The sequence below is a fragment of the Citrus clementina genome, unplaced genomic scaffold (assembly GCF_000493195.1).
Source record: "Citrus clementina cultivar Clemenules unplaced genomic scaffold, Citrus_clementina_v1.0 scaffold_9, whole genome shotgun sequence".
Taxonomy (NCBI): Eukaryota; Viridiplantae; Streptophyta; class Magnoliopsida; order Sapindales; family Rutaceae; genus Citrus; species Citrus x clementina.
The window spans coordinates 24,223,753-24,295,841 of record NW_006261964.1 but is presented as its reverse complement, the minus strand read 5'-3'; the positions used below and the strand labels follow the sequence as shown (position 1 = coordinate 24,295,841).

The 72,089-nt window shown below is 34.0% G+C and overlaps 5 protein-coding genes across 10 annotated transcripts; 3 read left to right on the top strand and 2 right to left on the bottom strand.

Annotated features, from left to right (window-relative positions):
- The first annotated feature begins 6,029 nt into the window (after nucleotides 1-6,029).
- Nucleotides 6,030-9,337, top strand: LOC18031889 (receptor kinase-like protein Xa21). Its single transcript, XM_024187675.1, has 4 exons — nucleotides 6,030-6,708; nucleotides 6,827-7,137; nucleotides 7,236-8,838; nucleotides 8,970-9,337. The coding sequence occupies exons 1-4, from the start codon at nucleotides 6,030-6,032 to the stop codon at nucleotides 9,335-9,337; spliced, it is 2,961 nt and encodes a 986-aa protein (XP_024043443.1).
- A 15,231-nt stretch (nucleotides 9,338-24,568) lies between these two features.
- LOC112100234 (putative disease resistance protein RGA3) lies at nucleotides 24,569-30,373 on the bottom strand. 5 transcript variants are annotated; one of them, XM_024189018.1, is made up of 7 exons: nucleotides 27,374-30,373; nucleotides 26,984-27,077; nucleotides 26,572-26,689; nucleotides 26,216-26,330; nucleotides 25,547-25,672; nucleotides 25,210-25,453; nucleotides 24,569-25,122 (listed from the first exon to the last, which is right to left on the bottom strand). In XM_024189018.1, exon 1 carries the CDS (start codon nucleotides 30,292-30,294, stop codon nucleotides 27,382-27,384), a length of 2,913 nt encoding a protein of 970 aa, XP_024044786.1. In that variant the 5' UTR covers nucleotides 30,295-30,373; the 3' UTR covers nucleotides 24,569-25,122; nucleotides 25,210-25,453; nucleotides 25,547-25,672; nucleotides 26,216-26,330; nucleotides 26,572-26,689; nucleotides 26,984-27,077; nucleotides 27,374-27,381. The 5 variants fall into 5 exon arrangements, with proteins under 5 accessions (XP_024044786.1, XP_024044797.1, XP_024044790.1 ...); XM_024189029.1 differs by having other exon boundaries at nucleotides 25,210-25,381; XM_024189022.1 differs by having other exon boundaries at nucleotides 25,210-25,672; nucleotides 26,203-26,330.
- A 12,035-nt stretch (nucleotides 30,374-42,408) lies between these two features.
- Nucleotides 42,409-44,605, top strand: LOC112100049 (protein FAR1-RELATED SEQUENCE 5-like). The gene is made up of 3 exons (XM_024187669.1): nucleotides 42,409-43,138; nucleotides 43,607-44,396; nucleotides 44,482-44,605. Exons 1-3 carry the CDS (start codon nucleotides 42,409-42,411, stop codon nucleotides 44,603-44,605), a joined length of 1,644 nt encoding a protein of 547 aa, XP_024043437.1.
- Nucleotides 44,606-51,221: 6,616 nt separating this feature from the next.
- On the top strand, nucleotides 51,222-52,436 carry LOC18031888 (LRR receptor-like serine/threonine-protein kinase EFR). The gene is made up of 2 exons (XM_024187663.1): nucleotides 51,222-51,954; nucleotides 52,150-52,436. Exons 1-2 carry the CDS (start codon nucleotides 51,222-51,224, stop codon nucleotides 52,434-52,436), a joined length of 1,020 nt encoding a protein of 339 aa, XP_024043431.1.
- Nucleotides 52,437-59,369: 6,933 nt separating this feature from the next.
- Nucleotides 59,370-71,605, bottom strand: LOC18031336 (potassium channel SKOR). 2 transcript variants are annotated; one of them, XM_024190784.1, is made up of 14 exons: nucleotides 71,071-71,605; nucleotides 67,712-67,936; nucleotides 67,557-67,620; nucleotides 66,598-66,937; nucleotides 65,716-66,011; nucleotides 64,368-64,448; nucleotides 63,814-63,912; nucleotides 62,692-62,913; nucleotides 62,345-62,533; nucleotides 61,595-61,670; nucleotides 61,200-61,494; nucleotides 60,828-60,949; nucleotides 60,136-60,309; nucleotides 59,370-59,988 (listed from the first exon to the last, which is right to left on the bottom strand). In XM_024190784.1, exons 1-14 carry the CDS (start codon nucleotides 71,268-71,270, stop codon nucleotides 59,981-59,983), a joined length of 2,391 nt encoding a protein of 796 aa, XP_024046552.1. In that variant the 5' UTR covers nucleotides 71,271-71,605; the 3' UTR covers nucleotides 59,370-59,980. The 2 variants fall into 2 exon arrangements, with proteins under 2 accessions (XP_024046552.1, XP_006421368.1); XM_006421305.2 differs by having other exon boundaries at nucleotides 59,370-60,309.
- Nucleotides 71,606-72,089: the final 484 nt, after the last annotated feature.

Sequence of the window (72,089 nt, the reverse complement as noted above, 5' to 3'; positions counted from 1 at the left end):
AAGGAAAGGTTTGGTGGTAGATGAAGTTAGATTGGTGATACCAGGTTTTGGCTCTGATACCAAACTAATGCAGCGGAAGTTTAATGTTCAAAATATTCCGTTGATTTTAGAGAATACCGGAATAAAAGAACAACTAAATTCACGTTGATTCAAAAGAATACCGCGAATTTAGGGATTAAGACTCGTTGATTCCGCAGAATACCGAGAATTAACTGTTCAAATACTCACAAAGAGATTTAAAAATTGAAATATTATTGAACTCAAAATTCTGCCTTCAAAGGCTACAAGAGTGAGCTATTTATAGTAGTAGTAATTATCCTAATTCATGAAGTAAAAACAGAATCCTAAATTGAAAGGGAAATACAATTTTAAATTAGAAAGGAAATTAAAAGTCTTAAACTTTAGTTAATAAGGAAACTAATCCTAGTATAATATGGATTCATACTCTTCATCACTTATAGACTCAGAAGCTACTTGGCATATGACCTCTAAGAGAGAATGATTTCAGAACCTATCTTAGAAGGATCTGTATATATGGGTGATTATCATGCCTTGGAGATTGTTGATATAAGTACTGTAAAAATAAAAATGTTTGATGGTATGGTTTGCACAATTGAGGAGGTATGACATGTCAAAGATCTAAAGAAGAGTTTATTATATTTAGGACAAATAGATAGTCTTGGCTGAAAAACTCATATAGAAGATAGAATCATGAAGATAATCAAAGGTGTGCTTGTATTGATGAAGGCAGAAAAGATCGGTGCTAATCTATTCATGCTTAAAGGAGAAACGTTATAGGAAGCTGATGCGTGTGTCACGTCAAATGAAGAAGAGTCGGTACTGATGTGGCATCTCAAACTCGGCCACACGTCGGAACAAGGTTTGAAGATTCTCTCTAAGCGAAAGTTGCTTCTTGGGCGCAAATCGGTGAACGTACCGTTTTGTGAGCATTGTGTTATAAATAAGCAGCTTAGATTAAAGTTCAATAGATCTCACACTAGAAGTAAATACATTTTAGACTTGGTACATTCTGATATTTGGGAATCATCGAACATATCCATGAGAGGTGTAAAGCACTTTGTGATTTTTATTGATGATTATTCTAGGAGATGTTGGGTGTATCCAATCAAGAAAAAGTCATATGTGTTTTTAGTATTTAAATAATACAAAGCGTGGGTCGAACTTGACCCCGAAAAAATATTAAGTGCTTGAGGACAGATAATGACAGAGAGTATACAAATGGCGAGTTTCTTGCATATTGTAGGCAAGAAGGTATTCAAAGGCAGTTCACAGTGGCATACACTCCTCAACAAAATGGAGTGGCAGAGCAAATGAACATGACTCTTATAGAAAGAGTAAGAGCTATATTAAAGACTGCTAGTCTATCCAACTCATTCTGGGCAGAAGCATCCAAAACTATCTGTTATATAGTAAATCGGTCACCATCCACAACAATAGAGTTAAATACACCGATGGAGATGTAGACTGAAAAGCCAGTTCATTACTCTCATCTACATTTATTTGGATGTTTTGTATACGTGATATACAATGCCCAAGAAAAAACAAAATTGGATCCAAGAACTAGGAGATTTATCTTCTTGGGGTATGCTGGTGGAGTGAAGGGGTATCGTCTGTAAGATTTCATTGCCCACAAGATTGTCATCAGCAGAGATATTATATTTGTAAAAGATCAACTGTAAAAGAAAGATGAAAATGATAGCATTGTGAAGGAAAAATCAGAGATTACACCGGTATGTGGAAAATAATTCAGGAAACGAAGATTGAGATTCTTCTGAAGCGCCATTAGAGCATGAGCAATAAATTGCAGTCGAGTCTGAGGCTTCAGAAGTTTGTCGGTCAACTCGTGAGAGACGATCGCCAACGTGGCACTCGGAGTGTATAACAGAGATCAATGCTTCATATTGTCTTCTAACAAAGGATGGAGAGCCATCGACTTTCTATGAAGCTTTAAACAGTCCAGATGTTGCTTTGTGGATGGCAGTAATGCATGAAGAAATTGAGGTCCTATACAAGAATAAGACATAGGAACTTGTACTACTATCACATGGAATAAAAGCCATTGGAAATAAATGGGTCTATAAGATCAAGCGTGATGGCAATGATCAAGTGGAACGGTATCGTGAAAGATTGGTGGTGAAAAGCTTTGCTCAGAAAGAAAGTATTGAGTTCAACGAGATATTTTCTCCGGTGGTTAGACTCACGACAGTCAGAGTGGTCTTGGCGATGTGTGCTACATCTGACTTACATTTAGAGTAGTTAGATGTGAAAACTGCGTTTTTTCATGGAGAACTTGAAGAAAAATTAATATGCTTCAACCAAAAGGTTTTGCTGAAAAATGCAAAGAGAACTTAGTTTGCAGGTCGAATAAATCTCTATACGGTTTGAAACAGGCGCCGAGGTGTTGGTGTAAGAGATTTGATTCCTTCATCATGAGCCTTGGATACAACAGACTCAATTCAGACCATTGTACATATTATCAGAGGTTTGAGGATAATGATTTCATCATTTTATTATTGTATGTGGATGACATGTTGGCAACAGGTCCCAACCAAGATTGAGTCCAAAAATTAAAAGCACAATTAACTAGAGAGTTTGAAATGAAGGACTTGAGACCAACGAACAAGATTATAGGGATGCAAATTCACCGAAACAGAAAAAACAGAAAGATTTGACTTTCTCGGAAGAATTACTTAAAAAAATCTTGTGGCTCATCAGCATTCAAGATTGTAAGCCAATTTATGTCCTACTTCTTGTTAATTTCAAGTTATCCTCAAGTATATGTCCTAGCAATGAAGCAGAGAGGAATGAGATGTCTTGAGTACCGTATGCATCAGCATTGGGAAGTTTATTGCTTGCTATGATTTGTACAAGACCGAACATTGCACAAGTAGTGGGAGCAGTCAGTCGATACATAACGAATCCTGGTGGAGAACATTGGAAAGCTGTAAAGAGGATCTTGAGATACATAAGAGAAATCTCATATGTTGCATTATGTTACAATGGATCAAAATTTACTGTCAGGGGCTATATGGACATTAAAGGAACCTCAGATGTTACATTATATTACAGTGGATCAAAATTTACTGTTAGGGGCTATGTGGATTCAGATTTTTTGTGAGACCTTGAAAAAAGAAAATCAACTATTGGTTATGTGTTTACACCTGCAGAGGAATTATAAGTTGAGTTTCAAAACTGCAGATCGTTGTGGCTTTATCTACAATAGAAGCAGAATAGATGGCGGTTACACAAGTTCACAAGGAAGCTATATGGATGCAAAGGTTATTGGAGAGCTCCGGCACAAATAAGAATTTTTTTTTTTGTATTTTGTGATAGTCAGAGTGCTTTGCACATTGCAAGAAATCCACTTTTTCATTTCAGGACAAAGCAAATAGAAGTTCAATACCACTTCGTTCGAGAAGTAATGGAAGAGGGAAGCATGAATTTGCAGAAAATCTATGCCAAGGATAACCTAGTAGATGTTTTGACCAAGCCAATTAATGCTGATAAGTTTGTAGGGAGTAGATCTTCTTGTGGCCTAGAAGACACGTAAGCAACATGATAATGGCAAAGCAGAATGGATGGTGTGGAGATATGATTGGTTCTCAATCAAATCTCCAAGTGGGAGAAATGTCAAAATAAACGGCTGTAGCATTTAGAAGCTACAATTGTTAAAGAAGATGACATCCAAAATTGTTGAAGAAAAGTTTGAAGAAGCCACATCTAGAAGAGTTGAAGCAGCAAATGTTGAAGGGATTGGTGTCGCCAAGGAAGAAAAAGAAAGAAAATAAACTATTAAAATAATAGCCAATTTTGGCGGTAAAAGAGGAGCTCCCCATTTCATTTTTGGTATCCAATTTGTGGGAAAGAAAGCAGAGGGCTTGAGTGATTTTAAGGACTTACAATTATAAAGTTCTTGGGAGTCCAGTGAGTGAAAGATTGGATATATTGAGATTTTAGGTAGTGAGTTAAAAAATATTACAATACTTGTAATCCTCATTTTCACTAGTAAAATATTTTCCTTATGTCTTTGCCCGTGGACGTAGGATAAAAGTCGAACCACATAATTTTTTAGTGTCCTTATACTTATTCTTTATTTTCTTTTCAATTTTATTTTAGTTGTGTCCCTACTTCACCCATTAATTTCATAACTAACTTTAAGTTGCTAATTGTTGTTGCTTGACTTGATGTAAGCATGTAAGTTCAAAACTGTTAAATATCTGACACATTTTAGTAATTGCAGCTGAACCAAAAGCTGAATATGCCTGCTTCGAATCAGACGCTTCTGAAAAAGTTGGTGATGTCAAAGAGGCGGAAGTTGTACCTGTATCAGAAAGCAACGGAGAAGATTCAGAAACGAAGCAAGTGACAGAACAAGATGAGAATGGTAGTGAAACTAGTAGAAGTACGTTCAGTTTTGATCAACTGAAGGCCAGATCGGACAACCCAGTCACTGAAATTGATTTTAAAGGAAGAGAGTTTTGCCTCGTCATGAATGTTATTATTCCCATTTCAATCAATGGTTATATGGTTATCCAAAGTATATCTCCATTTGTTTTCCCAGGCTTATCTGTCAGATGAGGAGTTCCAGATTGTATTTGGGATGACGGAAGAAGCATTTTATAAGTTGCCGAATGGAAGCAAGACATGCAGAAGAAAAAGTTTGATTTATTCTACACATCAAGTTTATTTAAGCGAGTGTTAATCTACCTCTTTGCATCATAACTAAAGATTTCTCGTTTTCCTGTTCTGCTTTTACGTATGGCTCTGTCCAAAATTGCTTATCATCCAGCATTTGTCTATTTGCCCTTTGGAAAAATGTATTGATTGTAACTTGTGATGGCGCCTGAAGAGTGATTTGTTTTTTCTCTATCCTTGTCAAATGCTGCTGCCTTCTTGTATTATCATCGCACCTTGTAGTTTTTAAAGACAGCTGGCGGGTTCAAATTCTTTCATTTCCTTGGTAATGTAACTTATTTCTGGTTATTTGACCTTTTATATATTTTCTGTTCTATTTTTGTTTGGGAAAACAAAAAGAGAGGGTGTATATAATGCATTTGTACTCCAAACTGTCTGGAACGAAAATTTGTTGTCTATTATCATACTGCTTTCAGATTATGTGATTGCTGGAAAATCACCAGGCAAATGTATTTTGTGAATTTTTTGTTTCTCGTTAAAACTGTCCTAGTTTATGACACCTATTGTGAATGACACGAATGTCACATTAATTGACATGCTAATCATGTATCCCAACTATTATGCTAAGTTTTTAATATTTATTTAATAATAAGATATTAGCTCAATCGCCGGTTATACTCGTATAATTATGAGTTTGTACGAGGTCTTAAATCTCACTTTTGCAAGTTTGTATAAAAATGAAAAATGTCCTACATTTTGAATATTTCTTTTGAGTTTTTATTTTTATTACCAACACAAAACATTTAATTTTTTAAATAAAAGAAAAGAGATAGTAGATAATTCAACAAAAACGTTGTTGGTTATATTCTAACAATTTAAAATAATTAAGATGATAAATAAAATGCATACTGACGTGTTTTTTGAACTATGACCTTTGTACTTTTGATTAATAATTAAAAATATGAGCCTTGTGCTTTTGATTAAAAAGAACAGGGAAAGGATGACTCTCAATTAAGAAAAGTATAAACTATTGAATTATCCATCAACACCGATATGTGAATTATTGAAACCTTTTTATGATTCACGGTTGCCGAGGTTTCATAATTTCCTTTAAAAGACAAAAAGAAATAAAGAAAAAAGTTTGAACATTTGGATTGTAGTACTTTAACCTCATGTCACTACGTGATTGGCCACTTGCTAGCGCACAAAGTGTGGCAAAAAGAAAAAAAAGAAGAAAAAAATTTATTAACACTAAAACATCATGGTTTCATTATATATTAATTATCAGCACTTGAATCTCCTTGCGTTACCACACCTATCACAAATAGAAATCTTAATTATATCTTCTCATGGAGCGAACTCACAGTCTGAGTATGACCACACGTTCATTAGTACACTGTTTGCTTCTTTCCTTAGCTATTGCAGCAGCAGCTAGCAACATTACAACGGACCAACAATCTCTTCTTGCCCTGAAAGCTCATATATCTTATGATCCAACCAATCTTTTTGCCAAGAATTGGACCTCCAGTACCTCTGTTTGTAGCTGGATTGGCATCACTTGTGGTGTCAATAGCCATAAAGTCATAGTCTTGAATATTTCTGGCTTCAATCTACAAGGCACCATCCCTCCTCAACTTGGAAACCTTTCTTCACTTGAAACACTTGATCTTAGTCATAATAAGCTTTCCGGTAACATTCCCTCCTCTATCTTCAACATGCATACACTCAAATTACTAGACTTCAGAGATAACCAGCTCTTTGGTTCTTTGTCTTCCTTCATCTTCAACATGTCTTCAATGTTAGGAATTTATTTGTCGATTAACAGATTTTCTGGGGAACTGCCAGCGAATATTTGCAAGAATCTTCCTAATTTAAAAAAACTTCTTTTGGGTAGGAATATGTTTCATGGTAAAATTCCATCTACTTTATCAAAGTGCAAACAGCTGGAAGGGTTATATTTGAGGTTCAATAATTTGTCGGGAGCCATACCAAAAGAAATCGGCAACTTGACTAAACTTAAAGATATAATACTCAATGACAATGAACTCCGTGGTATGTTATCTGTATAAATGTTATCATTTATCACTCATTAATTATCTTTCTTACATGCTTTTTTTTAAAAGAGATTTTGTAAGAGAAATTTTTTTTTGCATCTGTGTTAATTTTGCAGGTGAGATACCACAAGAAATGGGTAATCTTCCATATCTAGTACGTTTGACGCTTGCTACTAACAACCTAGTTGGTGTTGTACCATTTACAATCTTCAACATGTCAACATTGAAAAAACTTTCCCTTTTAGAGAACACTCTGTGGGGAAGTCTTCCATCAAGAATAGACCTTTCACTTCCTAATGTTGAGTTTCTTAACCTAGGGACGAATAGATTTTCCGGAAACATTCCTAGTTCCATAACCAATGCTTCTAAGCTCACAGTTTTCCAGTTGCGAGGAAATTCATTTTCTGGCTTATTCCGAACACAATTGGTAATTTAAGAAACCTTGAGTTTCTTAACATTGCTGAAAATTACTTGACATCTTTCACTCCAGAATTAAGCTTTCTCTCCTCGTTGACAAATTGCCAGAAAATAAGAGTCTTGATCTTAGCAGGCAACCCACTTGATGGCATCCTTCCAAGTTCAATAGGTAATTTGTCCATCTCTTTGGAAAGATTTCAGATGTTCAATTGTCGTATAAGCGGCAAAATTCCACAAGTAATCAGTAATTTAAGCAACTTGTTGCTCTTAGATTTAGGAGGCAATAAATTGACTGGATCAATTCCAGTCACATTCAGCCGACTGCTGAATCTCCAAGGCTTATGTCTTGCATTTAATAAACTGGCAAGATCAATCCCAGACGAGATTTGCCATCTAGCTAAGCTGGATAAATTGATCTTACATGGTAATAAGTTTTCAGGCGCTATCCCTTCATGTTCAGGAAATCTCACTTCACTAAGGGCTCTTTACTTAGGGTCGAATAGGTTTACCTCTGCCTTGCCCTCAACTATTTGGAACCTAAAAGACATCTTGTTTTTTGACGTTTCATCAAATTCTTTGGATGGTCCTCTTTCTTTAGACATAGGAAATTTGAAGGTTGTCATCGAACTAAATTTGTCAAGAAATAACTTATCAGGTGATATCCCAATCACAATTGGTGGTTTAAAAAATCTACAGAAGTTGTTCTTAGCAAATAATAGATTGGAAGGTCTAATCCCTGAATCTTTTAGTGGTTTGTCTAGTTTGGAGATTTTAGATTTGTCAAAAAATAAAATTTCTGGGGTTATTCCTACATCCTTAGAAAAACTCTTGTACCTCAAAAAGTTAAATCTATCTTTTAACAAACTAGAAGGAGAGATTCCAAGAGGAGGACCTTTTGCAAACCTCACAGCTAAATCATTTTTGGGAAATGAGTTATTGTGTGGCTTGCCAGATTTGCACAACTCACCATGCAAACTTAACAAGCCCAAGACACATCATAAATCAAGGAAAATGATGCTTTTGCTAGTGATTGCTTTGCCATTGAGTACTGCTGCTCTAATTATTGTGGTCACTCTTACTCTCAAGTGGAAACTGATCAGATGTTGGAAAAGCAGAACAGGATCATCAAATGATGGTATCAACTCACCACAGGCAATAAGAAGATTTTCATACCATGAACTTTTGCAAGCGACCGATAGATTTAGCAAAAACAACCTACTTGGCATAGGAAGTTTTGGCTCTGTTTATGTAGCAAGACTTCAGGATGGGATGGAGGTTGCTGTAAAGGTTTTTCACCAGCGATATGAAAGAGCATTGAAGAGTTTTCAGGATGAATGTGAAGTGATGAAAAGAATTCGTCATCGAAACCTTGTCAAAATCATCAGTGCTTGTTCGAATGATGATTTCAAAGCATTAATTATGGAATACACGCCCAATGGGAGCTTGGAGAATCGCTTGTATTCTGGCACTTGCATGTTGGATATTTTTCAGAGGTTAAATATAATGATAGATGTTGCATTAGCATTGGAATATCTCCATTTCGGTCATTCGACTCCTATAATTCACTGTGATTTGAAGCCCAGCAATGTATTGTTGGATGAAGACATGGTTGCTCATATAAGTGATTTTAGCATTGCAAAGTTCTTAAATGGGCAAGATCAATTATCGATGCAAACCCAAACCCTTGCTACAATAGGCTATATGGCACCAGGTTTGTTTGAAATCACTACTTATTCATTATTTTTCTATCATTTCAAAGCTTCGAAATTATTGTCTTTTCATGATCTTCTTTTCACAATATTATTAATTATAATCTAATTCCGGAGTTAATTTGATTCCTAGAGTATGGTGTACAAGGCAGAGTATCTACAAGAGGTGATGTTTACAGCTATGGAATTATGTTAATGGAAACATTTACTGGGAAGAAACCGACGGACGAAATTTTTATCGGAGAATTGAGCTTAAGCCGTTGGGTTAATGATCTGTTACCAATTTCAGTCATGGAAGTTATTGATACAAATTTGCTAAGTGGAGAAGAAAGATATTTTGCTGCAAAGGAACAAAGTTTGTTATCTATCTTGAATTTGGCTACAGAATGTACAATAGAATCTCCCGGCAAGAGGATTAACGCTAGAGAAATCGTAACTGGACTGTTGAAAATTAGAGACACGTTGGTTAAAAGTGTTGGAATGGTAAGAGTGCAAGGTTAGAATATTTAAGTCTATTTTCTTTTCTCTATGTTGACGATAAATTTTAATTTTCTTTGTAATAAATGTATTCTTCAATGGTCGAGTGTAAGAATATAATTTGATTTCCTTTACTATTTTGTCCAAAAAACTATAGTATCCATTCCAATGCTTGCATATTTATTTCCAACGATGAGTCCGATATATTATATAAGTGGCTCATATGTGATGGTATAACAAGGTTATGGAACAAAAATTTCTTTGTTTCTAGTAGTAAAAAAACTCCCTTGTAATTTTTTCTCTTTTGTCGACATGTAAGCACCTGGAACAGTACGCTTGAACTAATATGCCTCATATATACTTAATTAATCGCCATGTGATTAGTTTGGTGAACTTATTGATTACTCATTATTAATGTCTTAGCTAGGTTGTAAAACCTGCCAGTGAATGAGAGATAAATATATGCTAGATAAGTTGATATACTTCTGTACTGTAGACGTTATATATAGGTCTAAATTTTAATTTTTTTTTTTTGTTTAATGAAACAATAAATAGCTCAGAGAAGCGGAGGACGATGATTCAAGAGACTACAACAAAAATATTAGAATGTGACGCAACACTTAACAAATTACAGTAACTTACAAATTTGTATATAAATGTTACACCAAATATATTACTATATCTTTGCTGGTGCTAATTAGTTCAACATGTGAAATTTTGTAATAACAATAATTCTTGAGTTCAAAATAAGGATTTGGATTCTCCCCTAACCTAATTTTTCTTAATTTTTGTAGGAGATTTTGACACACGGTATTTATGAAATTCTATGGCCAGAATTTAATTTATTTACAGTTTTCCTTATTTGACACCAAAAACATAATATTTATAAGACTCATAGAAATTGCTAACGCAGAAGTTAGTTCCATGATAGTATCTTCTTTCTCCTCTTTCTTTCACGTAATAGTCTTAAAAAAGAATAACAAAAAAGGTTTTGAAAAAAAATTAGGGTAATATTTTCTCTTTCTTTAGTAAGAAGGACATCTACACCCCCAAAGTTTGGAAAAATGGTCACCAACACCCTTAAGTTTTAAAAAGAGACATCAAGACCCCCTTCTGACTATAATACCTTTTACCTCTGTTATCTAAAAAAAAAAATTAAAAAAAGACTCTAATGTTTTATAATAAATAGAAACATAAAATTAAAATAAATGTAATAATGTATACATTTTAAAATAATTTCAATATTTAAAAAATATTTTAATATTTTACAATCTATTAGATATATTTTATAATACTAAAGTAATTTTTATAATAAATAGAATTATAACATTAAAATAAATGTATTAAAAAGTAAATTGTTTTTAATATTATGTAAAATAATAATTTTAACATTAGTAGTATGTGAGATTTTTTTAATTGTAAAATGTGTTTAATGCAAATATTTATTTAAAATATCTACAATAAATAAACGTATATTATCAAAATAAATATAATCATTTATAGATTTAAATTTATTAAAATATAAAATATTTTAATATTGTTATTCTACTGCATAGATTACATTATTTATATAATATTTGTATTTACTAAAAATGTTAAAAATAAGTTTTTGAGATAATAGAGGTAAATGATATAATAGTCAAAAGAGAGTTTTTGTCTCCCTTTTTGAAAACTTAAGGGTGTTGGTGACCATTTTCTCAAACTTAGGGGATGTAGATGTCTCTCTTTTTTCTTTTTCCTTTTTTTTTTATAATCACCTTGGTATCTTAAATAAATATTAGAGTTAAATCCAATTTTAAATTATTTCTCCCCTCTTTTCTTATAACTAAATTTTGAGAATTAGAAAACTAGAAAAAATGATGCAAAGTTTTCAATTCAAACTGGTTAGATCACTTTCCTTGATATTAAATGTACTGAGATCCAACAAAGAACGGAAAAAAGAGAACCAATTTATTTATTTTTTTTAAAAAAAAGGAATAACAAGAAAAATAATCTAACTAGCTAGAATTTTCTTTTCTTCAAATGTTGGTATGTTGATAATTCCATTGTTGTGGTTTTTTACTCAATTCAATTTCCATATGTCTGAAGAAGTGTAGTTTTTATGCGGGTTTGAGAAGCGATAAACTTAGAAGCCGAAAAAGAAATTTAAACTTTATGTTAGTGTTCAATTTCAATTAACCTTAAAACGTTAGGTTTTGGTGTTAAATAGGAAAAATTATAAATCATTTAATCTTAGTCTTAAAATTTTTTAAATGTTACATGTTCAAATCTTTTACAAAGATTAGGAAAAATTAGATGAAGAGAGGATCTGAATCCTCGAAATAACTAGTTGTCAAAAAATAATGATATGAAATTTAAAATAACTATTATTAGTCGTGGTGGTAATTAAATTATGTCGTAGAAAGTGTTGGGAAAATATGCTCTTTAAAAGCATATGTGTTTATTTAATTGTAATAAATAATTTTTCTGATTAATAAAATAAATGAGGTATTTTATTCAAATATCTTAATTGCATTAATATTTGTATTAAAGTCCATTTAATCATATTATATGTATTTATGTGATCACCATGTGGATTCACAGAAGACATAAATACAAGTTATCTTATGATTAAATAAATTTAGTTCGCAGTTGATAAATAAAGTTGGGCACTTTATTTAGGTATAGACTGTAATAAATTCATTGAATGATTTGTCTTAATCATGTATGAATTTATTGATGTAGTACGACTACATTGAACAGGATCACATATGAGATTTAATTAACTTTGTAATAACTGTCAGACTTATTAAATCTCATAGGCGTTGATTTTACTGTAATCTTAATCTTGAGTTAATTATGATTTCATGATTGCGATTGTTATTTCATTTGAGTTACCAATGGGCACGACACATCCTTGTGGTCAAGATTACCCGGTATCTTGGTGGGAGCAATTATGAGTATTGGAGTTATGGATTAACAATATAGAATTTGTACAACACATCTCTTGATAGGTTTTCGGTACTTGATCATAGAATTCTCTGGCCAGAGTGTGTCAACATATTTAGTATGTTGAAAATGATCATTAGAGAAAACCAGTAAGGATCAAGGAATAAGATGTTATTAAATTGATTGGACAGTTGAGATATCAATTTAATTAACGATGTGGTACAAAGGATTGTGCAGTAAAGAAATCAATGTGGCTTGGGACGAATTATTATTCGAGCATACAATTATGGAAGTCAGTTCCAATCTTTTAGTGGAGTAGATTTGGAATTAAATAATTGGGCTAGTTTAATTACATGCCTAATTATTGTAGCCACTATTGTATGTTCCCAAATGATCCCGGGGTTAGCTCATTTAATTGACTGCACCACTACTGGACTAATAAGCAAGATAACTAGCTATTTGGGTCAAAAGCCTAAATATATCATTTAGTGGGAGGCTCCATTTAATAAGCTTATGTATAAGGGGCCTTATGTTATTTTACATGGTGGGTCCCCTATTAAATGAAAAGTAACGTGAGTTTTATTTTGGGCATTATTTGGAGCCTAGGGTTTTCACTAAAGGGAGATATATAAGGCTTATTTTTCTCAACAGAAAAAAACTAGCAGCCACTTTATACAGATCAGAGAATAAGATTTTTCTCTCCATTATTGAGAGAAAAATTTTCTCGTGCTAGTTGCTTTGGTAGTGATAAAGGCGCCCACACGTCAAGTGCAGATCGAACCTGAGTCATAACCTGGAAGATCATTGGTGACAGTTCGTGATCTAGCAAGCGTGGTGGCGACGGATCGTGATCTAACAGGAGTGGTGGTGGCAGATCGTGATCTAGGAGCCTAAATCACTTCAGCGGAAAAAGCCAACTCGGATTTTCAAGGTACGATTTCTAGAATACGAATTCTTATATATTATATGAGAGCGATCTTCAAAAGGTTTTATAAAAATTTTAAAAACCTAATTTTTCCCCAACAGAAAGTGCCTTAGGTTATGTTTCAAGATATGGACTATGCAATTGTTAAATTTTATTGAGATGTGCAACGATCATTATGGATGGGGACTTAAAATTTTCACGCAATTTCTTTATTTTTTTTTTTAAATTTCCCTATTGATACATTTTAGATTAATAGAGACATGGGCCAAAAAATAAAATAAAATAACAAGAACAATAACAACAACTTCTTAGTAACTTCAAATCTAATGAGCTCTATACTTCTATTACGGTGTCAATGATAAAATTCTGTTGTGGTGATAGCGATATATTAGGGTTAATTAATGGTTGATGGATTAAGATATATGAAATAATAAGGCTATAATAGAAAATTTACCAATATCGTATTATTTTTTCTTTTACAAAAGATTGTTATTAATAAAACAATTTATGAAATAAATTGCTATAACATATAAGTAATCAGGTTATAATAGAAAATTTACCAATATCGTATTATTTTTGCTTTTACAAAAAATTGTTATTAATAAAAAAAATCATGAAATAAATTGCTATAACATATAAATTTAACCCTAAACGAGGTCTTAAATGCCACTTTTGCAAAGTTAACATCTATCGTGTTTATTCAAATTCTAACTGTTTTTTTTTTTAATTTAAATTTCAACATTTTTTTATGATTAACAAATTTTAACATTTTTCTAAATATTCCTAACACCAAATTTTTCTGGTAGTAAACACTCGGACTTGTGGCTTGGCTTTAACATTGATAATTAAGAGGTGAATTTGAGCTTTATGATTTAGAGTTGATATTAAAGATCAACAGAAAAAGTATGTGGGGGACATTTAGTTGAATTATTTAAACTTTCCTTATTATTGTTGGGTAATTTTCGGATACCTCCCCTGAGGTTTACCCCTGCTACACTTAGAGAGAAAGTATGAATATATTGACATATAGCACCCCTGACGTATATAAGCGTTAGGGAGCCGTTTGGTAGCCAAGGGTGATAACGTAATTATAAAATTTTACAATTTTTAAATGGTTAAGATAGCTTTGTCTGCTGTCCAGCTGTCCATACAGCAATAAATGGTTACACACAAAGCTTTTTGTGACGCCTTAGCTGAAGAGAGCACAAGACTCGCTTCATCAGTAGTTGCTGCTGCTTCAAATCTGAATTTCAGAACTGATCATACCGTAAATTTGCCTCAGGGAGTACCCCAAGATGTTGTTGATCATCAATTAAAGAAATTAATTAATTCAAACCACGAAACCTCGAATTAATTGTTACACAAAGATCATCAAATGCTCGCGGCATTAAATTCAGAACAAAAAATAACACTCATGAGCATTTATTAGTTTAATTTATTTACACGTATACCTGGAAAATAAAGTGCCACAATCACACTTATACTCGCAGGTGCCACAAGTCTTGGAGTGAGCTTTCTTGTCAGATTGAACTGCATATTTCTTTGAACATTTCTCACACTTCCATTTCTTTTCTCCATGTTTTCTGCTAAAATGCTTCTTTATAACCGTCAAATCACCGAGAGCCCTCGATGGTTCGTGATGAACACAAGTCTTTTCTGGGCAGATATAAACTTTCTTCTTGATGACGTCTTTGTTGGTTCTTTGCCTCAGCTTCCATGGAAGATTATGTCCTCTTCAATGAAGTTGTAAGTTTTGGTCTCTTTGGAAACCCTTCTTGAAGTAGCTGCAGGCATGTCTGCTGTCCAGCTGTCCATACAGCAATAATATAGCTTGTTTGGGTTGTCATCCGATTCCGAAATCTTCACACTTGCTCTTCTGTTGCACTTACATATCTTATTTGCAAATCGAATGAGGTTGCCATTAATCTCATCCCCCCATCCTCTGTATTCACGGTTGCTGGATCTTGTTGTTTGTTGTGAGCTTGTTAAATCCATAACAAGCATTAGATAGTGGTGAATCTTGACAAAAAAATGAGTGTTATTTGCTCTCAAATACAGCTCAAGAAGGCTGATATTACCGTTGGGTTGTTGTAACGGTAATATCAGCCTTGCTTTGTTGCTTTTAAATTGTTGAAATGTAAGTCATTCAGCAATTGTTCCAGCAATCACATGAATTTTGTCTCATTATGTCATTTTTTTATTGTCAAATTAAGTTATTATAAGAGCATAATATCAGCCTTGTCTTTGTTCTTATGCACTTGGCGCCAAGAAGTAAGGGATGATTTGACAACTCTGTAATGTAAGACCAATTGCCAGTTCTTGCACTGTAGAATGAAGGGCATTATTGTATTTTTATTGTCAAACCAACGGCTCCCTAACGCTTATATACGTTCAGGGGTGCTATATGTCAATATATTCATATTGTCTCTCTAAGTGTAGCAAGGGTAAACCTCAGGGGAGGTATCCAAAAATTACCCTATTATTGTTCCATGCAATCAATGGTTATACAGTTATTCAAAGGGTGAGAGGTGGTCAAGAAAGCTCTGCTTGGCACAGAGAAAAGTTTTGATACCAAATTGACGTAGCGGGTGTTTAATGTTCTAATATTTCTATGATTTTTGATAATATTAGAATATAACAACAATATAAATTCATGTTGATTTGAAATAATATTGTGAACCTAGTGGGTTAAGACTCGTTAAATCTGTAGGATGCTGAGAATTAACTAAACATGAACACTCACATAGAGCTTTGAAAACTAAGGATATTAGTGAACTAAAATCTAGAGTTTATTCCAAGAAATAAATCAATAATAAGTACTTAAAACATCCTTGCAAAAGGTACAAAAGATACTTAGTTGTACTAATTAGAACTTATCCTAATTTAATTAGAAAAACCTATTTTAATATGACTCATAGCTAATCTAGGACTACAACTTAAATAGACTATGGCTCAACTCCAAATGGGCAATCAAATTAAAGTAGAATACAAGTTAATTAAAATATTTCTAAATATTACAAATTTCAATCTAATTAGGATTTCTTCATTTGCTTGCTCTACCCCAAAATTCTAGTAGTTTTTTTTTTTTAAATTCAGATTTTTAACTTTTTTATGATTAACAAATTTTAACATTTTTTTTATTCAATATTCCCAACACCAAATTTTGTTGGTGGTAAGGACTCGCACTTGCAGCTTGACTTTAACATTTTAAAATAACTAAAGATGATAATTAGGATGTGAGTGTGAGCTTAATTTATGCTTTAAGACTTGATAATAAAGATCAATACGAAAAGTATGTAGGGACATTTAATTGAATTATTGAAACTTTCCTTATTATTTTTCCATTTCAATCAACGGTTACAGGTTTATTCAATGTATTTTCCATTTGTGTTTTCAGGCTTATCTGTTTGTAGCATTTTATAATTTTGCCGAAATGGAAGCAAGACATGCATGCAGAAGAAGAGGTTTGATTTATTCTGAAGGTCAAGTTTATTTAAGCAAGTGTTAATCTACCTTTTTGCATCATAACTAAATATTTCGCGTTTTCTTGTTCTGCTTTTGCATACGGTTCTGTCCAAAATTGCTTTATCATTCGACATTTGTCTATTTGCCCTTTGGAAATGTCAAATGAGGTAGGTTGCTCTTTCTAGAAGAGAAAGAATTTCACATCCCTTTTTGACATTTGCTAAGGGCGGCACCAATCATATTGAAAAAATGGTGCCGTCCATAATTGAAAGAAAAAAAAAATAATAGCCAATATTTGGCTATAAAAGGGAGCTCCCCATTTTGTTTCATTCATCCCAATTTTAGATCTCTCTAATTCATTTGAGAAAAGAATTGAGAGTTGAGAGTGTTAGAGTTTTAAACTCTTGTATTAGTGATTTGAGAGATTGGGTGTATTGGGATTCTAGGTAGTGAGCCAAAATATTACAATACTTGTAATTATCATATCACTAGTAAAATATTTTCCTTTTGTCTTCGCTCATGGATGTAGGCTACAAGCCGAACCACGTAATTTCTAGTGTCCCTGTGTGATTCTATTGTCTTACCATTTCTCAATTTCACTTTAGTTGCATATCTGTTAGAGTTTTAAACTCTTGTATTAGTGATTTGAGAGATTGGGTGTATTGGGATTCTAGGTAGTGAGCCAAAATATTACAATACTTGTAATTATCATATCACTAGTAAAATATTTTCCTTTTGTCTTCGCTCATGGATGTAGGCTACAAGCCGAACCACGTAATTTCTAGTGTCCCTATGTGATTCTATTGTCTTACCATTTCTCAATTTCACTTTAGTTGCGTATCTGCTACACCCATCAATTTTCCAACAATGGTATCATAGCTATTGGTTGTATTTTTTTGGAGTCGGGTACTGTTCACGTATACAATATTGTTCATATATACGGTAATGTTCACATATGGGATACTCTCACAAAATTGTACGAGGCCAAGTCACTATACTCTTTGAATGGCGAAATCTACAACGATGACCGACCATATCAATACCTTGAAGACTCAATTTTCACAACTCACAACATTGGGTCATAAAATAGATGAGAATGAACGTGCAGAACTTCTACTTTAAAGTCTACCATATTCGTATAATTAACTCATCATCAACCTAACAAACAACAATCCAGTGGACAGTCTAGTTTTCGACGATATTACAGCCTCCGTATTAAATGAGGAAAGCAAACGAAAAAGTAATGAAGACAAACAAGTAAGTTCGTAACAAGCAGAAGAGCTATCAGTGACGATATGGAGATCAACAGAACTTGTCCCCAGTGGGAGTCACAATCATGGTAGATCAAAATCTAGAGTAAAAAGAATATTAAATGTTACAACTGTGGCAAGAAAGGGCACATCAAGAAAGAGTGTTGGAATAACCAAAAGAGAAGAGATGGCAAAGAACCTGAGTCATCAAATACTTAGGGGTGTGGCAAGTATCTCGGATGATGGCGAAATTCTCTACAGCGAGGCAACAACTGTTTCAGAAAGCAGAAAACGGATATCTGATGTCTGGGTCATGGACTCAGGAGCTACCTGGCACATGACCTCTCGGAGAGAATGGTTCCACACATATAAACTTATCTCAGGAGGATCGGTATATATAGGTGATGATCTTGCCTTGGAAATCGTTGGTCTGGGTACTGTCAAAATAAAAATGTTTGATGGTATAGTTCACACAATTGAGGAGGTACGACATGTCAAAGGCCTGAAGAAGAATCTATTGTCTCTAGGACAAATAGATAGTCGTGGGTGCAAAAATCATGTGGAAAATGGGATAATGAAGATTGCTAGAGGTGCACTTGTATTGATGAAGATCAACTGCAAATGAGAGATAAGGATGATAGCACTATAAAAGAAAAGTCAGAGACTATACCAGTATATGTGGAAAATAATTTAGAAGATTCAGATTCTTCTGAAGTAATACTAGAGCACAAAGAACAAAAACCAGTCAAGTCCGAGGCTCCAGAAATTCATTGGTCAACTCGTGAGAGACTATCACCAGCGTGGCACTCGAAGTATGTCACAGAGATCAATGTTGCATATTATCTTCTAACAGAGGATGGAGAGCCATCAACTTTTCATGAAGCTTTAAACAACTCAAATGTTGCTTTGTGGATGACAGCAATGCAAGAAAAAATTGAGGTTCTACACGAGAACAAGACATGGAAACTTGTACCATTACCATATGGAAGAGAAGCCATTGGTAACAAATGGGTCTATAAGATCAAATGTGATTGCAATGACTAAGTAGAGCGGCATCGTGCAAGATTGGTGGTGAAATGATATGCTCAAAAAGAGGGTATTGACTTCAATGAAATATTTTCTTTGGTGGTTCGACTCACAACAGTCAGAATGTCTTGGTGATGTGTGCTACATTTGACTTACATTTAGAGCAGTTAGATGTGAAAGCTGCATTTCTTCATAGGGAACTTGAAGAAGAAATTTATATGTTCTAACCATAAAGTTTTAGTGAAAATGGAAATGAGAACTTGGTTTGGTTGAACAAATCTCTATACGGTCTTAAACAGGTGCCGAGGTATTTGTATAAGAGATTTGATTCCTTCATCAAGAGACCTGGATACAACAGACTCACTCCAGACCAATGTGCATATTACAAGAGATTTAAAGATAATGATTTCATCATTTTGCTACTGTACGTAGATGACATGTTGGTAGCAGGACCCAACAAATATCAAGTCCAAGAATTGAAGGCACAGTTGGCTAGGGAGTTTGAAATGAAGGACTTGGGACCAGCAAACAAGATTCTAGGAATGCAAATTCACTGAGACAGAAATAACAAGAAGATTTAGTTTTCTCAGAAGAACTACTTGAAGAAAATCTTGCGACGCTTCAACATGTATGATTGTAAGCCAATCTCTACCTCACTTCTTGTTAATTTAAAATTATCCTCAAGTATGTGTCCTAGCAATGAAGCAGAAAAGAATGAGATGTCTCGGGTACCGTATACATCAGTAGTGGGAAGTTTGATGTTCGCTATGATATGCACTAGACCAGATATTGCACAAGCAGTGGGAGAAGTCAGTTGATATATGACGAATCCTGGTAGAGAGCGTTGGATAACTGTGAAGAGGATTTTGAGGTATATCATAAGAACCTCATATGTTGCATTATGTTATAAAGGATCATAATTTACTGTCAGGGGATATGTGGATTCAAATTTTGCAGGAGACCTTAATACAAGGAAATCCACTACTGGCTATGTGTTTACACTTACGGGAGCAGCTGTAAGCTGGGTTTCAAAATTGCAGACCGTTTTGGCCTTATCTACAACAGAAGCAGAGTACATGGCAGCTACACAAGCTTGCAAATAAGTATTTGGATACAAAGGTTATTGGATTAACTCGGGCACAAATAAGAGAAAATTTATGTGTATTGTGATAGTCAGAGTGTCTTACACATTGTAAGGAATCTAGCTTTTCATTCCAAGACAAAGCATATAGGGGTACAATATCACTTCGTTTGAGAAGTAGTGGAAGATGGAAGTGTGGATTTGCAGAAAATCCATACGAAGGAGAACCTAGCAGATGTTTTGACCAAGCCGATCAATTCTGACAAGTTTATCTAGAGTAAATCCTCTTGTGGCCTAGCAGAGACGTAAGCAACATGACAATGGCGAAACAGAAAGGATAGTGTGGAGATTGATTGGTTCCCAATCTAATCTCCAAGTGGGAGAATGTCAAATGAGGTAGGTTGCTCTTTCTAGAAGAGCAAGAATTTCACATCCCTTTTTGACATTTGCTAAGGGCGGCACCAACCTTATTGAAAAAATGGTGCCGTCCATAATTGAAAACAATTATAAAATAATAGCCAATATTTGGCTATAAAAGGGAGCTCTCCATTTCGTTTCATTCATCCAAATTTTAGAGTTCTCTAATTTATTTGAGAAAAGAATTGAGAGTTGAGAGTGTTAGAGTTTTAAACTCTTGTATTAGTGATTTGAGAGATTTGGTGTATTAGGATTTTGGGTAGTGAGCCAAAATATTACAATACTTGTAATCCTCATATCACTAGTAAAATATTTTCCTTTTATCTTTGCCTGTGGACGTAGGTTACAAGCCGAACCACGTAATTTCTTATATCCCTGTGTGATTGTATTGTCTTACTATTTCTCAATTTCACTTTAGTTGCGTGTCTACTACACCCATCAATTTGCCAACAGGATATATGTAGTTATGGGGTAGTATCTTTTATTGATTGTGGGTTGTGATGGCGCCTGAAGGGTGACTAGTTTGTTGTTATTTCACCTTTAATCTATTTTCTATTTTATTTTTCTTAAAAAAGGTGTGTATGACAATGCAAAAACGAAGGACATTGATAAAGTGTAGGAAAATAAAGTTTCGAAATAATGAGAACAATATTAATAAGTCTAAATAAATAAAATTAGAGTTGTTGGTCCATTTATATGAACCCTAAATATTGCAAATTTATTAAAACAAACATGTCCGAAATATTATTTCACAATAAAATTCTTCGAATCTAAATAAGGAAAACAAAGCAAAAAGCATCTACTTCCGATATTTTAAAAAAATATAAAAATATTCTGAAAGCAATCGGCAAAATAGTACAATAATTGAAAAACTAAAAAATGATCAAAAGAATTTTCAGGTCAACCAGAAGATGTTATTCTCGATTTTTTTTCTTTTTGTCCTATGTTTCAAATCAATATACTATATGCCCAAAACAGACAATTGTAGCCTAATTATGCTCCCCGAAAGGTACTCTACTCATTATATGCAATCATCCTACGACATTATATGTGAAGCATTTGTACTCGAAACTAGAAGGAATGAAAATTTGTTTTCTATTTATCATTAACCTTTCAGATTATGTATAACAAACAAGATTAAGAATGATTAAATTTTAAAAGCTCAAATTATTTTTATATATTTTTAATAAATCATTATTTTCACATTATAAAGGTTTTATATTTGATGGAAAAATAATTTTATGAAATTAGTTATTTTTCAAGTTTATGGTCTAATTGAAATAGTTTTGAAAACTTTGAAATCAACAAGTATTGCTTGGAACTCTAGAGAATGACTTATTTGAAAATTTTCATACCATTTTGGGTCATATCATAATTTTAGAAAGTTTTGGAAATGACAAGATGGTAGTCTTTGTTGCGAAAGCAGTTTTCCTTATGCCTTATGATAGTTTAGGGTAGGGTAGGTGTAGTAGTGCGAATTGTTAAGGTTCCCCCGCTTGGACCAAGCATTTCCCAATGGATGGGCTAGTAACGATTGGTAGCCCTATTACTTAAAAATAATAATTGTAGTGTGGACGACAAAAAAATTTTTTTTTATAAGGAAGTTTTACATTTACAACAAATTTGAAATTGGACTTTTTTGTAAAATTTTATGACCTTTTGGGCCATAACGCAGTTATAAAAAATTTTATGATAAAACTATAATTTTAAAAATAGTTAACTTTAGTAGCACTGTAGCAACCGGCTAACTGGATTATGGGCGGTAGCTCATTGGAATGAAAAAGACTAACCGGATTTCGAAAGCGGTATGCCAGATGTGCAAAAATTCAAATATTTGTTGTAACGGTAACATAAAAGTTGCTAACCGACTTCACAAAGCGACAAGCCGGTTATCACCAAAAAGTCAATAACTGCTAGTTTTCTTCTCCAACTACAAAATGGCTCAAATCAAATTCATTTTGTGACATACAACCATTGTTATCATTGAGCCATCCTTTGAAATTTGAGCATAAAATTTGTATTCATTCATTCACACAAATTGAGAATTCATTTGTAATCAAACACATTGTGTGTGAGAAAATTTATTTGTAATCTTTATCTTTAAGAGGTTGTAAGTGTTGGGATACACTTGGATTAAGAGATTGGGGATAATCTCTTGTTGTAAAGGTCCATTAACACCTTGGAAGTCAATTGCAAGCATTTGAAGTCTTAGGAGGTTTAGTTAGTGAAATCCTCAATCCGAGTGAGCTTGGAGGCGTGGACTTAGGTGAGAATTGTCGAACCACGTAAAAATCATTGTGTTTGTTTTCTCTTCTCTTACTCTCTTATTATTGTGCTTTATTGAATTTATTATTTTTTATTCTATAAGGCATTAGATTAAATTGTTGTATGGTTTGCTTAACTTGAATTTTAAAATCTCAATTCACCCCCTCTTAGGTTGCATAACTTGTATTTCAAATTATAAGCCAATGAATTTGGGGGACTTTATTATTCGTTAAAAGTATATTAGTTTGTAACACTTATCAGTGAATGACACACGTATGTGACATCGTAGTTGAGATGTGAATTATGCATCCTAATTTTATAAGGTTTTCTTTTTATAAATTAAAATTTGGATTCCACTGGTAAAAGTAAAAAAAAAAAACCAGCTTTTAAACGGTGCTTTTTGAAATGTTAATAATATATTAGTGTATAGTGTATATTCAACTTTTAATTTTTAATTTTTTTTTGAAATTTTACTCCCGATATTGTAAGGGAAACTCGAACTCGAACTCTCCTCTTTGTAGATAAGATGAAAAAGCGCCAACAAATTAAAAACAAATTCTAATAGTTTAAATAACTATAAGGTGATAAATAAAGTGGACACGTATACGCTTTTCGGAATTAATTTAATTGTGTCCAAGATGTGAGCTTTGTGCTTTTGACTACTAATTGATATAAATTATTGAATTGAAAAAGTATGAATTAATTATTGAATTATCGATCGACATTATACGTGAATTGCATTTCAATGAACTATTAAAACTTTCATGATTCACGTTTGCCGCTATTCATGATTTCCTTGAGGGAAAAAAAAAGTTGAAAGATATTATTAAAAAATATAAAGTAAAAAAAGAAAAGCAGTTTGAACATTTGGATTATAATACTTGCTAGTGCAGGAAAAAAAGAAAATAAAAAATATTATTGTTCGGGTTGGATTTTTATGATAGTGTCTAGAAATATAATCGACTCCAATCTATTCAAAATTTATTACCATTGAACTGATCTCATAAGTACAACTTGGAGCCTATATTAGCGGTCTAGTTTACAAGTACAACATGAGGTTTACGTGAATGACCTGATTTAATAATACAACCTTAAGCCTCCATGAGCGACTGGGAAACTTGCCAGTCTAATCTATAAATGAAGTAATCCGACTTTGAAATTCATTTGTCTGACCCAAGAATTAACTCAACATAGAAGATTATTGGTTAAAATAATGTGACTTAATCTCTAGGAAAGTTATGTGCCACGATTTATTTAAACTGCCTCCAACTGACAACTATTTGCAACTGCTGAAGAAGTGGGTTTGAAATAAGAAGGCAACCACCTACGACCATGAGTCTATTTAAGCTAAAGAAGGCAACAAAGGTAGGGGTTAATAAAATCAACCAAAAATTCTACAAGTGACCTCTCTAAAAGTCTTAACATTCCCAACAAGATTTTTAGCTCTTCTACCGAAAATTCCTTTATTTTAAGTCATTCATAATTCTTCCTTCTCATTTTTTTTCTCTCTTTATACATAATTTCTGATTTAAGCATCAAAGGGTCTACGCCGAAACCCCACCAATGTATCCTAACTGTGTTTTATGGTTGGCAGGTATAGAAAGTTGCAATTAGACTGGCGTTTGAGCTTGAATTCACACTATAATTCCCTAAAAGAAACAAATTCAGCTGTTGAGGTCGTTTTTCGGCATCAACAATTATTAAAACTAAAGAGATGAATTTGCCTTACCTTTGTGAAATGTCTTAGTGGTCTTTTCATTTTTTGAACTGTGCCATGCATCCAAAGCTTATGCTAGTTACTCTGATTCCTTGATACTATGTCACTTATCACAAATGACGATGATAGAAAATCTCTGTGCAAGTATCAATCTTTGATTATTGTAGATAAGTAATGGCATTATAATGTGTTGTACAAGAAATTGGTTAAACCGTTAAGTCATCACCTAGATTATAAGAAATTCCTAGAGAGGAGGCAAATGTTGCAGTGGCATCACCACCTTCAGTTTGACTATATAGTGTACAATCGAATCACCCGAGAAGAGGATCAACGCAAGAGAAATTGTAACTAGACTGTTGACAATTAGATAGACATTGGTTAAAAGTGTTGAAATAGTAAAGAATACAAAGTTAAAATATTTTTTCTGCTTTTCGTTGATCATAAGTTTTGATCTTGCTAATAATTGTACCCTTGAATGGTAACCATGCTCGCTGCTGAGTGATTATTAAATTGTGATGTAGAAGAGTTCAAATGTAACTTGTAAGTACGCAAAAAATAAACGAATCTCTCATTCAGCTTTGAGCAGGATCCTGCTGCGGAGTTCAGTGGTACATACTAACGAACACCGATGCCTCCCCAGACAACAGGAGTCAGATTGGTTAACAAAGCTACAAAGTGTTCACATTTCTTGATCACAGCAAGAGCTATGCAAACGACAGCCGCTAACCATAATCGCTGCATTTTATGACAAATGACAGACATTCAATACACGCATACAATGTCGTAGACATTTTTCTTATTAACCAAGGTGAGATAGATTACCTTGATGACGGGGTGTTCACGGGGCTCATAAAGGATGCCATTGCTGGGGAACATGTCACGAACAATGTTGCTTTTGGGTCAGAAGGTTTGTTGGCCTGAGAGATTCACGCCATCATTGTTTCCCACTTGGTTGTAGCTTACAATTGATTTTGCGCCCAGTGGCAATCAGAAACTACACAGCATTTATCATTTGATTCCAAGCCCAACAAGAAAATCAACCAAAGAGACAAAATCACAATCGGCCCTGCTAAAAGTAAAGCCAGTTTGGCAAGAAACAAAATCACAATCTCATGCTTTAACCATCTAAGGAAAGAGCAAAATAATCAAATTTAAGAACCTGAAATGCAGCAAGAAAAACTTCCCCCTTGTATCATTTAGCCCCATAATCACATTACTGTATTTCTCAATTTAGCATTCCACAGTACAGCAGCCATATCCACCTCCTCCTTCTCCTTAAAATTCTCTAAAGAACACAAAAATACAAGATTAATCAATTAACCCGTTTTTCACAAAAGAAAAATATAAATTAAAACCCTTCTGACCAGAACAAGTAATTGACAATCTAGCTTTTAAAGATTGATAACCAGCTCTTTAGCCTTAAGAATAAACTCATTTTCAATGGAGTTGAGAATTGTTTTTACTCCCCAAACAACAATCATAATCCCATCAAAATTCAAAATGAACAAAAATTGCATGAAAATTTTGATTTTGAAATTGATCCACGAAATAAACCTCATGCTAGTGAACAATAATTGAATTTATTGCTTACAAAATGTTTTTACTTTTTAATTTTTTGGTTAAAAAATACCCTAGTTCAGGGAAACGAGCATGAGATGCAGCAATACCCAAGATCACTCTATAGAACACTGGAACACATAATTTCAGTCCACCCACCTATACAATCAACTACTCTGGGTTATCATAAATACTATTTATATCCACAACTCAGATAAAGCAATACAACAAAACACAGATATAGAGACAAGAAAGAACCTTGAGTAATTACCAGCACTCACTAAGATTTTATTGATTACTTGTTTCGACCACAGTTTTCCATACATCGCACAATATGTTTCTCGCTGCTTCAACTACGCATCCAGCACTGGTGTGCCTTGAGGAACCTGAATTTCCATGGGAAAACAAGTTTATGTAGTGATTATTCATCTAAGTTGGTTTGTACTCAACACTCTGATCATTTGATCAAACATTGTTGTGACCAAAAAGCATGGTAAACTTTTAATCTAAATCCATTTTTTCCCCCTTTTATTGTTGGAATGAATCCATTTTCATGAAGATCATCAATGATTTTTTACCATATTTAGCTGAAAATGGTGGAAGAATTAAGGATTATTTTATACTTACAAGAGAAGCCTTGGTAATCAGAGCTAGCTAGAGAATTGTAGCCCCACAGAGGATATAGAGGAATTTGCACTCTCATTAGGATTCAAACTGATGAAATATAGCTCACGTGGCAGGCCACCTGTGCAAAATTATTTAAGTTAGTTACAACTCTGTAGCTGCTTAACGCATTGGGAATAAAAACAGAGGCCTGGTGGAAGCTGGAAGATACATCATCTTAGAATCTTCATATCTTTCTTGTTCTGTGATTCTTGCTATTTTCTTGTTAATCCAACAAACAATTCTTAATCAAATCTTGACCTAGGATTTTTTTTATTCGAAGCTTGAGTCGAATCAAGTTTGGTATTTTCACAATAAAGATTAATTAAATACAGTCAAAGTTATCAAATTTAATGTGAAGTAAAAAAGAAAATACCAGGTAGTGATGGTAACTGCAGCTGTTTTCTTGTGAAGATTTTCACTGATGGTGCAATGTGATTACCTCGTTCAACATCCTATGCGACTCATTCCTAGTTTCATAACCACAAAGATGAGTCCACAAAGGTTATATTTAGATGAACAGAAAGATATAATCAGCAAATTTGAAATTAAGGCTACTGTTGCAAAAATTATATAAAGCAGGATTTTTTTTTTAAAATATTCTTTTCTCTAATAAGTTTTAAAAAATGCAGAGATTCAAATGCAAAAAAATAACTGGAGCTGCGTCCAGGCTATGTCATTTGAAACGATCTGCTTCAGGTTCTGTTATTTTAACTTCTTAGATTACAAATAACTAATAAATTAAAAGCCAAAGAGAAGAAATTACCGGTGGGTTCAAAGAGAGCCTCCTTGCACATTGTGACCATTAATTTGGATGTCAGGAATGTGAAAGATCTTTGCCCAGTCTTCTCCCACGTCCTTTTTGAAACGCTCTTTTAAAATAGGACAATTATAAATTTCCAACATCTTCAGTTTTTGGCTCCGAAGAAGGTCCACAGGAAGCGACTTCAATTTGCTACAACTCCCTAATTCCAGAGAAATCAGTTGGGGCATGACTGTAATATCTTCTTTTTCAATTTCCCACTCTTCCCATTCATACAAGCCCCTAAGTGTGAGCTTTTTCAATTTTGGAAAGGCAACAATTGATGAAGATGAAGATGAGCTATGATGATTTTCTATTCCCCAAAATTCATCACCAACTCTTTTCACACTTCTCATGCCAATTATTTGGAGTATTTCAAGAGATGGCAATTTTCCCAAAGAAGGCATTATCTCACAATTGTTGCAGTGAGTGAGATATAACTTCTTTAGCTTGTTTAATAGCACTACCCAACTGGGCAACGCAGTCTTGCCTCTGTAGTAACACATCTCTAATGACTCTATATTTGGAGGAGCTTGCAAGGCTTCACTAATTGCTTCATGGTTTACTTCATTTTCCAAGTTCATTGCCTCCCCCGATCCATCATCTTTTTCCTTGTTAAACCTTAATTCCAAATGAACAAGATTCTTCTTTTTGTCAAGATTTGTAGTTTTAGCTTCATCAATACTTGTCACATTCCCCAACCCTCGAATTATGAGAGACCCTCGAAGGTTATTCAAGTCTCTCATACCTTCAAGGTTACAGGCTTTATTACCATATTTCCCACGACCACTCACAACAAATTCACTTAACGTCCTAAGACAAGTTAATCTCTCAATTCCTTTTGGCATGTAATCTAAATAAACATCGACAAATATTAAATGCCTGAGATTGACTAACTTGCCTATTCGTTGAGGTAGTCTTCTCAAGTTGCTACATTCTTCAATCTCTATGGTTTGCAAATTACATAGCTCACAACACGTCTCAGGCAATTCTTCTGTCTCCAGCCAAGCCAATTTAAGGTATCTTAAATGTATCAAAGTTTCTATCCTTTTTGGAATTTCACAGATTGAACTAAGATAGTAATATCCAGATACCCGTAATGCCCTTAAACATGTCAGTTGATCAAAAAAGTATCGTAAGACCGCTGAAAGGTCATAAAGTGAGCTATAAATTAAAAGGCTACGTAACTTTTTGGCATTATATATGCAAACAGGAAATGAAGCATTGTAGCCAAGAAACAAAATTGAATGACGAAGCTCCTCCTGACAAGTGTTTATTAACGACTGTGATACTTCAGAACCATCAACTTCTATTGAAAGATATTCGTTCTTAGTGAGATACCGTGCAAAATCATGAACTATATCATGCATTTTACATCCTATGACGGTACCCTCATCATCATGAACAAAATCTTGGAAGAAAGATCTTGTGGCTAACCAATCAAAATACTCTTGACCAATTATCTCCATCTCTTTATTTCCTTTTTGCTCAATATAACCTTGAGCCATCCATAATTTAATCAATTCATCTTTCTCTATATTGTAGTCTTTTGGAAAGACAGTACAATATAAGAAACATTGTTTTATCATAGAGGGTAAATCGTTATAACTTAATAGCAGCGGGGCAAAAAGATATTTTTCAAGCTCTTCAAACCGCCACATCTCACTATTTAATACACTTTCCCACTCTTCTCTAGTTCTTTTAAACCGCAAGAGACTTCCGATAGTTTTAGCAGCAAGTGGCAAGCCCTTACAGTTGCCTACAATTTTTTGTCCAATTTCAACTAATTGCTCACACTCAGAAGGAGGTCTACCAAAAAAGGCAAATCGTTTGAACAACCCCCAGCATTCTTGTTCAGATAGCTCCTTAATAGAGATAACATCTGTTGACTCCATCATTCGAACAGCTTTCTCATTACGAGTGGTAACCAAAATCTTACTTCCGTGAAGTCCATGCATTAGACAATTATGGAATGGTTCCCATTTACTGTAATCATCTGTCCACACATCATCTAATACGAGAAAAAATCTTTTTCCCACAATAGATGCATATATGTGTTGCAAAAGTGATTGCAGTTCACCTAAATTCGGGGCAGAACCTTCTAAAGCTTCAATAATAGCTTTTGCAATCCTAAACTCATCAAAATTGTCTGATACACAAACCCACATCCTTTTATCAAAATTATTAATCACACAACTATCATTGTAGACAAATTGAGCAAGAGTGGTCTTGCCAATTCCACCCATCCCTACAATAGAGATAATTTGGATGGCATGTTGTTCTTCACCAAACTCACATAACAACTTACTCTTTAGAATATTCATCTCCTCATCTCGACCACGTACTTCAGACACATTAATCAAGGAAGTAGTTTGCATCCGCTCAGATTTCTCAGGATTTCTAATGACATTCAAATTAAACATATCTTTCTGTTTGGCAATATCATCTAGTCTTTTATCAATTGCTTTAATCTTGAGAGCAATATCATGACGCAGAAAGATTTGTTTAAAACCAAAGCAAGAGGCAGCTGGAAAGAAGGAACGTACCTTCTTCTTCTTCTTCTGAAAGACACGATCAGCATTCTCATCATCATCATCAACTCCCTCGATAAGCAGTTTGAGTCTTGCGGTGTTCCACTCATCTAACACATCTTCCATGTCGTAAGATGCGTCTTTTAGCTTTTCTAACGAACGTCTTACCTGTGCCTCCTTCACTTGCCTTTGCTCTGCATCAATCAGCACAGCTTGAATGGCTTGAAAATTGTCTGACAGTCTTTTCACTTCTTTTCCAACACCCTTTACCAGCCTCAATCGCTCTTTTGTCTCTTCGACAGCCGCTGAAATCAGCTGTTCCAATACAAAGGAAACGATTGTATCAACAACCATGGTGGAAGATTGAGAGGAACTTACGAGCTGAAAGGAAGAGAATTTGATTGTGAAGATTCGTTGACATGTATTGAGCCAATCTTATAGTTGAAATGGAAATAAAAATGAGTGTTGTTAATTGATGATTGGGCCATGTAGTGTTATCTGATTGTGTACTTTACCTTTTCTTTTCTTTTTTATTGGTTGTGGGATATGATTGCAATTTGTACACTTTATCCTCTGAAAGTTGGACACGGCTACCATGCAGGGCATAAAATCCCTGTATGGTACAGGGGATGCCCTTAAGCCGTTGGATTCAGTTTATTTGAATCCAATGGTTGGGGTTTTAGTTTGAATAAAAAAAGAAAAAAATGAATAAAAGCAGAAAAAAATATGGCAACCGGTTTAAACGGGGTAGTTACAGTACGTAAAAAATTACTGTTGGATTGAATAGAGTGGATCCAATGGCTGAGATTTGTTTTATTATTCAATAATTAAAAAAATTTGAAAGAACAAACTTGTAAAACTGAAATAAACAAAAAAAAAACCCACCACTCACTCACCTCACCGTCACCAATCCCTCACCTCACACACGTCAAACACCTCACCACTCCTCATCTCACACACGCCTCACCACGGCCATCAACGGCGGCAGCTGAAGGAGTTCCTAGGCAACGATCAACGGCGGCACAAGGACGGGCTGATCTCTGCCGTCGGCAACGATCAACGAAGGCAAAAGGATGGGCTGATGTTCTTCGTTGACAATGATCAACGGCGGCACAAGCACAGCCCCGTTCCTCGCCCCACATTCTCTTTACCGCCAGAATCATCAAGCAAAACGTTAGTATTAGATTAGATTTTCTGAATTAATTTATAATTAGGGTTTGATTTGAACTGTATCAAGGTTAGATTTGAATGATTGATTTGGGTTTGATTTTAATTGTTGATTTGGGTATGAATTAAAATTTTTATTGATTTATAGTGTTGGTTTATGTCTTTCCCTTCTCAAGCTTTTGGGCACCAGTGCATGGATCGACAGCAACAAAGAGCAGGGGCTACACAGGCACAGCCTCGGCTTCGGCCTTAGCCTCAACCTGGCGATTTTTCTGCTATACTCGGTGTATTCCTCACTTCCATTGCTATTGTCTCACTGGCAAATTCTCTCTTATTCCTAATTCGTGCTTTTACGTATATTTAGTCACTTTCAATCTGGTTTATTAGTTAATGTGTATGATATTGTGTTCTATTTCTTGGTTTTTTTGTAACACGAAACTTTTTTTTTAACACTTGGTTGACCATTTTTGGCCAATTATATTTGATTTTATAGTCACAATTTTTTCTCATTTAGTACTTTTTAGGTTTTAATGGTGACTTAAATCTTCTTTTTTTAATTGTTTGAGTTGAATCTTGTAGCTCTGTAAATATTAAGTGTTGGGTTCTCACCTGAATAAAGGGCTTTCCTTGGAGTGAAATAGTGAAATGAACAACGATTTCAATTGACTAGTTGTAAAGTTTAATTTTTTCCTAAAATGAGCAGATCAACAATATATTATCATGGGCAGTGTTTTTACCCAGATTTTGCTTGGTTGCTTGCCTACTAGTATGAACACTTTATTGCTTTGAAAACTCATTTGCTATATTAATGCTTTGGTGGTAAGTTTCTTGTATGTATATCTGTAGTTATATTATTTTGATTGGAATTTTCTGTATTTAACTCTGAAACTGACTTGCTGGATTTAAGTAATAATTAGTTATTTTAGTGAAAGTTTGAGCATTTGTGTAGGTATGAAAGTAATATTAAGTTCATTTTGAACAATAGGTTGTTTTGATGAATATAGCTTTTGAATGAATTTTCAAATGATGTCAATGTCAAACAATAGATTGTCATTGCTTCCTGGAAGAATAGACCAATCAAGTTACCCTTGTCGTGCCTGGAAATTATTCGGAGGGGGCAGAATCTGTTGGATGATGAACTTTGCTGCGGCTTTGTTGCAATTTTGTTGGCTGCAGAATTTTAGGCTTGGCTTCAGTGAATATAGGTTGATATTTGCAAGGCAACTTTATACGGCTTATGTAAAATTTTTTTCTTTTTCCATTTACATTGTTGGGTTGCGTTATAGTTGCTGAGCAAGTGAAAGAACACATTCAATTTTATACAACAATTATAAGTATTGACCGTGAGGCAGGATACTGGAAAATTGTTGTGTTATTACCCCTCAATGGTAAAATGATTGCAATTGGTATGGTGATCACAATTGATGACTTTTGAATGAAACCATATGTTTTAATTATTTATTTATCCTGTTATTTATTTTAATAAAGCTTAGTTTATTTCATTTGCATGGATGTTTATTTCACAAGATACTTATTTGAAAAATGTCAAAAAAAATGTTATATTGCTAAAAAATAAATACGTTGTTAATAAGCTGTGTTGAGCTTTTACTTTAAAACTACTTACCTTTCTTCCTTTTTTAATTTGCCGTAAATTTATGCAATATATCAATCCACTTTTTTTTCGGAGATGGTACTTGTAATAAGGTTGGATGATGCACTTGGTGCAATTTACTAGATTTTGGTGGATTTTTAGGATGATATGTAGAAAATATTATGTTTGACATAGGAATAGTTAATTTGATTTATTTTCATTAAATTGTGTTTCCTATAATTAGTTAAAATAAAATAAAAATAAATTGATTAAATTGATTTAGCGGAATGGGGAAATAAGCCTATAAATTTGTATGAGAATTAATAGAATTAAAAATGGTTGTAAGGTTATTTATAGTGGAGATTTTGGCTTTAAAAAGCGCCGGCAAAATATAAGAGCTCTTCTGAATTTAAAATCAAATTCGGATTGGAATATTATTATTTTGTTGGTTACCTTTATTCATAATACAAATACTTCGAAAGTGGTTATATTTATAAAAAATTAAAAGAAAAATGTTAACAAAATAATATTATTGAATGTCTAAAACGAACACTTGTAGTCTAAGGTATGACCATTGAAAGATTAAAATTGGTGTACAAAATTCAAGTGAAATGGTTAGATTTAAGACTAAATAAATAGTATTCGTACAATGAGTGTTGTTAAATCCCTTAATATTCTTCTAATGCTTATGTTAAAGTCACTTTACAAAATGGTGGATTAAAAATTTTCGGGTGTTTGGAAAATAATTATCTAAAACATTGAATAGTAAATTTAAAACACATTACTTAAAATATGTAACAATGAGTACCTCCGTAACAATGAACATAAACATCAAATATTAAACTTCGAACTTGAAACATAAAACATGAACCATAAACATGCAAAATAGAAAAAATTTAAGGTATTTAAAAATTATTACATAATACATTGAACAATAAATATGAAACACGTTACTTAAAATATGCAACAACGAACATAAAATATGAGTACCTCCGTAACAGTGAACATTAAACATAAAACATGAAACATAAAACGTCAAACATGAAACACAAAACGTAAACATGAAACGGGGGCAAAAAAGAAAAATTACGGGGTATTTGAAAAATTATTACATGAAACATTGCACAACCAACATGAAACACGTTACTTAAAATATGCAACAACAAACATAAAATATGAGTACCTCCGTAATAGTGAACATTAAACATAAAACATGAAACATAGAACAGCAAACATGAAACACAGAACGTAAACATGAAACCGGGGCAAAAAAGAAAAATTTCGGGGTATTTGAAAAATTATTACATGAAACATTGCACAACCAACATGAAACAGATCACTTAAAATATGCAACAACAAACATAAAATATGAGTCCCTCCGTAACAGTGAACATGAAACATAAAACGTCAAACATGAAACACAGAACGTAAACATGAAACACAGAACGTAAACATGAAACGGGGGCAAAAAAGAAAAATTTCGGGGTATTTGAAAAATCAGTACATGAAACATTGCACAACCAACATGAAACAGATCACTTAAAATATGCAACAACAAACATAAAATATGAGTCCCTCCGTAACAGTGAACATGAAACATAAAACATGAAACATAGAACGTCAAACATGAAACATAGAGCGTAAACATGAAACAGGGGCAAAAAAGAAAAATTTCGGGGTATTTGAAAAATCAGTACATGAAACATAAAACATAAAATATGAAATTTAAAATGTTAAACATGAGATAGATTTCATAAAAAATGAATAAAATTTTTGTCTTTTTGTTAACACACATTTTATTTTATTTTTTAAAATATTTATAATAAAAAATATTTTTTCTATTTTTACTTTACTTGTCCTTTTCTACTTCTTCTTATTATTATTTTTTAAATATTTTTTATTTTAATTTATTTAAATAAAAAAATACATATTAATGGCAGCAACCGGCTGGAAAACCGGTTGCTGCCAGTCATAAAAGGGGTCAATCTATGATACAGGGACTTTGAGTCCCTGTATCATAGCCGTGTCCGAAGTTCGAAGATTTGGATTGCAGTACTTTATGTCATGTCACAATGTGATTGATGACCTAAGGCCGGCTTTAATGGTTTGGGGGTTTGGCTACAACGCCGTTGGCATTGTACCCGGCACCATACCGGGCTCTCAAAAAGAGAGCCCAGCTGTCTTGGCAGCCAAAGACTTGGTGCAGCCGGTTAACAAACCGGTTGCACCATATTTTTTTTAAAAATATATTAAAAATACAATATAAAAATGAAAAAATTAAATAAAATGTCAAATAAGTTTTTTATAATATAATTAATAGCAAAAGATAAAGAAATTAAATAATATAATAGAAACCCTATAATACAATATAATATAATTAAATAAAATGGCAAAAAATAAAGAAATTGAAAATGAAAAAAATAGTATTTCAGGTTTAACGTCAGTTGTTGCATGTCTGACGGTAAGATTTCATATTTAACGTAAGATGTTGCATGTTTTGGATAAAGCCAAAATAAAGAATATTTCGGAATACTCTCGTCCATTTCATGTTTGACGTCGAAGTTCCAAACTTGACGTGATAAGTTGCATATTTCGCGTGAAGTGTTGCAAGTTGCATGTTTAACGTCAGTTGTTGCATATCCGACGGCTGGATTTCATGTTTGACGTAAGATGTTGCATGTATTGAATAAAACCAAAATAAAGAATATTCCGGAATATTATCGTCCATTTCATGTTTGACGTCCATGTTGCGAACTTAACGTGATAAGTCGTATATTTCACGTGAAGTGTTGCAAGTTTCATGTTTAACGTCAGTTGTTGCATGTCTAACGGTAGGATTTCATATTTGACGTACGATGTTGCATGTTTTGGATAAAGCCAAAATAAAGAATATTCTGGAATATTCTTGTCCGTTTCATGTTTGACGTCGAAGTTGTGAACTTGACGTGATAAGTTGCATATTTGGCGTGACGTGTTGCAAGTTTCATGTTTAACGTCAGTTGTTGCATATCCAACGTCTCGATTGCATGTTTGACGTCAGATGTTGCATGTTTTGGATAAAGCCAAAATAAAGAATATTTCATAATATTCTCGTCCGTTTGACGTCGAACTTGACGTGATAAGTTACATATTTGGCGTGAAGTGTTGCAAGTTTCATATTTAACGTCAGTTATTGCATATCTGACGTCTTGATTGCATGTTTGACGTCAGATGTTGCATGTTTTAGATAAAGCCAAAATAAAGAATATTTCAGAATATTCTCGTCTGTTTCATGTTTGACGTCGAAGTTGCAAACTTGACGTGATAAGTTGCATATTTGGCATGAAGTGTTGTAAGTTTTATGTTTAACGTCAGTTGTTGCATATCCAACGTCTTGATTGCATGTTTGACGTAAGATGTTGCATGTGTTGAATAAAGCCAAAATAAAGAATATTTCAGAATATTCTCGTCCGTTTGACGTCGAACTTGACGTGATAAGTTACATATTTGGCGTGAAGTGTTGCAAGTTTCATATTTAACGTCAGTTGTTGCATATCTGACGTCTCAATTGCATGTTTGACGTCAGATGTTGCATGTTTTGGATAAAGCCAAAATAAAGAATATTCTCGTCCGTTTCATGTTTGACGTCGAAGTTGCGAACTTGATGTGATAAGTTGCATATTTCGCGTGAAGTGTTGCAAGTTTCATGTTTAACGTCAGTTGTTGCATATCCAACGGCTGGATTTCATGTTTGACGTAAGATGTTGCATGTGTTGAATAAAGCCAAAATAAAGAATATTCCGGAATATTCTCATCCGTTTCATGTTTGACGTCCATGTTGCGAACTTGACGTGATAAGTCGTATATTTCACGTGAAGTGTTGAAAGTTTCATGTTTAATGTCAGTTGTTGCATGTCTGACGGTAGAATTTCATGTTTGACGTACGATGTTGCATGTCTTGGATAAAGCCAAAATCAAGAATATTCTCGAATATTCTCGCCCGTTTCATGTTTGACGTCCATGTTGCCAGCTTTACGTGATAAGTTGTATATTCTACGTAAAGTGTTACAATGAATTATGTTTTAAAAATACAGTTTGACCTAAAAAATGTATGAAACGATGTTATGACCCAAAACGTTATAAAAATTTTCAAATTGGTCCAATTTTAGAATTTCTAATTATTACTTTATTAAACTCAAAACTTTCTGAAATTAAGATATGATCCAAAATATTAGAAATTATAGAATGACCCAAAACATTTAAATATTTTCAAATAGGTCCAAATCTAAAATTCAAAACAATAATTTATTAAAATCAAAGATTATGAAAAACAACTTAACTCCATAAAAAAATATTCTTATTGTAAAAGCACAATACATAAATTTATATTTAATCAACACATGTGGTTTGTTATCAAAATCTCAATACAGCACATTAGTCCAAAAATTTCCAAAGCATACGGAAATAACATATTATCCATGAAATATCAAACAATCAAAACAAATTCATATCATTTAAAACAAATACATAATCCAAAATCATAATGAAAATGTAGGTGTGTCCAAATACAAGCATAAGAGACTACTGAGGTGGTGAGGATGGTGGTGATGAAGGTGGATACGGGTATGGAATGCCGAAGTGCTCAAAGAGGAGGCGTTGTCCATGAATAAGCTGCTGCTGCTGCTGGTCAAACTCAGTCTGCCGCACAGAGAGTGTCCTCACCTCATCCATAAGCTGCTGAAGAGTAACTTCTTCAGAAGTAGGAGGCTCGGGATGTGGTAAAGCAGGTGCAGAGGCTGCAGGAGCCGAGGGAGATACTGAAGGAGCTCGACGTCTACGCTGACCCCGAAATGAATGCGAAAAAACAGGTAGCTGATGGGCTGGAACCATAGCATTAAGTGGCCGATCATCACTTAGAGCAAGAAATGTGAACTTATTATCAGTGACTTTTACCCAAGTGCCATTACGACACTCAAAACCTAAAGAACTAACAACCTCATCCCCAATGCTCTTAGATGGCCTACATGATGGTTCTTGGATATGGACGCTAAAATATTTAAGGATTCGGGTGATGAAATGACCATACGGAAGGGAACGAGTAATCAACTTAGGTATACTAAGCATGTTTCAGACAATGGTGTATCCTAAGTTGACTGGACGATGTCTAAGAATACAATCAATCAAGGCAACATCCATATGAGAAACTTCATCCAAATGGCCTGATCTAGGAAGTACAATACTCTGAATAAAACGAAGTAATATCCGAGTTTGAAGACAAAGACATTGGGTGCGAAAATGGATAGTACAATCGTCATCCGAAAGATCAATACGACGACATATATTCTTAACAGCATCAATATGAACATAATCATCAATATCAGGACGTTTCCTAGGTGAAAAAATTTCTAGGCCATCATCGGAAGTTCCTAGGATAAAGTTCAACTCCGAATCATCAAACTCAATCGAAACTCCTCCAACTGTGGTGATTACTCGATTCTCTTTCTCCGCGGAACAATCCATATTCGAGTAAAACACTTTCACCAAGTCGGGATATACATTTTCCTCAAAAACAATTACATTAAGCCAACCAACATCCCAACAATTGCAATAAAGTTCTATTGCTAATACTAAGATTATTCAACCAATCCGGTAAAACAAAAAAGGTTTGGAGTACCTCACAAGTCATGAACTGTTGGTGAAATCGTTTGGCTAGATGTTTGTGGTTCTGAAAGTGTGTGGCCTCAAAGTTGGATTTATTGGATGTGCCCTCTGCTTGTCGTGATCGGTTGGTATGTTGAACCGGTTCTTTGCCTTTTCTTCGAACCGGCCGTGAGCTTGACATGGTGAATTTGTTTGATTTGAAGTTAAATAAATCAATGAGAAGGGAGATAATAAGGATGGAAAGAGATTTTGAGAAGCAATTTCGATCAAAAACGGCTTCAGAGGGAGAAATCTAGAGAGAGAAGTTTCAGCTTAAACCCTAGAATCGATTTCGGATCTATTGATTTTGAGGTTGAAAAAGGGTTTCAAGGATGATTTTGGATACAAGAACGGATGGGAAACAAGTTTCATGGATCCATTTGCATAAAAAAAACATGTGAAAATGATGGATTTTGGAGAGAAAACGAGACAGGAATAATCAGTTTTAGAGAGAGAAAGCTAACCGGTTTATCGAAAGATAAAGGAGGAGATGAACAGTTTATATACTCGTGAATCCGGCTATCCGGAAATTCTTAACCGGCTAACCGGTTGTGGGCAGTGCCCTAGCCACGCGAATCCGAATTTTCGGTTTGAATAACCGGCTATCCAGTTTCGTCTCCAAGAAAAAACAGCAAACTGCCTCACTCGGCTGAGATCAGAAAAAACCAACTGTGATAGGGAATGCATAATTTGTTTGAAAGATGAAGTTTCAATTGTTTTCTTGCCATGTGCGCACCAAGTTTTGTGTGCCAGTTGCAATGACAATTATGGAAAGAAGGGGAAAGCTACATGTCCATGTTGCCGGGTTCCAATTGAACAGAGGATCCGTGTGTGGGGTGCCAGTTCATAGTCATAGTTTGTCTTAAGAAAATGCTGTCAAATCTCCTTCAGGTATACTGATATTATGTAATTTAAATTTTGTCCCGGCTGTTTGGACTGCATGCTTTTAAACCTGTCTTGAAATGATGAAGTGCTTCAGTGGAATATGGTTGGTATGTAAATAAGAAAATTCAAGCCTAAATAAGTGAAATGCATTTTACTTGGGTTTCAAAACTCAGAATCTAGCTGTAATAATTTCTCTTTTCTTATTTGCCAAATTTGCATTAAGATTTTTTTAGAAGAACTTTTATGTTTTCACATTCAGAAAGAGTTAATTGCTTTAAAGCAAAGCAATTGCAGTAGCAGTGTGTATTGATTTTGTTGATTGGCTTGAAAGTCCGTTTTTGCTTCTTTAAAGTAATATCTAATATTAAAAAAATCTTCAACAAAAAATATGAATGAGTTGAAAAATCAAAGTAGTATTCCACGTTCCCATGTAAAAATAGATTAAGGACACCACTTTAAGAAAAGCTAAAAATAAAAATAGATATATATTATTAAACAAAATGAAAGTTGGAACTTACAAAGAGCTAATATTATTGCTTTAATCTTCTAGTATTTAGAGTACATCTTGTGGCTGATATTATTGCTTGGCTACGTGAAACCATTTTAGTCTTGTCAACACTATCCCAGAGGAAAATGTTTTTTTTATTCAAATGCTCTTCATCCACCAACTTGGTTCTTGTCAGTTTGCTTGGTAATTAGTTAATAGCTATTGGTATTTCCTTGTCTTACTGTGATACTTTGTTCTCCTCAGACATATGGATTATTAAAAACTAGTTCAGTCCAAACCAACATGCCTAGATCATATGGATGCACAATTATCCATCCAAGAAAGTGGATGGAATCACGACTGGCTAACAGTGTTCTCCAAGCAATTAGTGGCTTCCAAAGACAAATTCAAAACACATGCAGTTTGCTTTGGAAACAGTTTTCTATAACATTCCTTTATAGGTATTGAGAATGATAAAATGGATTAATCCAGATGCTTCGTAGTTCTAGTTGCTGAAAATATTCACTTCCAAATAACAAGAATAACAGTTTATCAAAAAGTCTTTGATGATAGCACAAGCGTAGACTGTGCTATCATCCCTTTTACAGCAATGTTTGAGATGCTAAGATGAAGGGGCAAACAAGCGGTAGAAACAAGTGTGCTATGCACAAACTCTGAGAAGGTGATGAACTAATACCAGTAAAGAAATATCACCTCTATTTTCCAGATAGTTCAGCTTCATTTGGAAATCGTCAGCCATCACCTCTGATGACAGTGCCAAGTTCCCAGACATGGAGTTCCTTCTCATTTCTCTCTCAAGGACATCAATGCATAACCGGTCTTTGTTAGTTTCTTGCCCCTGCTTATTTCTAGAACTCTAAGAAATAACTGGATTTAAATTTTATGAATTATATATTGTGCTAAAAGCACAAAGACAATCGTATGCAACTAATAATGTCAACACCTATAATTGGTGCTCACTAAGTGTGAAATGCCTCGTAATCAAATCCATTTGCTGTCTGATTATTATTTATAACCCATCAGTCGTCACAAAGTCAGTGATTGTTTAGAGTGCTCTCCATTGTGATTTCCACTTTGCCTTCAGGATTTTCTTCATCGTTATCATTGCTTAAAATTAAACAATTGGATTTAACCTCCTCTTCATACAATTCATATACATTGACTCGCTCTCGTTCTCTTTTCTACATGCATGTGTCATATACATTTAGGTATTTGTATGTGCATATATTCTATACAAAAAATTTATAAATGTCTCAGAGTTTGATGATGAAATGCAAAAATTAATGAATATGAAGTGTAAAGTGACCCTGATGAAATTCACTTTGCTTGCCCTCTAGGTCTATCTAGGCTTTTATCTATTCAAAATTTTCAAAGATTTATTATAATATAATCCCTCTAAAAAATGAGACCAATCACAGTCCAAATAAAAAAAAGAAAGATAAAGAAAAGTTAATACTTTAATGGCATTGTTAATACTTCACAGCAATCATGTCCCTCGAATCCGGATAACCGGATTTCACAACCGGTTATCCGGTTGTTCACAGCAAGCATCACAAAAAGTCACGGTATAACCGAATTTCACAATCGGTTATTCGGTTGTTGACAGCAAGCATGTCTCTTGTTGTCACGCGAAGCCGGATAACCGGATTTCAGAACTGGTTATCCGGTTGTTGACAGCAAGCATGTCTCTTGTTGTCACTCGAATCCGGATAACCGGATTTCACAACCGGTTATCCGGTTGTTGACAGCAAGCATGTCTTTTGCTGTCACTCGAATCCGGATAACCGAATTTCACAACCGGTTATCCGGTTGTTGACAGCAAGCATGTCTCTTGCTGTCACTCGAATCCGGATAACTAGATTTCACAACCGGTTATCCGGTTGTTGACAGTAAGCATGTCACTCGAATCCGGATAATCGGATTTCCTAACTGGTTATCCAGTTGTGAAAAAGCAAGCATGTCCCTCGAATCCGGATAGCCGGAAATCACAACCGGTTATCCGGTTGTTAACAGCAAGCATGTCACGCGACTTCGGTCTCCCGGTTTTATGATTTCAGCAAGCATCAACGTCTGTTTCCAGTTTTCCGGTTGCATGTTTAACGTTACATGTTGCATGTCCTGTATAAAGTTTTAAAAAAATAAAGGTAAAATTACCATGTTTGGTTGGTTAGGTTTGCAATAAATATGATAAAAAAAAAACTCACCTTCCCTCCATTAATGAGGGATTATCCTAAGGCTCATGTCCAAGACTTCTTCACAAAAAACACAGTCACTCCAAGACATAGTCCCAAATGCTATGTTCTAAAATCTCGTTCAACATCTATGGTGCCTAGTTTTCAACTTTTCATAAGTTAAGTTTCTCTCCAACAAAGGTATGTGCTGTAATTTAAGTAGTAGATTTGTGCTCCCATAGATGGTTTCATAAATATTATTATATTAAATTATTAAGATAAAGGGTGTGAATTATGTTATTAACAAAGTTTTGGTTGAACAGGGGTTAAATATGAGTAGCCCACATAGTTCCAGCAACCTAGGAATATCCATTGCTCCAAAGGTTGGTTTACAGGCATCGGACGTACATAGCAGTCATTTCGACTCAGTAGAGGATGCAGAACTGTGGTATAACAATTATGCCTGAATGCTTGGTTTTGGTGTTAGGAAAGATGATATGCGTCGCGGAAAAAAGTCTGGACGAATCACAATTCGACGTTGGGTTTGTCATTTCGAAGGGGTAAGAGATGAAAGACAATCTCAAGACTGCAGTAGGGTGCGAGAACCACGACCTATAACACGAACCGGGTGTCGGGCATCCTTTCGAGTGAATTACGATGAATCAGTTGGTAAATACATCGCCAAAGAATTCAGGCCTGAGCACAACCATCATTTGGCTTCTAATGATGAAGTTCATCTCATTCGTTCATATCGAAAGGTTACTGATGCAGAACTTGCGCAAGCAAAGGCATTAAGGCATGTTGGTGTGAAGACTTGCCAATTCATGGATTACATGGCTGATCAGGTAGAGGGGCCTCAAAACCTAAGGTTCATACTCAAAGACATGCAAAACACGTTAGATGCTTCCACTCGTGCCGAGGTTGGAGATTCTGACTCAGACACAACTATAGCATACTTTGCGGCAAAATCTAAACATGACCCTAGGCTTTGCTTTGAGTACACACTAGATGATGAAAATAGACTACGAAATTTATTTTGGGCTAATTGTGTAGCTTGTTATGACTATCAGTGTTTTGGTGATGTGTTGGCATTCGATGCAACGTATAAGACTAATGCATATCATAAACCCCTCGTAACACTTGTCGGAACAAACCATCACTTTAAAACAACGGTCTTCGGTTTTGCTTTGCTCGCAGGTGAGACAATTGACTTATACACGTGGCTGCTGTAAACTTTCCTATCCACTATGGGCAACCAAAAGCCCGTGTCTGTAATTACTGATGGTGACAAGGCAATGTCGAAGGCAATAAAGACAGTATTTACCGGGTGCATCCATCGTCTTTGTTGTTGGCATCTCGAGCGCAATGCGCAGGCTAATTTGAAGAACGAGGACTTTACGAGAAAATTTCATGATTTGATGTTGACACCTATGACGGTAGCTGAATTTGAAACCCAATAGTCAGTGGTAGTGGCTGAATTCGCACTTGAACATCATGCATGGGTACAGAAAATGTATTCGAAGCGGTGCAACTAGGCGGAAGCTTATCTTAGAGGAACATTCTTTACTGGTATGCGAAGCACTCAACGATGTGAAAGTATGAATGCATATCTTAGCCGATTTGTCCAACATAAACTAAAATTGTATGAGTTTGTGCGACAAATAGATCGTGCTCTCCGTAATATTCGTACCACAGAAACATCTGATGAGTTCAAAACCAAATACAGTACTCTTGTTTTAAGAACGCACTTACAGAGCCTGGAGAAACATGCTGCACAATTGTTCCCGTTAAGAGTTTTTTCGAAGGTTAGAGATGAGATGCTGCGAAAAGGAGCAGTCATCGAAGTAAAAACTGTCAAAGCTGTCGATGCTACTTTGTACACAGTGACTGAATTTGGGACACCAACAACATGTTGGAATGTCATCCAGAATCTACAAGAAAACCACATACAGTGTTCTTGTCAAATGATGGAGTCCGTTGGGCTTCCTTGTAGGCATATGTTTCATGTCTTGAAAGTGGAACAAATTGCAAAGATTCCTGACAATATGGTTCTTCGTAGATGGACAAAAAAAGCCAATGAGCACAATACTTGCAGGACCACAAAACCAGAAGTTGACACCGAAGTTTCAGAGGTGGCTAGATTTAGTGCATTGTCTGCAGCTTGCAATAAAATGTGCTACAATACAGCAAAAAACGTTGAAGCCTATGCAAATGTGTTGGTAGAAATCAATCGGCTAACATTAACTTATGAACAACAATCTGAACGAGACGGTCTCCCAAATAAAAAATTACGGATGGGAACAAAACTTCGTAATCCTATAGTTGTAAAGACCAAGGGCGCTATGTCTAAAGCGAAATGTGTAGCAGAAAGCTCTAGAAAGTGTGGAAAATGTCGTCAGGTTGGGCATACAACACGAACTTGTCCTATTCAAGGAAATGATAACACCCAACTAAGGTATGTCCCAAGTTCTTTATCATGTGTTTAATCATTGCATTGTTGGATATTTCATTGCAAATAACTTTCGTGGTATTGATTTTAGTGTCGATGGAAATTGTTTTGCCGCATTCGATTCATCAAGCACCCAGAATCCTGGAGCCTTTGCTGGTGTCAATCCAACATTGTTAGGTCATGCAAGCAACCAATTTTCTAATGTATTTTATTAGTGGCCTCATTAAGCAGTGCCATTAAAATGAGTCAATATGTATTACCATTTGAATTCCACTATCATGTACCAACATGACAACCAGTTCAATATCAAATGATGAGATGTGAACACTGTTAACATGCATATGTTCATTATAGTTAAATAATGTCTCGGCCGAGAATACATAACCATGTCATAAATTTAAAGATAATTCTCCATTAAAATTGATTTTACAACCATCGTAAGCAAGAAGACAAAAAAAGTCACGGTATGACCTCCCAACACGTTTCAAACAACTTACAAAAAAAAAAAAAATAGTATGCAATCACTTGCATAATCATTCCCTAGTATGGTTCGATATCTAAGCGCGCGTTCTCGTGTTAGCTTTCTTCTTCTTACGAATGTTGCCGCTTTGTTGGTGAAATGACTTTTGCACTTGAGAGGGTACAGGGTTCACCATTTCAGCATAAATCGCAAACTGTGCGTTGCTTAGTTCCAGTAATTTATCTCGATTTTGATTCAATGTAGAATTAATTAGTTGAATGGCTAGCTTACCCCATGTATCCTCAGATGTGTACTGGTCAATTTGAAAGGAAACTAATATTACTTTCATATAACTAATATGTTTTATAAAATTATGAAGTTAACAAAATTTTGAGTTCAACCATTAAACCAGTTTGGCATAGTCGTACCAAAGTTGACGATTTCTTCGGAATAAATTCTGGGCTGTCCATATAGTTTATCACATAAACCCCACAGTCATATCCATTCCTTTGCTTTGGAACTCCAATGCCCCGGTTGATTGGAAAGTCTTGAAACTTCACGTGTTGCATATTGCTTGGCAATTGGGGCTGCAGAATCCAATCCAAGGAATGTAGCTGTCGGCAATGTCGATAAAGAAAACAATATTATGGATATGAATATAACACAATATACATAACTGATAATGTTAAATAGATCACGAAAAAAATAAGAACATGATTAAGATACAATGAGCCTGGCTTGATCGTGCCGTCTTCTATTACTGCAGGGATTTGGAAGAGGATCCCATATTTCTGCACTTGTATTTCTGACATTCACAATCAGTAGGTACCAATGAGATGATTCATCGTTTATTGGCACATAAATCTGACATTTCAATTGTTAATGTCATACACCAAGCACACTAGTATAAACTGAAAAAGGTTAAAGGTTAAGAAAGTAACCTTTTGACACCTATGCACATGTTGCATAAAATTCTTTCCACATCTAGCTGCCCTTGCAAAATAATCCACCTCATCTCCGACCATTAGAACTGCTTGCTACACATAATAAAAACAACGTTGCATAAGGAAGTTGTCAATAAAGAAACCAAAACACAATACAACAAGTACCGGTGAGACTCACAGAATATCTTGTTGGTAAATACCAGTTCATTGGCACATCTTTCTCCACCACCTGCTGAATGAGGGTGAGGTGATGCGCTTTTATAGAAATCACCTAAAAGTGATCATATTGATTCAGATATCTAATAACATATAATAAACGACAAACATATATTGTGACATCACCAAATGTTGAAACCTAATACCTCGCCACATAGATAAGCCCCCGGCAAAAGAGTCAATAAAGAATGCCGATTAAGAATTTCGCCGTAACTAGAAATAATGATTTCACTAAAGACAAAACACGGTAATTTTTTAGTCGTATAGCATAACAACTATATACAGAAAACTAATTTCAGTCTTCTGAATTTTACCTTCCGTCAGCCTCTTTGTTAAAAGCATATTGAAGAAGCTTCAATTCTTCCACCGTAACTGGATCATTGACTTGAAACAGACCAGCTTTATACTTGGGATTTGTTCCCCTGGACACTTGATCGTACGATGAAAGTTGATATCGACCTGGCCTACAATTCCTACTTGGTCGCGTTGGCAGGACACTGATACTAGTAGATGTTTGAGGTTCTTGCTTAAGTTGAACTGGTTCGTTTATATCCTTTATAAAAAATAAATTTATATGTAAGTTACTTCATAAGTGAGTTATCATCGAAATTAATTTAAGAAAACGACGTTATAAAATTGTACCTCATCTCGGAGATTAGGTGGTGGAATAGGGACAAAGTGGGTAGGATCTTTGCGAAATTCACCGATTCTTTCTCTTGTCCCCATCCAGCCCATTATTTTATCGAGGCTCAGGTTCAATCTGCGATCCACAGAGTCCTCATCGCTATCCATTACCATTTTGTTTTTTCCATCAGTGGTTGGCTCGGTTTTTCTGACTAGACATGTCGGTTCTACTATTTTCAAGCTCGGAGATGGCGGGCATAGATCATATGGTTGTTTTGATGGTGCACCAACCGGAGACTTTGATCTCAATTCCTCCAAAGACTTCTCAACCATTTCCATTCTCACATTGAACGAATCCATTTTGTGTTCAATTCTGTGGACACACTGTGTTAGTACCCTAAAAGCTTCCTCCATATTAACAGTGCTCGGCCTAGCATCTTCGGTTTGTTCAAAATGAGGGAAATTTCTTTCGAGCTGTAGAAAATTTGATTCACGCATTGGAACCTAAAATAAATGTGCACAACAATCATACATAATGACAATCAAAATATATTCAATTAACCGTAAACAAAATTAAATACATGTGTGAACAAGACAAAAAATAAAACAAACCTCAGTACTTGTCATGTCCCCAAACTTTTTCCGCCAATTCAATAAGCGCTGAATCTCTTCCTTGGTCCATACACTAACAGGGCAAATTGTTCTGTCCATGGAACACCGATCATACAAAACAGCACTAAAGTAGAACAATGGTTCATTCAAAAAACAATTACTACGTCATTTTATTTTTCGTATTTGGCAAATTAATTATGGCATCTAAGATTTCTTGAATATACCTCTAAAAACACAACACAACCACTAACTGACTTCACTTGATGATCTTTATACTTCGCTATGCCCTCCCACAGAAAGTTGAAACACCATGTAGCCCAATTCTTTTTCCTAATTAACTATACATCTTTTAGGGAATGCAGATACATCGGATTGATGTAGCTGACACTTGTGGGACACAATACAGTTCCTAGAAGAAACAAACAAAACATGATCTTAAAGTCATCATCACTACTCTCACTAGCTATCAATCTTTCACTAACTGCGGCTATTTCAATTCCTCTTCCACCCATTCTATACTTGGCACGTAGTTCAATTACATCACCCGCTTTTTCTCGGATGTTTACTGGTTCCCCTCCATCTTTGATCCCCATTACGATGCTGAAAGTTGTAGGGTTTAAACAAAACTCTCTCCCGTGCAAAACTATACAGTGCCTCTTTGTATCACATTGTTGGACAAGTGTTTCACAGAAGTCTTGTCTCAGGCGACCGCATCGTAATTCTAGCATGCTTCCGAAGCCAATTTCTCTAATTGCAGCTTGTTGGTCGGCCGATAGTGTGGAAATGACCTTAGTGAATGCACTGACACGACAACGAGATAAATTACATTGGCTATGTTTATCCCCAATTTTTTTTTCTTCATCTGTTTTTTCAATACTCCTTTCACCAACATTTGAACTTGGGTCCTCATGCATTGTACCAAATCGGCACTTCTCCTCATTCGTTAATTTCTTCCATTTTTCAACAATTGTCGCTCTACAAACTTTTTTGATCCCTTCTTGCCTCACCTTTTCTGCTTCATGCTTACTGTACACAACATTTTAGTTCAACTAATTACATCAACAAAATAGATAGTTATAATAAGAACTTTATTCAAAGCAATAATTTTATACTTACAAAAAGTGTATCCACGCTCTCTGACCAGGTCCTCCCCTTTTGCCTTATGTGGACTCCATTTTATAACTGTATGCTATATTTTAAATCCTGAAATAGACCACACATAAATGTAGTATCAAGGCCGGACCTAGAACAATGGGTAAGTTCTTGGCAAATTTTTGAGCGCTCATCTTTAGTATTCCTACCAAAGAGTATAGAGCTCAAAACAAGCAAACAACACCTAAAACCAAACAAGAAAAATTTAGGGTACCCATAGAAAAATAACACTTAAAAACCAAACCTCAAAAAATCAACCACAAAATAGAAATATATTAAAAAATGCCATTGAAGTTTTACCAATTAATGCCATTGAAACTACGCAAAATCATGGGAACATTGTATCCCCTTCTAAATATCTTTCTTCAATTTCATGCTTGAATTACAGTACATCAATCATATCAGGATTGAGGATTTTCTTGCCAATTTCATGCTTCCAAGCCATTAATCATCTCTTCAACATCAATTTTTCATCATCTAAATATCTTTTTTCACTCTAAATTACCAAACTTCTAATTGTTTCAAATCTCTAATTATTTCACATAAAATTTACAGTACATCACAAAAACCACAAAGGTCAAAATTACCTCCTCACCTTGCCGTTAACTCACAAAATGAAAAGGAAAGAGAGGAACTTGTGTTCATCTTCAACACCTCAGGATGACAGCCACCGCTTCATGGATTCCACTTGTTATTTGCTTTGAACGAGATGGTGCCTTCGATCTTGTGTGATTACTAAACAAATAGAAGAGAGAAATTTGTGATTTCAAAGAGAGGTGTGACAGATTGGGAATGGCCTAGGTGAAACCCTCAAAAAGCAAAATTTTATTTTGCAAGCTTTGGGAACCGGTTTAACAAGTTAACAATTTTTTTTCTCTTTTTTATTTCTTTTCAATCTCAGCCGTTGGATTCATTTTACTTGAATCCAACGGCTGCATTTACAAGCCGGCACGATGCCGGGCCTCAATGCCCGGCATTGTAGCTTTAGCCATGGTTTGGAGGTTTTGGGTAAATTTTGTTAGAGGTCTTTCTACATTAAATAACACGACTCTCTAACGAATATTAAATAACTGAAATTTTAACCATCTTTAATAATATTTTGAATTTTAAAAAAAATTATCAACAAGAATACAAGTTCAAAGAAAAAATAATAAAAAATATTTATTTATTTTCAAAAAAACATTAACTAAGTTCACCATTTTTATTAAATCTAATTTAATTATCAGATTCATACTATTTAAATTACAAATTTCATAACTGATTCAAGTCATATGTCAATACAACAAATAAAAATATAATAAATTAAAAAATAAGAAATTTAAAATAAAATAATTAAAATAATAGCACATACAAAATTGATTGGTTCATATGAATATGATGGTTAGATGATGGCAATGAATTTTATAGAGAAAGTCAGAAGAATTTTCTTCGTAGATATGAGAGTAAAAATTACTTTTTAAGTTAAAGATGATCAAATATAGAAATAATAATGATTAAGAGTAATAACAGGGAGATTCTTAAAAATTAGATTTTCATTAACTTAAAAAAATTAGAATCCTAGAATAATTATTATTAATAATAAATAGACAACTAAAATTTATGGCCTTCCTAAATATGGGCTCTAGGGGACTGCCTAATTCGGTTAATGCTAAAGTCGCCCTTATAGTGTAGGGAAAAAAAAAGAAAGAAAAAAAGAAGAAAAAAAGTTATTGACACTAAAAATCATGATTTTTTTTTTGGTGTGTTAAACAATTTGGTATCCGAAAATCACATTGAGCCTCGACTAATCCATATTCGAGCCAGGTAAGATCACCAGGGTGGCAAAGCTCTCCCAACAAGTATTTAACGCAGCTGCATTCTCAAGTCTTGAACCGAGAACCTTGATTAAACTAAAACAACCTCATGCCAGTTGATTTACGGGCTTGTTGGTACTAAAAATCATGATTTCATTATATATTATGAGCGCTTGAATCTCCTTGCATTACCACAAAAATCACAAACAGAAATCTTAATTATATCTTCTCATGGAGAGAACTCACTTTCTCAGTATGATCACACGTTCATTAGTCCACAGTTTGCTTCTTTCCTTAGTTATTGCAGCGGCAGCAAGCAACATTACAACAGACCAACAAGCTCTTCTAGCCCTGAAAGCTCATATATCTTATGATCATAGCAATCTTTTTGCTCGAAATTGGACCTCCAGTACCTCTGTTTGTAGCTGGATTGGCATCACTTGTGATGTCAATAGCCATAGAGTCATAGGATTAAATATTTCTAGCTTCAATCTACAAGGCACCATCCCTCAACTTGGAAACCTTTCTTCGCTTCAAACACTTGATCTTAGTCATAATAAGCTTTCGGGTAACATTCCCTCTTCTATCTTCAACATGCATACACTAAAATTACTTTATTTCAGTGATAACCAGCTCTTTGGTTCTTTGTCTTTCTTCATCTTCAACGTATCTTCCGTGACAACAATCGATTTGTCGATTAACGGACTTTCTGGTGAACTTCCAGCCAATATTTGCAAGTATCATGCTTATTTAAAAGAACCTTTTTTTGGATAAAAACATGTTTCATGGTAGAATTCCATCCACTTTATCAAAGTGCAAACAGCTGGAAGAGTTAAATTTGGGTTTCAATAATTTGTCGGGAGCCATACGAAAAGAAATCGGAAACTTGACTTAACTTAAAGAGATATATCTCAACGACAACAAACTCCACGGTATGTTTCCTGGATATATTATCTTTCTTAGATACTTTTTTTTAGAAAAGACTTTGTAAGAGAGATTTTTTTGCATCAATGTTTATTTTGCAGGTGAGATGCCGCGAGAAATTGGTAATCTTCCATATCTAGCACGGTTGGCATTTGCTACTAACAACCTCGTTGGTGTTGCGCCGGTTACAATCTTCAACATGTCAGCATTGAAAGAAATTTCTCTTCTAAATAACTCTCTGTCGGGAAGTCTTCCATCAAGAATAGACCTTTCACTTCCTAATGTTGAGACTCTTAACTTAGGGATTAATAGCTTTTCTGGAACCATTCCTAGTTCCATCACCAATGCTTCTAAGCTCTCAGATCTGGAGTTGGGGGTAAATTTATTTTCTGGGTTTATTCCGAACACATTTGTCAATATGGCTGACAATTACTTGACATCTTCAACTCCAGAATTGAGCTTTCTTTCATCTTTGGCAAATTGCAAGAAATTAAAAGTCTTGATCTTAACAGGCAATCCACTTGACGGCATCCTTCCAAAATCCATAGGTAATCTTTCGCTCTCTTTGGAAACAATTCTCATGGCCAATTGCAGTATTAGCGGCAACATTCCTCAAGTAGTTGGCAATTTAGGTAACTTGTTGGTCTTAGAATTAGGAGGCAATAATTTGACAGGACCAATTCCAATTACATTCAGCCAACTGCAAACACTCCAAGCTTTAGGTCTTACAAGGAATAAGCTGGCAGGACCAATCACAGACGAGCTTTGCCATCTAGCTAGGCTGCATAGCTTGGTCTTACAGGGTAATAAGTTTTCAGGATCTATCCCTTCATGTTTAGGTAATCTCACTTCTCTAAGGGTTCTTTACTTAGGGTTGAATAGATTTACCTCAGCCTTGCCCTCAACTATTTGGAACCTAAAAGACATCCTGTTCATTGACGTTTCATCAAATTCTTTGAATGGTCCTCTTTCTTAAGACATAGGAAATTTGAAAGTTGTGATAGGTCTAAATTTTTCAAGAAATAATTTATCAGGTGATATCCCAATCACTATTGGTGGTTTAAAAAATCTACAACAGATGTTCTTAGAATATAATAGACTGGAAGGCTCAATCCCTGAATCATTTGGTGACCTGTCAAGTCTGGAGGTTTTGGATTTGTCAAAAAATAAAATTTCTGGGGCTATTCCTGCATCCTTACAGAAACTCTTATATCTTAAACATTTAAATCTTTCCTTCAACAAACTAGAAGGAGAGATTCCAAGAGGAGGACCTTTTGCAAACCTCACGGCTAAGTCATTCATGGGAAATGAGTTATTGTGAGGCTTGCCAGATTTGCAAGTCTCACCATGCAAACCTAACAAGCCTAATACACATAAAAAAAATCAAGGAAAATGCTTTTGCTAGTGATTGTTCTGCCATTGAGTACTGCTCTAATTGTTGTAGTCACTCTTACTCTCAAGTGGAAACTGATTGAATGTTGGAAAAGTAGAACAGGACCGTCCAATGATGGTATCAATTCACCACAAGCAATAAGAAGGTTTTCATACCATGAACTTTTGCGAGCAACCGATAGATTTAGTGAAAACAACCTAATTGGCATAGGAAGTTTTGGCTCTGTTTATGTAGCAAGACTTCAGGATGGGATGGAGGTTGCGGTAAAAGTTTTTCACCAACAATATGAAAGAGCATTGAAGAGTTTTGAGGATGAATGTGAAGTGATGAAAAGAATTCGTCATCGAAACCTTGTCAAAATCATCAGTAGTTGTTCGAATGATGATTTCAAAGCATTAATTATGAAATACATGCCCAATGGGAGCTTGGAGAATTGCTTGTATTCTGGCACTTGCATGTTGGATATTTTTCAGAGGTTAAATATAATGATAGATGTTGTCATTAGCATTGGAATATCTCCATTTCGGTCATTCGACTCCTATAATTCATTGTGACTTGAAGCCTAGTAACGTATTGTTGGATGAAGATATGGTTGCTCATATAAGTGATTTTGGCATTGCAAAGCTCTTAAGTGGTGAAGATCAATTATCGATACAAATCCAAACCCTTGCTACAATAGGCTATATGGCACCAGGTTTGTTTGAATTTACAACTTATCCGTTATTTTCTATCATTTCAAAGCTTCCAAATTATTGGTTTTTTCATGATCTTCTTTTCAAAATATTATTTATTGTTGTCTAATTCTATAATTAATTTGATTCCTAGAGTATGGCACAAAAGGAAGAGTATGTACAAGAGGTGATGTTTACAGCTACGGGATCATGTTAATGGAAATGTTTACCAAAAAAAAACCGACAGATGAAATTTTTATTGGAGAATTGAGCTTAAACCGGTGGATTAATGACTTGTTACCAGTTTCAGTCATGGAAGTTATTGATACAAATTTGCTACGTGGAGAAGAAAGATTTTTTGCTGCAAAGGAACAAATTTTGTTATCTGTCTTGAATTTGGCTACAGAATGTACAATAGAATTAGAATCACCCGAGAAGAGGATCAACGCAAGAGAAATAGTAAGTGGACTGTTGAAAATTAGAGACACGTTGGTTAAAAGTGTTGGATTGGTGAGAGTGCATGGTTAAAAACTTAAAATATTTAAACCTACTTTCTTTTCTTTCCGTTGACAAGAAATTTTAATTTTCTTTGTAATAAATATGCTCTTCAATGGTCGAGTATAAGAATATAATTTAATTTCCTTTAATATCTTGTCCAAAAAACTATAGCATCCATTTCAAAGCTTGCATAATTATTTCCAATGCCGAGTCCGATATATTATATGAGTGACTCATATTTGATGATATTATAATGTTATGGAACAAAAATTACTTTGCTTCTAGTAGTAAAAACTCCCTTGTAATTTTTGCTCTTTGTTGACATGTATAGCAACTAGAACGGTACACTTGAACAAAAATATTAGAATGTGATGCAAAACTTAACAAAATACAGTTACTTATAAATTTATATATATAGTCAAATGTCACGCCAAGTTTATTGTTATATCTTTGGGGGTGCTAATTAGTTCAACATGTGAAATTTTGTAGGGTGGTAAAAGAATAATTCTTGAGTTCGAAATAATTAGTTATCAAAAAATGATGTTACGAATTTTAAAATAACTATTATTGGTCGTGGTGATAATTAAATTATGTTGTAGAAAGTGGCTTATGTTACCTTTCAAGATATGGAGTATGCATTTGTTAAATTTTATTGTTAAATAGACGTGTAACGACCATTATGGATGGAGACTTAAAACTTTCACACATTTCCTTTAATTTTTTTTTTAATTTCCCTATTGATACATTTTAGATTAAGAGACATAGAGAAAAAAAAAAGAAGAGATAACAACAAATTAGCAAGTGCAAATCTAATGAGCTCTATACTTCTATTACGGTGTCAATGATAAATTCTATTGCGGGGTTAGCTATATATTAGGGTTAATTAATGGTTGATGGATTAAGATTTATGAAATAAATTGCCTATAAAATATAAAATTAATCCCAAATGAGGTCTTAAATGCCACTTTTGCCACGTTAACGTATGTGGTGTATATTCAATTCTAATAGTTTTTTTTTTAATTTAAATTTTAACATTTTTTTATGATTAACAAATTTAACATTTTTCTAAATATTCCTAACACAAGATTTTGTTGGTGGTAAACACTCGTACTTGCGGCATGACTTTAACATTTAAAAATAACTAAAGATGACAATTAAGATGTGAATGTGAGCTTTGTGCTTTAGACTTGATGATAAAGATCGCAGAAAAAGTATATAGGGACATTTAATTGAATTATTGAAACTTTCTTTATTATTATTTTTATTCCATTTCAATCAATGGGAAAAGTATGTAGTGACATTTAGGGTGCATTTGAGATTGAGATGCTGTAACTTTTAAGCTGCAGCTGATATAGAAAAAAAATTGTAACTATGAAACAAAAGTTAATAATATATAGTAAATATAAATTTTAAATAATAATTTTGATAAAATTATTAAAAATATAATAGATTCTTCATTATACAAGTGAAAAATTTTATCAACATAACTTTCAAGCTACAACAATTAGTGTTTAACAAACACTTTACTGCTGTAACTTTTAAGCTACAGTTGTTCAACCTCAATCCCAAGCGCAACCTTAATTGAATTATTGAAACTTTCCTTATTATTATTATTCCATTTCAATCAACGGTTATACGGTTATTCAGAGGGTGAGTGATGGTCAAGCAAGTTCTCCTTGTGACAGAGAAAGGTTATGATACTAAACTGATGCAGCAGGTGTTTAATGTTATAATATTTCGTTGATTTTTTAGAATAGTTGAATAAAGTAACAATTTAAATTCATGTTAATTCAAAAGAATATTGTGAACCTAGGGGATTAAGACTCATTAATTTTGCAGAATGTTGAGAATTAACTAAGCTCAAAAACTCAAACAGAGCATTGGAAACTATAAATATTAGTGAATTAAGATCTAGAGTTTATTCCGAGAAATAAATTAATAATAGATAATTAGAGTCTGCTTGTAAAAGTTACAAAAGATACTTAATCTTAATTTAATTAGAAAACTTATTTTAATATGACTCATAGCTAAATTAGGAATACAACTTAAATAAGGTATGTCTGAATAATGAAACTCTAAATAGGCAATCAAATTAAACCAAAAGACAAATTAATTAAAATATTCTTAAAATATTATAAATTTCAATCTAATTAGGATTTCTTCATTTTCTTGCTCTGCATCAAAATTCTAACAGTTTTTTTTGTTATACTTCAAATTTTAACTTTTTTTTTTTTATGATTAACAAATTTAAACATTTTTTTTCCAGTATTCCCAACACCAAATTTTGTTGGTGGTAAACGCTCGCACTTGCGGCCTGACTTAAACATTTTAAAATAACTAAAGATGATAATTAGGATGTGACTGTGAGCTTAATTTATGCTTTAAGACTTGATAACAAAGATGGATAGAAAAAGTATGTAGGGACATTTAATTGAATTATTGAAACTTTTATTATTATTATTCCATTTCAATCAAAGGGTATACGTTTATTCAATGTATTTCTCCATTTGAGTTTTCAGGCTTGTCTGTCAGAAGCATTTTATAAGTTTGCCGAAATGGAAGCAAGACATGCATGCAGAAGAAGCAGCTTAGACTTATTCTAAAGATCAAGTTTATTTAAGCGAGTGTTAATCTACCTTTTTGCGTCATAACTAAATATTTCGCGTTTTGTTGTTCTGCTTCTGCATACGGCTCTGTCCAAAATTGCTTTATCATCCAGCATTTATCTATATGCCCTTTGGAAGAATGTAGTCGTGCGGTAAACAAAAAATAACACACAAGATTTTATGTGGTTTTATGTTTTGGCCTACATCCATGGGAGCAATTATCTCCAACCCACATGTACGTGAAGTATTACATGACTTTCCTTACAATATCAGCAAAGCCTTATTAAAGGTTGTTTTTGGTGAATAATAACATAAGGAGATGTGGATCTTATGAACATTAGAGAGTTTTCTAAAAGAAGAAAATGGGAAAAGGCTTCTTTGGAAGATGAGAGGACGAAGATCTTGCATGAAGGTATAAAAATAAAGAAAGAAAATGATGAAATAGCCTCTCAAGAAATCAGATCTAGAAAAAGAGCCTCCAAGAGTTAGGATAAAGCAAACTAAGATACATGAAATAGCCAAAATCTACCATGGAGGTATAAAAATAGAGAAAGAAGTCCTCGATATGGAGGAAGAAGAAGATGAAACAGTCTCTCAACAAATCAAATCTAGAAAAAGGGCTTAGAGATGGATAGAGCAAAAGAGAGAGAGCTCTCTATCAAAATTGAACATGCAGAGTTCATGTAGGAGTGTTCCTAAGGGTATTTCGATAAATTTGGACAATTTACGAATTTTACTGATTTGTCCTTTGCAAGTGAGGTTATTTTAGTATTTTTGCCTTTGGTCCTTTAATGGTGACATGTGTGACCTTGGGAAGAAAGAAAATCTTTAGCCTCTATAGCTGGCCACGTGGCAAGCCCTCAACATTATGGTCTTGTTACTTTTTAGGGGCATTAAAGGATAACTGACTTGAGCCCCTTTTATTGCTTTGGTCAAAGAATATTTATTCCTATTGACTCCTTCTTTTAAGTCAAAAAAGAGGATACTTTATTCTTTCCCATGATGGTATGCACTGTTCATGTGTTGGCTATAATTACTAAATTTGAGTTTTGATGATACCACTTAGTGTTGAACGTATTTATCAAAACTGTCCTTTTTCCCAAGGAGCTTATCTTCTAACTCTTTGAGAGTTATACTGTCGTTCAATCAAACAAGCTAACTCTAATTTGATTTACTTTCTTTAACCACATATCATCAAGTCATTAGTCTATGTCAGCATCAAAATTTTCCCCAAACATTATTAAGAATAAAAGATGTATGTATTATATACTTATCAATAGGTTATTTGAACTCACTAAATTTTTTGCCACATCCATCTTAAAAAATAATTTTTTTTAATAATTTCCCATTAATCTGTCTTCTTCTCTATCTCATTGTATGTGTATGTTCTCTCTCTACCATAACTTCTTGCAAATTAATCTCTCACTTTTACTCACTTCTGGCCATTATTTTTCTTCTTTATTTCCACTCTTTGTGTCACTTGAATTCGGACATTTGTTGATTATACTTTCAAATTGGCATTAAAATTTATAACTTTAGCCAATTCTTAAAACAAACAGTTTTATTCAAAGAGGTTTTAAGATGGATGTGGCAAAAAAATAAATATTTTTTTAATAATTTCCCATTAATATGTCTTCTTCTCTATCTCATTGTATATGTATGTTCTCTCTCCACCATCACTTCTTGCAAATTAATCTCTCACTTTTACTCACTTCTGGCCATGGATTATTTTTCTTCTTCATTTCCACTCTTTGTGTCACTTGAATTCGGACATTTGTCGATTATACTTTCTAATTGGCATTAAATTTTATAACTTTGGCCAATTCCTAAAACAAACAATTCTATTCAAAGAGGTTTGAGCTGACAAATTGGGAGAGAAAATATGAAGTTAATTAGGTAATTTTATCAAAATTATTTTTATAATAAATATTTAATTAAAGAAGAGAGTGTAGAGAATTATCCACTCCACACAAATCTTAAGTTGAAGTAATTATTTAGAGAATATTGAGAGAAGTCAATTTGACTTTGCTTTTCGTTTTTTCCCCCTTAGATCAATTTGAGATGGCTTGAGAATTGACATCACTCGGGCTTATCTCTCACTTGATAGACAAGAAGCCCTCGTTCCTTAAGCTGTCTTCACTGCATCTTCAAATCTTATCTGTCGCTTTTTTTACTGTTTTAGAAATTGATTCGGGCATCATTTTCCGAAAAACAAAAGATAAAAAATTCTTCTGGCTTGATACCGACGCAATTAAGGACCTGTAAATAATGATACAACTTGTGCTATCTTCAATACATTTTCAATTAAAGCTTCTATTATTGCTGAGAGCATACTCATAAGCTCAGATTATGAATCTCAGGGAAGCCTTGAATATTTGTTCATCTCCACCACTTTTTGGTTATGTAATAACTACTCTTTCACCTTCTCCCTTGTTTAGGGGAAGATGAAGCCAAAACTTCTAGCAACGCCAACGTAGCAGCACAGAAACATTTCGAGCAACTTCAACACATACGCACCTCATGATTACTTAGAACAAAGTTATGGTCAGGCACATCTTCGTTTTATTGTAATTATAAATATTACTAGATTGTAACGTAATTCAAAATAAGGAAGTCATAGTCTTCTTATTCAGTTGATTCCATCTTATTTGTTTAATAGAATAAGCTAAAAAATTAAAAATAAAAAGTTACCATGCGACTTAATATTTATTTCTTTGCTTTAATAAAATTTATGAATTCAAGAAAAGTGCTTTTTGTTCTTTCGTTATCTCGCAACAATCCTCACAATCATAACTTTCCGTTCATTTTACAGACCCTCCTTCCATCCTCCATGTCACTATCCAATTGCACCCGTAACAAGTCAATCTTCAACTCTCAAAACGTTATTTTAAAATTCCGAACCAAAATACTTGCATAATCAAAGCCGATGGCTACAAACATGTATATGCTGTCTTATACAACATGTATATGCGTAAGACATATCATATATGCATATATAGTAAAGAATGCAGAAATGCAGCAGATATACTGATATGTAAGCTGTTGAATATGAACTACTAATCAGTTTATAGTCAAGTGCTACAAGTCGGTTGAAGATTTGTCAATACCATGACATGTCGGCTGAAAGTCCTGAGAAAGCTATATGACAAGAATATCATGTCATCTGTGTGTGCAAGAAAGACATGTGACTTCGCACGTGATTCACTTAAACGAAACGGCTGCTTGAACTGTCGTTTTATCAGTTAGAAGAAACGAGATGAAGACACGTGGCTTGGAGGCTTATCAGAAGTCTGTTAAGTCGTTAATTAGCGCGGGAAGCTGCTGATCTTCGTCACTGAACACAGAGGAAGCTTGCTGGTGATTGAGAGTCCATCTTGATCGAGCATTGCCTATATATATAGCTGGGTACTCTGGAATAGGCTAGTTGTCATGTGTGGTTAGCTTCTCTAAATAAGCTTGTACTCTGTAAGACACTCATTCAATACAAACTTGGATTCATCCTTTCACAGTGGACGTAGGCTTCCATAGCCGAACCACTATAAGCTTTCTGTGTGTATTCTTTCTGTTCTTAAATTCTTTCATTGTTTTGCGTTGGTTCTTGGATTGTTTAAGCATCCTGTAACTGAGTATAGATCACCTTAGTTTTAGATACAAAAACCCTTCTTTGAGTGGATCTTGGTGTGCTGTCATCAGTTCTTTACTGGTCTTTGGCACAACATAAGCAAATATAAGACAGGAATTAAGCTGCAATTTTTCATTTGAAAGCCACCCAATTGCCTATAACCTATTGTGTTTCACTGATTAAGTACAGCTTTTGACCATCATTAATCATGTCTACATCAAGAATTTTACCTCCATCTTCCGATAATATCGAATGACCATCTAGAAAATCTAACTTATCTACTGCAAGTTTGATAAGCTCTTCAATGTTATGTGGGACCCACAACACAATTCCATGTCTTCTATGCACTTTCTCATCCCAAGGGTGGAAAGGGAACACAGTGCATTTCCTTGGGTGCATTTTATCTGTAATTATCAACAAAAGATTCGATTACTAACAAATATTTTATTACTTGTGTTTTGTATTTCAACATGCATCAGATTTCGATTAAACGATTGATTCTATGTTAGGATCCCCATTCTATTAGCTAAAAATAGAGAACGGAGCAAGTTGTTTGCATTTGGATCCCCAAGTTATTGGATCATCCAACAAGTCTGTTAATTACATTTGAGCATCTGCACGTAGATATATCAGTGTATACATACTATCATTGTCCTTTTCCTGAAAGACACGGTGTTAGGAATTATCTCAGCATAAGACCAACCTATGCAGCTATGCCAATGGTGACAACTTTTTGCCAACTAACAAGATCCTCTATAAACATACCTATAATTCAGTTTTTTTTCATCATTTTTATTCATAATTTAACTTTCTCTAGAAAAACTAATTTGTTCAGCAGCTAGTTTGGGTAGTATTTAAGATAAGACATATCAAATAGATCAGAGTTAGCATAATGGAAGTAGTAACAGATTTTCAGCAATACCTATCATGCCTTGAGAGCAATAATGGAATTCTGACAACTGAGTGCATTCTGCATCTTCAAGTAGCTTGATCAAATTTTTGTTTCCACACATTCTGCCCTCATCAAGAGGAGTGTTTCCCCATCTGCACAGTAAGTATTCAAAAAGCAATGACTTCCAATTAATACATTTTTCCTCTTTTATTTTTTTTATTATTATTTTTTGGTTTCTTTCTCAATCATCAAAGGTGGTTCACAGAGAGTGAAACCAAACAGATTGGTGCATTTGTAGTAAGGCATCAAAAAGATTGAATTAAATGCACATAGCCTTAAGAGTAATATATAACACGACTGTATCCATATATCTATGAGGCAAAATAAATTTTTCAACGGTACCTGTCCTTTGTAAAGACACTAGCACCAGCCTCTAACAGCAACTTTGCCATCAAATATAATCCCTCTGAAGCAGCTACGTGAAGTGGGGTCCGGTGGTCATAATCTCTGGAACTTGGATCAACGCCATTAGACAAAACTCTTTTAAGGAAATCTGAATCCCCCCTAGCAACAGCAGTACATAGAAAACTACCAGCGTCATCTACATTCAAGGAGGCCCCTTCTTTAACAAGTAAAGAAGTAACTCCGTCATGACCGCATTTAATGGCTTCTAGCAGGGGTGTGTTCCCAAATTTATCTGTGTAAAACAAATCAACGACACATGTTACCATGACTTGACTAACAGATTAAACTTTCATAGACAAACTAATATGGAAATTATTTCATTATACAATTACCTTTAATGTTAATGTCTACTCCTTTTTTAATAAGGAAAAGTGTAATATCTTCATACCCTCTTGATGTTGCCAGATGCTGTTGAAAGCAAAAGATCATGATCAGATGGCAACAATTAGTTGAAAAACTCCCAGCAATTCTGGTTCCATGACAACTTGCAACAGCATAGAAATTCAAAAACCCATTAATCTCATATCAATTAAATTGGAATGCATGTTCCTTGGAACTCTCATCCATAAGGAGATTAGCAATAAGGCTTGGGCCTATAAAGAACTGGTGAAGTACTAGTGAAAATAAACTTTTCTCTTCAATTTAAACATATACACAGGTAACATAAAAGTAGTGGAGGTTGTTCTTCATGCTTATATTTAATTTGTCTTTATCCTGAACATTCCAGAAGTAGAAATCGTAGAGTTTTAGCATTTATCTAATCATTTAAATGCAGTACAAAACCCATTGTTCAATAGCATTAATTTAATCTTCAACAGTACTAATTTCATAGGTAATGACAAGAACCTATCCTGTCACAACTTCTCAATGGTGTGAGTCTTCTCAATGGTGTGAGTTATATCACTACTAAGAACTCCAGAATAGAATTAAATTTACAAGTAAGTAGCAATGTTAGCAACTGCAGTTCAAACCAAACAGGCTAGGACGACCTGCACCTACCATTTTCTAGATGTCCCATCAAAAGGGCTAGTAAAGATAAGCTCAGAACTAAGTAATTGACAATCAGAAAAATAAACCAATACCAAGGGGGATCTTCCATCATAATCTGTCTTGTTCGGATCAGCTCCAGCACGGATTAAACCTTTCAGCTGATACAAATCTCCATGGTAAGCTGCACTATTAACCCTCAATGCAAGCTCTGCTTCATGCTTACCAATGTGAAATGTGATGTCTGACTTCAGCTGCTTAAGTCGAAGATTGGATTCTTTGCCCTGTCAATTATGTAATTGCGAAAATTGACTACGTAATTATGTATTGTTTAAATGAAAAATCCAGTGATATTTGGTCATGCTTTTCTACCTACTACAGCCACAAACAGAAAAGTAGAACTTCAGCAGTAGCAATTAATTCATCAGCATAGTTGTATTACCTCTAAAAGGTTGGTCAAAACTTTCCTACCATCACAGAAATATATCTCAAGAATATTTGTAAAAGACTGTTTATCAATCCGCAGAAGCCTAGACAGTTCACAGATACAAACTGTATAAGGTTGAGGAATGTTGCAAAGAATAGAGACTTCTCCAAATGAGCTGTTAGGTTGTAGTTGTGAAACAGTTTCTTCTGATCCATCTTCCCCCACACCAACCTCCTCCTGTACAAAGGTAAATTTTGCTAATTTTAAATAATTCTATGGATTTGTAGTTTATAAGAGTGGCTTAGAATATCAATTAAGATAACCAACATATATTAGGTGTTGAACAATAATCTCCTGCTTGTAAATGTTGTAAAACTGGCCATACCACATATTTGGCACTTTGAAACCATTGCACAAATATGCAGCAGAGATATTGTCTTTCAATTTTTCTTTTTTAATTTTATTGTAATTTGACACCTGAAGAAATATAATGACAATAGACTTGCACATAAGAGATATGAAATATACTCAATGCTAGAAATTTCCCCTTTGTCATTGTTTTTGTTTTCTGTTTAAAGTAGAGATTGTTCACTTGATCACTGCAGTGTCATTATTTTCAACAAGGAAAATAACATGTTATAAGATCAATTTTTTCCCCTCAAATAACCAGTAAATGTTTTCTTTCTGTTTTATTTTTTGGGGACTGTTGAATCATGAAAAGTGCCTTATACGTTGAAGAGCCAATTTAAAAAAAAATTGGTATATTAACATAGATTGTACTTACAAGTTTTTAAACCGGTCAGCATGAAATACAGCCACTTTCAACATGTGTTGGTGCAGCCCAATGTGAAAAACCAGTTTAACATATATAAATGTGTCAAGCTGTGTTTCTATTTTTTATTAAAAAAAACTTGTATTTCAAGCCAAGCAAGGAGAAAAAAGGACAAAATAACATATATAAATGGGTGGTAAGAACAATCACAGCAACATGCTGAAAAATGTCATTCATTCTTGAGAAATATAAGCAAAATAATAATGAGCTTGAAAAATCATTGAGAAGACAGAGAGAAGAAAGCAAATGAGGAAAACAACAAACTGAATGACTGACATTGCAGACAAAAGGATATTAGATCATACCAGCACCCCATGACAGACAAAGTAAAGTTGATCTACCACGTTCCCCTGTTCCATTATCACTTCTCCTGGGAGAAAAAATTCCTCATGGACTCTAATAACCTGCAAAACAGAGAAAAATACAAAAGATAATTTATCTGGATTTTTTTCATTTCTCGGTAGTAGTTAAGTGAGGATGTTTATGGAAGATGAGGAGAGTTCTATGAGAGTGCCTAGCCATTGCATACCAGCCCTGTGACTGCATTACACCAATGCACTAAAACTAAATTCACAAGTCATACTGTTCAAAACAGCCTTTTCAACGACTTATGTTACAGCCAAACATCCATCCTTGCCATACAAAATTCAAGATGTATGCTAAGAGTTGTGAAATTGTTACATGTAGTACATAACACAGGTTTCAAGGTGCACCCATTGCCATGTTCTACTCATTACAATAAAGAAGTGCCAAGTCATGGGTAACTAAATAGCATCAGTGTTAGTTTCCCTTATTTCAACATTCAATTTATGGCATTTTCTTGCATGATGCACTAGGTAAATGGATGGCTAAAACTTACAATTTGATTAATAAACTCTGAAGAGCATCCCTTAAAAAGAGAAACCTTTTCAATATACGGCATGTACAATGTTTGGGAAATCTGCAAAAGGAAAAAAAAAAGAATGATAAGAGAAAGGGAAACTATGTCAATGTGATAATCTGTACTGTTAAATAGAGTACAAATTATGTTTGATAAGTAATATATAACAGACAACATTCATGAATAGATATTATATAACATACATAATTTTAAACAAATTTACAAAAAATGGTGAATGATATTATGATTAAAATGATTTAAAAAGGTAAATGTTCTATACTGATTCCCCATAAACGCAACAAAATTTCAAAATGCCATTACTGGCACGTATGACAAAGGTTGTTCACTAGGCAAACATTGACTTATGTGTCCCATTTTCAAATTCCTTCTAGGATGGAAGTCAATTCAAATGCATTTCCTAAGAAGACAAGGCCACAAAAGTTTTTGGCTTGTGATCCTGTGGAGATCATTCAGGTACTATCTTTGAGAAAAATGAAAAACATAATTCCCCATTGATTTAGAGACCATTTTCTGTAACTCAGTGACAGAGGGAAGCCTCTCTTTTCATTAACCTTCCTCCTGGAATTCCTCTCCTTGGGTATCGGGTTAATGTAAAGTTAAATTTGATGATTCCTGTCCTGAAAATCCTGGCCAATAGGGAAGAATCTTTCCAGATTATGGTCAGATATACTTTCTTATTATCTAGACCAGCAAAAATTTGAAAATTTCACACATGGATATTAGATTTCTACAAGTCTCCAAAAGTCTGCTGGAGGAAACTACTTTAAGTCCAATCATTAGATAAGATTGGCTTTCACAATATATGTGACATTCAAAGAAGCAGTTTCGGCTAATTTTTTCACTGTCCACACCACATATATGATCATAGACTTTCTTCTACAATTATGGACTTCAATTAGGTTTATAGACTTTCTTCTATAATTATGAACTTCAAGTAGGTGAGAAAGGAAAGCAAATGATGAGACAAAAGGATCTAGACTTATTTAGGAGCATACCTTCACATTATGTACACGCCACATACATGATACATAGACTTTCTATATTTATGGACTTCAAGGAGGTCCACAGACTTTCTTCTATAATTATGGACTTCAAGTAGGTGAGAAGGAAAGCAAATGATGAGACAAAAGGATCTAGACTTATTGAGGTGCATATGTGTTGCCGCATATTAAATGAGTGTATTTTAAAAATAGAATTTCTCCTGTATAAGGTTCTTTGCTTTAATTGTTTTTCTTCTTAAAAGTAGCCAATTATGAAAGAGGGAATGAAGAAAAACATAAAGTCATTGTTCCTACTGAGGTATTACCTTAGCACGAATGGAGACAGGGATATCCTGGAGAACAGAAGCCTCAGTGTAGCTACTCTCATACTGTAACCGCACATGGCCTTTGATCTGATCACGAATGTCCCTCCCAAGTTTATTTCGGTTCATATATTTAATGAGATCTGTCATTTTGTCCCTAAATTTTTCGGTCTTTGATCCTTTCACAATCAATGCAGTCATGTTACCAATCAAGTAAGCTCCAAGAACCATGTCAAAGGAGACATAAATCATTATGAATATCATCTCCCTTAGATTAACAGCATGTATATCTCCATAACCTGTTGCGCAAAACATCCAGTTCAAAATGTATATGTTAGATAACAGGGCAATTGCTTTCCTCACAAGTGGAGATCAACTATTTGCTATGCTGTCAGCCTGTCACAACTAACAATCATGTTTGAATAAATAAGCCTTCCATAGATTGAAATCGATTACCATATCTCATTTTCAAGCCTTTGTATGTATACACAAGCACAAATTTTTCAGATGACAAAATCTTGTTCCAGCCTTTTCACATACATATGTTTAATTGTACTATTAAAATCTTGCATTTGTATTGACATCAATGGCTCCCCATTAATGTTTCAAGATATGGTTGATTGTCAACCATTTCGTTGTAATTTAAAAACAATAAGTTTGCATTTCAGATAATCTAGAGCTTTTGTTTCCATTAAAGTGGCATTTTGAGTGTCCATTGCTTTCCCCATTGAGATATTGAAAATTAAAATTCCAAAGCACTTCAATCACTCAATAAATTTTTCTAGATTTGAACTTTACAAGACACAAACGATGAAGGAAATTAATATGAATCCGCGATGCTGTAGATTATATAGAGTACAAATATGAATTAGAAAGGTAACTTACCAACAGTGGCCATGGTTACAATGGCAAAATACATAGATGTTGTGTATCGTGTCCAGATGTCGATGTCTCTGAAATTTGAATAGCTGTAATCACCCAACTTCAAACTTCCAATCCATGTGTACCCCTCTTTTTCAGGAGGCAGAGTGGTAGCCAAATAGTAAAATATGCAGGCAGCAGTATGTGTGCAGTAGATTTCAACAGCAATAAGCTTAATAATCCTGGTAAACAGATAATTGATTCGTATATCCTTCTCCAGTGTTTGGAAAAATTCAATCACCTTTCGTACCCGATATAACCTAATCCATAAAAGGTACCTAACTTCTTCTTTTCTTCCACAAGCCTGGAAAGAAAAAACAAAAAAGTCTCAGATATTTAGCCAACTGTCTCCCGAGAATTTGAAAACTGCTTGAAAACTACTTGGTCAAAATAGCAACATCTGCACATTTACAACTCCGAAAGATCATTATGTTTGTAACAACTCTAATCAAGTCCACACATTGGTAAGTTAAGGCTTGGCATGTGAGTTTATAAGTACTTGGGCTCCCTCTCTTTACAAGCCAGTTTTTAAGGATGAGTTTTACCCGATGTATCCATAACAATTAGTACCAGAACAAGTTGTTTTCTTAGAGATAACCCTCGCTACGGCTGGTCCTAGTCTCATGACCCTGGTGTGTCACCTAACTAAGGTATGAACCGCCGTGATTGTTAGTTCCTGAAAGAGGGATGGACTGCGACAGACTCTAATTGAGTCCCACATTGCAAATCTTGGCATATGTGCTTATAAGCATTTGGTCTCCCTTTTCTCACAGGTGGGTTTATAAGGCAGTACACTCAAGAAATAATATGTGCGTTTATAAGTCCTTAGACTCTGTCTCCATGTTATAAGCCGGTTTTTAAGGATGAGTCATAACCAAATATTTATGCACTATAAAGGTAGTACAATCAAGAAATAATAATACCTTGTAGATAACATCCCATGGCAAACAACTGAGTAAATCAATGATAAAACTAGATTTCAAGTACCTGCGATGCAAAGAGAGTTTAAAATTAATTACTTAGTTAGAAGTAAGAGAATGAGAAAGGAAGCAAATAAATTAAATTAAATTTGAATTACCTAAGAGCAATACGGGTGCGCTTGTAGACCAAACAATAGGTCTGGCTATCTCTATAAGCAAGAAAAAATTGCAAGATGATGTCAACTAGGAAAGCAATCTGTCCTGCAATGTCCAATATAGAGAGGTTCTCTGGTAGTCCCCTGAAGAATGCAAACTCCATTGGTGTGAAGAATGATGAATATAATGCCCATATCAGTATGAATTTTGTCCATGTCCGATACCACCTGCAGTCATCATTTTAATCTTTAACTCCATTATTTATATTCCGTATATATTTTAATTTAGATTCTTTACTTAAAATGACCCAAATTTTGAACCATTATTCAGACTAATAATATAGAATACTTGTTATTATTATTTAAGTTATATTTTAATGTGATACATTAATATTATACTATATGATACTGAAAAATAAAAGATGTATACTAGAGGACGTGGGATTAAAAAATTAATTTAAACTTTATTTATTTTTTATCTTTAAAAAGATATTATTGGTTGGCATTCCTCTTTCCTTAATTCACAGGTAAAGAGGGCTTCAATCTCCCTATAGTTGTGGGAGAATTTCCTTTGATTTTTTATCCTAAGCTTAGTGAGCTTCAATTATCTGTTAAGCTTTAATTGAATATTTATACTATGTGTTAGACTTTGGTTGTATTGTATATAATATTAAAAAATATATTATTGTATTATTTTTTTCTATTTAGTAGTTTGCATTTTATCTATTGTGGGAGAAAAATTTGTGTAGAATTGTCTCACTACCATAGTACAACAATTTAAAACTCTGCAATGTAGCAAAGTATTCAATCCTTATGTAGAATCATCCGTGGTGGATCTACGAACTTATGACCCACTAACAGAGTCTATGACCATCCCACCCAAAATTTTCTCTTATTATAGATATTTATCCTCTAACAAACTAAATCTAGGCGTACTTGAAAGTAGAGCTAGTAAAATTTGACACGACTTGATTACTCAACGCATGTAGAACACGAATAAATGGGTACGGATCATCAAACTTGACATGATTACTAAATGAGTCAGGTCTGAGTCAACATAATTTTTTTTTCGTGTCAAATTAAGGTTAAAACTCTTGACCGTATACCCGACCAATGACATCATTATATTTTCTACTCTAAATTAATGTGTAGGTTCTTATCATAAAAACTCAAATATTAAACATGATTCTCTCTTTTCTTTTTGTTTCGGAAGGATGAACAAATACACAGTCTTTTATTTATAAGATTTTTTATATATTTAGAATTTCAATGTGTAAATGTGTAAAATACTGGTAGATATGTATATTTTATAATATCGACAAATTATATATATAACAATCTCTAAATGTTGTTAAGTATATAGATATAAAGCAAGTTAGTAGGATAACTTATTTATTTTCTATGTCGGGTTAGTGTCTCAACAATTTTGACACGATTACTAAATGGGACGTGTTTGGATCGACCTAAATTTAACACGACGCAAAATTAACATGACACAAATACGACCCATTGACCCATTTTGTCAGCTCTAGTTTGAAGAGCCAAATATACTTTAAAAAATAAATAAATAAATTTACTCCCATCTCTTGGGGTAAGGAAGCGATTTTTTTCCCAATAAAAAAGAGTTGTGGTTGTACCATGAAACTTTTGTGTATTTCCTGGAAAAAAAGAAAGTTAACTATAAAAATATTTTGAAAAATGAAAATTAAATATCACTTAATCCCAAGACCAAAAAATAATTGTTGAATTACGTAAAATTGACGTACGAATAACAATTGTTAAAAAATTAGACACAAATTTTCAATTATTTTTACTTTTTTTTTATAGACATTTCCTCCCCCATAATTGGCCCCAATTTTTTTTAGAAAAATAATTATAATTTTTTTTTTTTTGGAATCACAATTCATGAATTATGAAATATCACAAAATTTCTTTGAAAAATCTTTCAACAAAGAACTGAGTTTTCAGCTCGTGAAAGTAGCAACATTTTTTCCCCACATTGTAGCAGGTTACCAAACAACTGAAATCAGATATTTGGTATTTTACAATCAATTCCACCAATAAATTTGAATTCTCTATGCAAATGCCAAAACGAAAAGTTGATTCGTTAAAACTTACAGCACGTGCACTCAATTGTATCCCACTAAGCACATGCAAAACTCATCATCAATATTTCATTGCACAATTTGGAATTCAATAGAACACATAAATATAAGTTCTTAAGAAAATCAATTTTTTAATTATTTATAACTGTGGATTGAGGATTTTATTTTGGATACAACTTGGAAAAGCATAAGAAAGTAGGGACACTTACTGACATTACATTTAATTTAAGGGAGCTGCTACCTTACATGCACGTAAGGTACAGCCCTCTCACAAAACTCAGATGTGGGTCCCACTTGGGCCCACCAGCCTTGTGAGAGGCTGTACCTTACGTGCATGTAAGGTAGCAAAAGCCTTAATTTAAAGATGTTCGGCTTAGACAGTAGTGACGCAGTTTTATGACGGCAGTGGCGTTAGCCAATAAAACGCAAACACGTGAAGAATAGTGGCGGGAAGTACTACTCTTTCGCCCAGCCCAGGGCCGCGGGCCTAAAACCCGGCAGTAAGAGTGGGCAGTCCAAAAATTACAAAGCCCACATACGTTGGACTTAACAAAAAAATACCCGGACTTAGCCCGGATTTTTTTAATTTATGAATAAAAAATAAATTTAATTTAAATAAAAAAAAACTTAAAATATTAAATTAGTTTAATTTTTTATATTAGTATTTGTTATTTTATTAAGTTGTATTATTAATATTTTATATATTGAACTATTATTCTATTATATATTAGATGATTATCTTTAATCTAAATATTTTTTTAATTAAAAAAATATTTTATAATTAATTTAAAAAGCCCAGGCCTTCTCTAACCCGATTGGATGGACTTTTGAAGGACCTGGACTTTATTTGAATATTGTAGGCCTGGGTCTGGACTTTAAAAAGCCCAGCCCAAGCCCGCAAATTGACATCTCTGCTTTCACCTCAAACTTGAAGATGTCTATTTTGGGCCGATGAAAAACTTAATGACAGGAGGATGGTACACAAAAACACTGGCGCCTAGCATGCTAAAGTCTCCTCTTCTAGCGATTGGGGAGGTTACACCAACGTACAGTGCTCAATGAATTTTAGACGGGTGACACTAATCTTTATCTTAATGTAAAGAATTTTAAAGTTGTATATTAATCAAACAGCATTCCGTGATCATAAATTATCATTCCTCCGGTTAATCCCAAATTTTCCCAATAATCACGGAGACCAAATTATTTATTCTAAAAAAGGAGTTTGAATTTCCAGAGAGAGAGAGAAACCAGACAGACCTGTTATCAGGATGAATGACTGAGCCTTTGGAGAAATGTCTGATACCAGTGATTAAAGATTGACTGCTGAAGTTTCTTCGAAATCCAAATCCAAATCCAAACTGATTTGCAATCAAATTCAATCTGCTCCCTCTCGATGATTTGAATCCTTCTCTCAAATCATCCACTTCATACTCTCCTTCTTTATCAGAATCTCCCATAATCGATCTCCTCTGCTTTGCTCTGCTCCCCAAGATCCCTCAACTCAACTGACTTTTAAATTCTTTCCAAAAATTGACAAAAAAAAAAGTGCAAGCTAATAAATTAAAAAGAGTCCAACTGCAAATATGGATTACCTCTTTCTAGAGACTAGACAGAGAGATGATGAATCACGAGAAAAATGGGGGCCTTATACCAAAATGACTTTCAAAGTATAAATGGTTGGATGTTTTTGTTTAATCGGCAAGCATGCTAGATACCACCACAACTTGCTCCATGCGTTTGCGTCCTCTCTAATTTATAGCCAGAAAAACTAAATACAATAAAATCTCTCAAACGTCACGGTGTTCAATCAAATTAATTTTATTACAAAAAAAAAGTTATATCTTAATAGATATATAGTTATAAAAATTATTATTTTAACTTAATTATTATTAGATCAAGTGATATTGTAGTAAAATGTGTGTATACGCACGTGTGTGTATGTATATGTATATGTTACTATATTGATAATTAATTATTGGAGCATGTCAAACATAATGTATAAATATTAATTAAATAGATAGACCCAATTTAAAAAACTAATATCTATATAGTGTTAGAAATATGCAAAGTAATTTAAAAAGTTTACGAAATAAATTATTGTCCCAAACAACTTTAGAAAAATATTTATTTTATCTTAAATATTTAATGAAACATAGTATATATATTTTTTTATAATATACATATAATTATTATTATGTGAAGGTAAGTCTCTTAAGACAAATCTAGAAAATTATAATTTATTACACTATAGAGTTTATTTTAATTTATTTTTTTCG

Bases quoted from the DNA above. Each gene is read 5' to 3' on its own strand.
- LOC18031888 (XM_024187663.1), top strand. From the start codon at position 51,222: ATGCCGCGAGAAATTGGTAATCTTCCATATCTAGCACGGTTGGCATTT. The intron at 51,955-52,149 runs GTAATCTCACTT...ATAATTTATCAG, and splicing joins ATCTATCCCTTCATGTTTAG to GTGATATCCCAATCACTATT.
- LOC112100049 (XM_024187669.1), top strand. From the start codon at position 42,409: ATGCTTGGTTTTGGTGTTAGGAAAGATGATATGCGTCGCGGAAAAAAG. The intron at 43,139-43,606 runs GTGAGACAATTG...TGCGACAAATAG, and splicing joins CGGTTTTGCTTTGCTCGCAG to ATCGTGCTCTCCGTAATATT. The intron at 44,397-44,481 runs GTATGTCCCAAG...TATTGATTTTAG, and splicing joins AATGATAACACCCAACTAAG to TGTCGATGGAAATTGTTTTG.
- LOC112100234 (XM_024189022.1), bottom strand. From the start codon at position 30,294: ATGGTTGTTGATACAATCGTTTCCTTTGTATTGGAACAGCTGATTTCA.
- LOC18031336 (XM_006421305.2), bottom strand. From the start codon at position 71,270: ATGGGAGATTCTGATAAAGAAGGAGAGTATGAAGTGGATGATTTGAGA. The intron at 63,913-64,367 runs GTAAGTTTTAGC...TCTGTTTTGCAG, and splicing joins CAGAGTTTATTAATCAAATT to GTTATTAGAGTCCATGAGGA. The intron at 60,950-61,199 runs GTACCGTTGAAA...CTTACTGTGCAG, and splicing joins AGTGTCTTTACAAAGGACAG to ATGGGGAAACACTCCTCTTG.
- LOC18031889 (XM_024187675.1), top strand. From the start codon at position 6,030: ATGACCACACGTTCATTAGTACACTGTTTGCTTCTTTCCTTAGCTATT. The intron at 6,709-6,826 runs GTATGTTATCTG...TTAATTTTGCAG, and splicing joins CAATGACAATGAACTCCGTG to GTGAGATACCACAAGAAATG. The intron at 8,839-8,969 runs GTTTGTTTGAAA...TTTGATTCCTAG, and splicing joins AATAGGCTATATGGCACCAG to AGTATGGTGTACAAGGCAGA.